General features: G+C 35.0%; 5 protein-coding genes and 1 long non-coding RNA gene across 13 annotated transcripts in view; 2 read left to right on the top strand and 4 right to left on the bottom strand.

Moving 5' to 3' along the window:
- Positions 1-5,463, bottom strand: part of rab40b (RAB40B, member RAS oncogene family) — a 16,383-nt gene extending 10,920 nt beyond the window's left edge. The window contains exons 1-2 of the mRNA XM_077200550.1: positions 5,373-5,463; positions 4,866-5,054 (exon numbers count right to left, since the gene is read on the bottom strand). Of these exons, the coding sequence (XP_077056665.1) occupies positions 4,866-5,031 (166 nt within the window). The 5' untranslated portion in view covers positions 5,032-5,054; positions 5,373-5,463. The remainder of the gene's footprint in view (positions 1-4,865; positions 5,055-5,372) is intronic.
- Positions 5,464-6,335: 872 nt separating this feature from the next.
- Positions 6,336-10,852, bottom strand: cox11 (cytochrome c oxidase assembly homolog 11 (yeast)). 3 transcript variants are annotated; one of them, XM_077200554.1, is made up of 5 exons: positions 10,774-10,852; positions 9,320-9,684; positions 9,079-9,234; positions 7,060-7,185; positions 6,336-6,879 (listed from the first exon to the last, which is right to left on the bottom strand). In XM_077200554.1, exons 2-5 carry the CDS (start codon positions 9,635-9,637, stop codon positions 6,697-6,699), a joined length of 783 nt encoding a protein of 260 aa, XP_077056669.1. In that variant the 5' UTR covers positions 9,638-9,684; positions 10,774-10,852; the 3' UTR covers positions 6,336-6,696. The 3 variants fall into 3 exon arrangements, with proteins under 3 accessions (XP_077056669.1, XP_077056667.1, XP_077056668.1); XM_077200552.1 differs by having other exon boundaries at positions 10,745-10,820; XM_077200553.1 differs by having other exon boundaries at positions 10,708-10,786.
- Positions 10,853-12,367: 1,515 nt separating this feature from the next.
- Positions 12,368-49,196, top strand: stxbp4 (syntaxin binding protein 4). 5 transcript variants are annotated; one of them, XM_077200529.1, is made up of 22 exons: positions 12,368-12,490; positions 15,372-15,445; positions 15,560-15,655; positions 15,738-15,807; positions 15,898-15,972; positions 18,860-18,939; positions 19,852-19,981; positions 20,285-20,417; positions 21,230-21,336; positions 21,504-21,702; positions 21,827-21,905; positions 24,610-24,707; positions 25,299-25,395; positions 25,556-25,668; positions 26,193-26,282; positions 26,433-26,498; positions 33,669-33,845; positions 34,432-34,548; positions 35,945-35,994; positions 37,976-38,094; positions 46,244-46,301; positions 48,033-49,196. In XM_077200529.1, exons 2-22 carry the CDS (start codon positions 15,379-15,381, stop codon positions 48,133-48,135), a joined length of 2,124 nt encoding a protein of 707 aa, XP_077056644.1. In that variant the 5' UTR covers positions 12,368-12,490; positions 15,372-15,378; the 3' UTR covers positions 48,136-49,196. The 5 variants fall into 5 exon arrangements, with proteins under 5 accessions (XP_077056644.1, XP_077056642.1, XP_077056643.1 ...); XM_077200527.1 differs by having other exon boundaries at positions 12,481-12,734; XM_077200528.1 differs by having other exon boundaries at positions 12,483-12,734; positions 37,976-38,082.
- Positions 49,197-53,060: 3,864 nt separating this feature from the next.
- On the top strand, positions 53,061-59,367 carry hlfb (HLF transcription factor, PAR bZIP family member b). 2 transcript variants are annotated; one of them, XM_077200508.1, is made up of 4 exons: positions 53,061-53,361; positions 54,245-54,574; positions 55,814-56,028; positions 57,244-59,367. In XM_077200508.1, exons 1-4 carry the CDS (start codon positions 53,262-53,264, stop codon positions 57,460-57,462), a joined length of 864 nt encoding a protein of 287 aa, XP_077056623.1. In that variant the 5' UTR covers positions 53,061-53,261; the 3' UTR covers positions 57,463-59,367. The 2 variants fall into 2 exon arrangements, with proteins under 2 accessions (XP_077056623.1, XP_077056624.1); XM_077200509.1 differs by having other exon boundaries at positions 53,065-53,361; positions 57,247-59,367.
- A 2,354-nt stretch (positions 59,368-61,721) lies between these two features.
- On the bottom strand, positions 61,722-63,554 carry smim36 (small integral membrane protein 36). Its single transcript, XM_077201250.1, has 2 exons — positions 63,021-63,554; positions 61,722-61,853 (listed from the first exon to the last, which is right to left on the bottom strand). The coding sequence occupies exon 1, from the start codon at positions 63,414-63,416 to the stop codon at positions 63,105-63,107; it is 312 nt and encodes a 103-aa protein (XP_077057365.1). The 5' UTR covers positions 63,417-63,554; the 3' UTR covers positions 61,722-61,853; positions 63,021-63,104.
- Positions 63,555-68,732: 5,178 nt separating this feature from the next.
- On the bottom strand, positions 68,733-70,715 carry LOC143710258 (uncharacterized). The gene is made up of 2 exons (XR_013194502.1): positions 70,370-70,715; positions 68,733-69,237 (listed from the first exon to the last, which is right to left on the bottom strand). It is a non-coding gene; the product is annotated as an uncharacterized LOC143710258 (long non-coding RNA).
- Positions 70,716-72,089: the final 1,374 nt, after the last annotated feature.

The raw sequence follows: 72,089 nt of genomic DNA, 5'->3' as shown, positions 1-72,089 counted from the left end.
ACTAAATAAATCTTTTATCAAGCTTGTGATAAAAGGCTTATTGTGAATTATTTAATTCATTGTGATGCAGTTAGACAAATATTGTATAACACCAGCTTGTACAATTATTTTTTTTCTTTATAAAAATGTCTGCCTGTAGGATGCAGTCTTCCTGTTTTGTGTGGGCAAGCTCTGATTCATCCTGACAGATTTTTTTCACACTAACTCTTTCTGTCTCCCCGCGCAATTACCCTGCTCTGCACCTCTCCTCACCTCCCTCACAACAACCAGCAGCGAGCCATAGACCTTTTCTGACGGGATGACACATACGCCAGATCAACGGGAGTCAGTGGATGAGGATGAAGCCTCCGTGGATAATGGTTTTCAAAATCTAGAGCTTAGGGAGAAACAGTTATGCTAACATTTACTGATCCATCCCCATGAAATTTAAAGTCATGAAATTATACACAAACCAAATATACTGCAAGCTGCTTTGTGGCCTGTGGAGATGTGGTTGACCTGAAAATAACATCAAACAGATCAGCCAGAATTTAAAACAGCATAATTAAACTCCTATAGACCTTAGTCAGGGTAGACACCATATTTAAATGTGCACTCAGTAAAAAAAAAAAAAATTAGATGTCAAAATCGGACAAATTTCACATATGTTTACAAAAAATTACATAGAGATAAATGAGATTCTACATGAAAGTCATATCAGTATCAGTCATATTAGTATCATATAGGCTTAAGTGCTGTCAAATCGATTAATCGCGATTAATCACATCTAACATAAGTTTGTGTTTACATAATGTGTGTGTGTGTATATACTATTACATTTATATATGTGGCTCTGGATCACAAAACCAGTCTTAAGTAGCACGGGTATATTTGTGGGAATAGCCAACAATACATTGTATGGGTCAAAATTATCAATTTTTCTTTTATGCCAAAAATCATTAGGATATTAAGTAAAGATCATGTTCCATGAAGATATTTTGTAAATTTCCTACCAGAAATGTATAAAACATTTATTTTTGTGAGTGAATGCAGCACAATCGCGAATATAAATGGACAACTTTAAAGCCGATTTTCTTAATGTTTCGATTTTTTGCACCCTCAGATTCCAGATTTTCAAATAGTTGTATCTTGGCCAAATATTGTCCTATCCTAACAAACCACACATCAATGGAAAGCTTATTTATTCAGATTTCATGTGATGTATAAATCTCAATTTCAAAAAAATGACCCGTTTGACTGGTTTTGTCATCCAGGGTCACATATATATATTGTACACACACATACTGTATATATGTATACACACACAGAGAGAGCCATATATATGATATATATAACATTAATAATATATACACACACATATTTTATGTCAACACAAACTTTTATGTTAGATGTGATTAATCACGATTAATCGATTTGACAGCACTAGTTATTATTTAAAATTCTATACTTTTTTCTATATTTTTTTATCAATTAAAAATAAAATACTAAAAACTTAGTCAATGCTATAAATGAATTTAGTCATCACAGCAGTATAATATACAGTATGAAAAATCAATGTACCTTTTCAGATTTGCTAAAGATTATATTAACAGCGTTAGTAGTGTTTTGAAATATAAAAGTAAGTGAGTGTTGGCGGCAAAGGTAATCTAAATATAAAAATAGGACAAATGAGCATGCAAAAATAAACATTCATTACCAAAATATTGACCAATACCAATAAATTACAAAAACCTAATGCTGGCCAATAAACAATATGGCACCCATAATTGCAAGAGTCGCTTTTCTGTGATGCTGCAAGGTGTCAGTATAAATCCAAGGTAATGCAACATGAACTAAAAACATATTTGGTGATCATTTAAAATTAGATGAGATCTAAGACAATACAATAGACTGTTCTTCTACCCCTCACAGCCTCATTTTCATTTGTGCAAAATTAAATATGCCGTCTACCCTGATTAAGCTCCACAGACATTACATAACCTTAAACACATTGAGCAAGACATCAGCCTGTTCGTTATTTATAAGACGGTGGGATAAATGTTTCAGTGGCACAGAACTGATTTGTCTCTTAGTGAAGTACAGCTGCAAAGCTTCAACTGTCATTGTTTCTTTAAAACCAAGAGTCAATGCTCCTTTTTCATCGTTCAAACAAACAAATGGCTTGAGAGGCTCATGCAAGTGTTTAGATAAACATCAGAATGTTCCACTCGTTTATCGCCACATTCGCCAACAAAGCCTGGCTGCATCCTTATTCCCCTCAGCCGCATTTCGTTCAGCAGTCAGAGAGCACAGTTATGTAAGAGCTTTGGCCAGTAGTAATAATCTCTATAAACAGAAATTCCAACAGAGACTTCTGCTGGCAAGAGTATTAGGCAAGAGCTTTCCCTGTTGAATCATAATGCAGTTTATCGACCATGTACATGTGTGCACTTATAAGGAATTTTGTGAGTTGCTCTTAAGGTTATGATGCAAAATAAATACAAAAGTTATAGAATATGGCAGAATAGGATGTATAAAGTGTTCTGAATTTGGTAAGCAAACTAAACAGCAAAAGGCTCCAGCAGTAGTCTATTAATTGCTTGCATACCCAATGTCTTGGAATCTGTTTTCTAAGTATTAGCATCCTGTTGTTTACTGGCTGATAACATAACTGTTTACTGGCCCAACGGGGGCAGTATTTTTTTATTTTTTTATAGAGAGTATGTAAATGAATGTAGTATGAAGTCACTTTCACAAGCCTGCAGTGGGGTATTACATTTTCATAACTGTTGAGCTAGAAATGAGCAACTAGAGAAGAGTTTAAAGTCAACATGAAACCTTGTCCCAATTTACTTTCTTAATGCACATTTCTGATCTTATTATTATGACTTAGTGATCAATTCACCTTATTTTTGTAATAATTAATCAAAATGCTTATTTGATGACATCACTTAAGATGTTCATTTTGGTTTAGAAAGTCAGCTTTTCACAATCCAGAAAAGTGCTGCATGCTCAGAAAGTCACATTACAGAAGTAAAATGGATTGCGAGTGACAATTCATGTTGACATCAGGAATATAGTAATAGTCCTGTCCAGTGATTCAAAGACTATGCTAAAGGCTCTTGTTCCAAAGATAAATTTTTTTTGTTCCTTATATAACCTGTTGCCCCTCTTCTAAAAGTGGCTGGCATTGCATCCTCAGCTGCTTTGATAAATGAGGACACAACTGTGCAAGCCACCCAGATCTCAGTCAGCCTCTGACCCTACAATGAACAGGTTGGCCAGTGTTGCCAAGTCCACAGTTTTCCTGCTGTACTGGGCTAGTTTTACACTGTTGGCGCGGGTTGTTTTTGTAGTCCCCCCTGAAGCACGATTCTTAACCCCTGGAACATAGTTAATACCTGGAAACCGGTACACCCGCACATCCTGATTTTGCTGAGTTAGACGTTTTCCTGCGTCAACATATTTAGTTGATCCTGCAACAACATTCATGTCCTAAAACGTAATCCTAACTATAAATTATATGGTTATGGTATCCCTAAAAACAGAGGGAAATGATAGGTGAATAACATTGATGTAGAAGTACCTTACCCTTGTTGTAAGCCTAATCTTGACATAAACTGTAAACTTGTCCTTCAAATCTGATTGCTTGATTGGAATGTTGTTACAGGATCAATAAAGATGTTGATCCAAGAACATGTTGCATTTGGTGAAATCAGGTTCTGCTATATCAGCAATTGGGCTGGTTTAGTTGTGCAGACACAAAAAGTCAAGTGGGCATCCGATGATCCGTTTGAAATAAAAACTTAAATAAATGCATAAATATTCACACCCTTCTATGGGACACTTGCAATTTAGCTCAGGAGCATTCCAATTCCGCTTGTAAATGTTACTACACTTCTAGTGGAGTTTACCTGTGGCAAATTCAATTGAATGGGTATGATGTGGAAAGACACACACCTCTCAATAAACGGACTAACAGCTGAAAATGCAAATCAGAGCAAAAACCAGGCCATGAGGTCAAAATAACTGCCTGTAAAGCTCAGAGACAGGTTGTATCAAGACACAGATCTGTGGAAGACTGCAAAAAAATCTGCTGTATTGAAAGGTCACAGAAGCTGTTCGTCAGACCTTGGACTTTGACCAAATGCTGTGAAAATGAAAATTGTGCGCATGAAGCATATTGTTCCTCCTGTTCAAGCATGCATGGTGAAATAACAATAAAACCCGTGATAGCATTCTGAAGAAATGGAAATTACTAAGAATCAACAGACCTAAAAGGAGTCACACTAGCTGATTGGTACTTAGTTAATAAGTGATACAAGTCATTACGTGTAAAGATGTTGCTATTTGTTAGTTATGTGATACCAGCCACTTGCTTCTGTCACATAAAAAAATGTTGACGGTCTTTTAGACAAGATGCATGGAGTGTTATTTAGCTGTGAAAGCCCAAATGGGCGGGGAGTTGATTTTGTCCCCTGGGAAGAGTTTTCCAAAACATGGAGAAACTCATAACTACATACTACCGAGCTGCACATAAGAGCTGGGCAAGCCAGGGCTAGATGAGCAATGTGATTTTAACGTTTAAAATACGAGACATTTACTGTAATAATAAATGAAATATTTATAATAAATGTACTTCAGTGAACAATCGTTTTATTTTGTATAAATTGTCTATATTGACAAGTTTACAACTGTGTTGATGTAGTCATGATGCTTGGCATGCTTTTTTTGTAACATTTTTGCAAGTAGTCTGAACATCATGTTACATGATCAAAATGTTAAAAAACCTACAATTCAATGAATCCATGATAATAGATTCACCTGAAAATGCATAGACTGTCCTACTTTAGTCTCATTTGTACAATACAAGGATCATAACTTACCCATATTGTATCCATAGGGTGATTCACTGGATCCATCCTGCAGACTGGCCAGTATTTCCCCTTTCCCCACATCACTGTCTCCAACCAGCAGGAATTTCAGGAGGAAATCATAAGCTTTTGCTGGGCTGCTCCTGTGGTTCATCTTCACATCAGCCCGATGACCCATTCTGGTGCATCATGTAACTGTCCCTTGATGGAAAAGCCACCAGAACTGAACAATATAGCTGTTTTAAAAAACAAACCTGCGTATTCTTCACTAGTGTTTTCTGTGTTTAAATTGTCATATCCAGTACATCACTAAAGCTGTCCTACTGTTCAAAGATTCTGGTTGTGGATCCACTGATGCTGTTGCGTCACATTTGTAGGTAAATACAGACCCTGATATGTTTACAGTATAGTAACATAAGGCAAGTGACTCTTCTTAAATTAGATGTTTATACTTGTAAAATAAATGTTAATCTTAATAAATCACTCCTAATGTTTTGTATCTTTGTATTGCGAGCAAACCTATTCCTTTGAGCTCTCTGGCACGATCCATCTCTTCTATCAGCCTCCCTTAACAGAAAACTGTAAGTTCATTCTTGGATTTTCCTTGATTGGTTCCTGTGTAGAGTTGCTAGGGCAGCTCTGTTTGTTTATTGGACATTACGCGCGTCCATTAAATCCCGTAAACGCCCATTTTGTGTTAAGAGGGTGTGGCCAATTTGCTGTGTTGATGCTATAAGCGCTGATGGCAGATCAGCCCCCGTAAATCATCCATTTACGTTTTGTCGCGCGGACTGTGGCTCAGCTGATTCTGCGTCAGCGCTCCAGCGCGCTTCAAGCGCGTGCTCGGGTTTGTTGTTTTCCGGGGCACGAAGAATTACGTAGTGCTTTAATGACGTAATATGGTTTCTAGACAGGTTATTGTAGTTTGTCTCTTCTTCTAAAATCGCAGTACTTTATAACCATATTTAAGTTTGAGAATAAAGGCTATCAAATTCATTAATGCGTCTTAGTTCTTTTGTATATTATTGCATGATAGTATTTTGCATCAGGTTTTCAACCTTTACAAACACTCCAGCCAACACTATTAATATATTTCACTATATCTAACATACATCCACTATCATGACTACATTTACAGATCCATATTTAGAAAAATATAAATTAAAATATGTCTTTTTTATGTTTCAATATTTAAAAAATATTTTTTAAATTCCTCTTTGTGGACCCCCTGCATCAACTACGATCTGATTTTGTGAGTTGCATCTGCTTATGTAAAACAAGTTTCAGCATAGTGTTCTTTCTCAATATTGTTCACTGGGGCTCCACTGAGAGCGCTTTATATAACATGTATCTGTTACAGCTTTGTGTTATCCAAAAAATCTATAAAAATCTAGCACAGACTATTTTTTTTATGCTGCAACATTACATGCCCTGTAATATTAATTATTCCAACATGATCACAAAAGTGGCACAACACAGTTATTGTTTTCACTCCAATGCAATTAGGTTTTGAATCATGTGAACAAAATAAAATAAACATGCACAAATGCTGCCCTCTAGCGTCCTAAAGACTATATTGACACAAATTCACAAATGTTGCATATACAGTTTAGTGGTTTGATATCAAGGGGTTATAGCTTGTGCAAAAATAAGAGCTTATATTTTATTGTCTTAACGACAACATTCACAGACAAATGATCAGCTTTGATAACTCTTAAATGTTTGATATAACCATTTGATTCCGACATCAAACATTATCACATGTAGTAATCATTATCAAAATGATTACAGAACACAATCTCCTGAAGATAATTCTGATTAAAAGTCTCTGAATAATGCATAATTAGCTATAACCAGGGATTGGTAACCGCTGTCCTTCCTTGGCTTCAAAAAAGGTGTATGAGAGTATAATATTGTCTACTCGTGCCATCCTGGGGTCTTCATCAAACTCTGGATCAATGTAGAAGAATACAGGCATGTCTACCTCCTCATGTGGGTTTAACCGCTGTTCCTCGAAACAGAAACACTGACGGAAAAACAAAGTAGTAGAATTTAGCACACTATTCAGTAAGCAAAGAAGGTTATACATGGATAGCCATACATTTCTGCATACAGATGTCAACTTTAACAAATAAATTGTAACATAAATATATAGATTATAATAGTTATGTTAGTATGGATTTATTTAAATGCATCACATATTTACCTGTATCTTATTAAAATATTGTCCAGCATCAAAAGGTACAACATTGTAGGTTGAAATGCCTATCACTGGTTTGCCTGTGGGATTTCGTGCCTTATAAAAAGCCAGCGCAGTTTCCCCTGGTACAACCTGGGAAAACATTCAAACAGAATAATTCTGTTAATAAATAAACTTGGATAGTTTCAACCTTCAGAGACATTATATGAAAAACATGTTGTTTATGGAATTCCCACATTAAAATGTCATTCCTGAATATTCCTATATTTCCAAGTCAGTCTACACTCCATACCCCATAATGACCAAGCAAAAAACAGATCTGTGACAACTTTGCAAATTTATTAAGAAGGAAAAACTGGAAGTATTCAAATCCTTAACTCGGTACTTAGTTAAAGCACCTTTACAGCCACAAGTCTTTTTTGGTATGATGTGACAAGCTTTACACATCTGCATTTGTCAATTTTCTGCCATTCATCTCCTCAGATCCGCTCAAGCTCTGTCAGGTTAGATGTGGACTGTCGGTGGACAGGCATGTTGAGGTTTCTCCAGAGATTTTCGATTGGGTTCAAGCCCAGGCTCTGTCTGGGCATCTAAAGGACATTCACAGAGTTGTCACTCTTGTATTGTCTCAGCTGTGTGCCCAGGACTATGTTTTAATTAACTCTATATTTTGCTGCGTTGAGCTTTACTTCTACCCTGATGAGTCCCCCAGTCCTTGCTGGTGAAAAACACCCCCACAGGATGATGCTGCTACAACCACACTTTACAGTTAGGAAGGTATTATGCAGGTGATGAGCAGTGCCTGGTTACCTCCATCGTTTTTCACAGTCTGAGAGAGTCATTTAGGTGCTTTTTTTTGTAAATTCCAAGTGGGTTGTCTGGTCTCTTCACTGAGGAGAAGCTTGAGTCTGGCCACTCTGCCATAAAGCCCGGATAGGTGGAGTGTTGCAGGGATGTTTGCCATCAGCTTCTTGGACACGACTCTAACCAAGGCCCTTCTCCATCGATTGCTCAGTTTGGCCAGCTCTAGAAAGAGCCCTGGTTGTTACAAACTTCTTCCATAAAGGATTATTATGGAGGCTACATGCTTCTGTGACCTTTCAAAACAGCAGATTTTTTTGCAGTCTTCCACAGATCTGTGTCTTGATACAATCCTGTCTCTGAGCTCTACGAGCAGTTCGTTTGACCTCATGGCTTGGTTTTTGCTCTGATTTGCATTTTCAGCTGTTAGTCCGTTTATTGAGAGGTGTGTGCCTTTCCACATCATACCCATTCAATTGAATTTGCCACAGGTAAACTCCACTAGAAGTGTAGTAACATTTACAAGCGGAATTGGAATGCTCCTGAGCTAAATTGCACGTGTCCCAGAGAAGGGTGTGAATACTTATGCAATTATTTAAGTTTTTATTTTAAAGGGGTCATCGGATGCCCATTTTCCACAAGTTGGCATGATTCTTTAGGGTCTTCATGTAAAGTCTGTAACATACTTTGGTTAAAATTCCTCAATGGTTGTGTAAAACAACACCCTTTTTACCTCGTCAAAAACAGCTTTGTTCACAGCGACACGTTTCGGTGCATATCAATTTAAATGATAATGGACAGTATACAAATGGCTGAGGTAAATATGTCAATACGGGACAGTGCGTCAACGGTCGTGGGCGGAGCATGAGCAATATGATAGCTCAGAAAATCCAAACGGCTTGATTATTGTGAGTGTTTAGCCTTTTTGAGGATTTTTTTCATTGTATGGTGGTTGTTTCCACACACTGCAAAGACACATTTATATGCAAACACCATACAAAAGTGAATTTTGCATCTGATGACCCCTTTAATAAGTTTGCAAAGTTATCACAAATCAGTTTTTTGCTTTGTCATTATATATATATATATATATATATATATATATATATTTTTTTTTTTTTGGTATTATACACATAAATGTTTATTGCATATAACAAAATTGATGTGTACATTTTTATAAAACTGAATAAAAAGATTGTCACAAAAAAAATTGTATAATCTTACGTAAATCTCTGACTGCTGTGGACGGAAGTTCCATTGCATGCTGGCGTGTGTGTCTGCATTAAAGGTCACTTTAATAATACGCTCCCTAATTGGCTTCATAGTCTCCACTTGCTCTATGTCATGTCCAACTACTGCTGTGCCTCCCAGCCCTGTTGCCTAAAGTAAGAGAGGAACATGTTATTGTAATACTATAAAATAAATCCACCAAAAATGGCTTTGAGATTATCAATCTAATACTGACCTGACAGTACAGTCTGTAGAGAGGAACAGCAGCATATGACATGCCAATCATTCCCACTCCGGCGGCCGCAATGTATGTCAGGATGGTCTTGTTCCTTTTCTTCCAGTCATCTTCCTGGCTCTGATGTTTCCTCTTGTGAGTTTTAGCTCCTCGTGACTGGTTGAGGAATCGCTGTGGGGTTCTCCTGAGGAAGAGCTGGACACTGGATGTGGCTAGTCCTCTGATGTTGCAGCACTTAACGCATAACCGAGTGTTAGAAAGTGCTTGCTGTATATAGTGCTTTGCAGTGCACCCACGAAGAAGTAGCGGTAATAGCATAATCCTAGAATTACGAGTGGAATCCCCTCAAGACAGGTTTGCTTGACCTAAAACATAAGAAAAGGGCAGATATTATTACTAAATGATGGATTACATTACACAGACTGTGTTAGTCCATAACTCAAACAAAGGCAGCATTGCACCTAGACGTGAATAAATGGTTTATTAATGAAAACAATAAGACACAAATTAAAAATTTAACAGATATGTTTTTACAAGTACGTAAGTTCATCTACCGTTCAAAGTTTGGAATCATTAAGAAAATAATACTTTAATTCAGCAAGAAGCAAGAATTAATTTAATTTAACAAAAGTGACAAAGGTATATTGGTTTTTAATATGAATCCTGTTTTTTTTTTAAATATTCATTAAAGCATACTGAAAAACATATTATGGTTTAGCACAACTGTTTTCAACATTGATAATCATAATAAAAGTTTCTTGAACACCAAATCAGCATATTAAAATGATTTATGAAGAATCATGTGGCACTGGTACTGGGGTAATGATGCTGAAAATTCAGCCATCACAGGAATACATAACATTTTCAAAATACATTAAAATATATTTTATATTTAATATTATATTATAATTTTAAATTGTAATATTTCACAATATTAAAATGCAGACTTTGTGAGAAACCAACACCAAACTTTTGAACGACAGTGTATATGAAAATAAACTTAGCATAATGCATTATGAATAATGCATAATGAAATTATGAAACAACTTACATTATAACATAAGCCTTTTATTTGCTACTACGTTCATTTACAATCATTAAGCTGTATAGTCAATCTAAACAACAAACATTTTCTTAAATTATAAGCAATTAAACTTATAATTTTTTACTTTAAACCGATAATCAAACTATAACACAGAATAGAAAGTCCTGTCACAGTATAACTTTAAATCATGCAGAATGTAGCATGCTAACGTTAACATCCATTCTGTTAAACCGGTTATCAAGCCTTTCCCATTTCTGTGTATGTATATAATGATCGCGTGACTAAATATGTAATTGAAACGGCTTTTAACACGTCTTTTAAACAGAAAATGCTGAAGCATTACCTGGTTTAAATGATGAAGGTATTTGTATATTACTCACCCTTCAAAAACATGTTACAAAACACTAACCTATTGGTGCAACAGATTAAAGTTCCCCGGGTACAGGCCGCTACTGCTACAGTTCCGGTGGGCTCTAGATTGAGGTAGGCCTACTGCACTTGATTGTTGCTTAGTGAAAATGTGATTTTCACAATGTTACAAATTATAATAACCGTTTTAAGTACCCAGGGTAATTGTGGTAAAAGTTCAAAAATCGTCGTAATCTCTTGTCAAAAAGTGTATTGTTTGCGGTCTGAATAGGTCCAATCTTATCATCACATGGACATGCAGCCTGACACGTTAGCTAAAAAAAAGTATCTCTTAATTTTTAATGAGCACAAACGATAGAGAAATTATGTTTCTAAAATTATGTAATTCTCTAGTTACATAGAGATGTACATAGAGTCCCTTTGGGCAATAATAACAAACAGCAGTACATTTTAAAGTCATGCATAATTTTAAATAATTATCCTACCTGCAAAAGTTCTTCCTTAAATATGACACAAAATCCCTGAATGTGGATTAAAAACTATACTGTGTTTAGATCGTGATGCAATACAAAATTTTCAGTTGAATAAAAATATCAATTTGTTTTAAAATACACTCATAAAAATGTAAATATTTTGTCTTACTTTGTGTTTGCAGCCTGTGCTTCATAAGCTGGGCATCTGCTAGTGTTAAGGATGTTGTGTAATTGACTAACTCTGGTAGGCCTATGTATAGAAAACATATAGTTGCAATCTACTTTACATGCCTTCACTGCCAGCAAGGTCCCTCTCAATACTGTGACTGTGACAAAGCGCCTCCTCCTGGTCACTGGCTGAATGGCAGTGTTTAACCTCAGTCAAAGTCCAGTCTCTGCCTCACTTCGCCTATGATGAAATTCAAGGAACCAGAGTCCCCCTGACCCTGCTGTCAATAATTGTATCCCTTAAAGGACAAGTTTGGTATTTTACAATTAAAGCCCTGTTTTAAGATCGTTTCTGATGAAATAGAACGGTTAAGATTGAAATTTGGACAAATGCTGCTGATCCGAGAATTTTCGGTTTCTGTGTTAGCACCCCCACAACCCACCTCGACAATGGTTTCATAGGGGCACTGGAAGAATCATTCATAAAACGCATTGTGGGGGTGTTCACTGATATGCTCACACAAAATTCGCTGCAAAATATATTTTACAACAGGTTTTATCGTAGTTTTTGTCAACTCCATTGACTTAAGTCAGGACAAAAACTACGACAAAACCTGTTTACAACACTAGTAAATTGACGAGCGCAAAACTTAATAAATCACCTTGCATAATGCATTTAAATCCCATACATTTTTTGACTGACAGGGAAACTCCTACAAACCTTGTCCACGCCTTTTAAGCGCTATTTTTTCACTGCGTGTCTTTAATAAATCCTGACAATAGTTTTTTTAACGACAAAACAGGATTTGCGCTGGCGCAAGCTGTTATTAGGTAGGTCAATCTGATACATAGACACGCTTTTATGGATATCTGTTTGCGTTATTTATCATTTTTATGAATATAGTTATTTTTTTTATTTGGACGATTCTAATTTGTTTCTCATTTTTCTTTTCAGTTTCACATAGACTCCACAGTGCTTGTCATTCATTCAGTGTCCCCGCGTCAGAAATCATGCCGTCAGACTCACGTCCCCTCGTTCCACATAACAGTCCGGTGTCAAGTTTTCCTGCCTCGGGAGAGACAGAATCATCATCAGCTGTGACAGCGCAGAGAGAGGTGAGGCAAACCATGTGACTGTGGAGTATCAGGACAGATTAGTGGATAGGTAGGAGTTTGTCTGTTACTGTCTGGGTAGATTGCTGTCTCTCGGTCATCGAGACTGACCTGATTTGAACCACCGTTCTCCCCAACCCGGTGATATCGTAGATTTTTACAACGCATCATCAGTTGCTTGTGGACCTGCAATGGCACTGCTTCCAGTGGAGGCAGAACACTTTGACGGGCTATCACTCCTCTACTGGTAGGAAATGCCATTATCTGGTTGTTATCTGGCTGAGTGACTTTAGATTAAGCAAATACTAATGCTTTTAAATCTTGTTTGTTTTCTGTTGTAGCCTCATTTGGTGTGCTTGTGTAGCTTGTGTGTGCTTGTGCTCATGTTTCTGCTTGTTTCGTCTGTTTAAAAAATGGGCATGGATATTACATTTGCCCTGGAACATTTTAGCATATTATCCTAGTATTCTGTTTACAAATTTGTGCTGCTCTAATAATGCATATAAAATTGCTTTCAATGCTGAAGAGCTCATTAAAAGCTGACAGCAAGTACAGTAGAACATTTAAAGTTCGTCATCATCATGGTGATGAACCAGCAGGAAGTGGAAAGTTAAAGCAAGAATAGATGCAGTAGGATGCACCCTGCCTGTGTGCTTTCGCTGTAGTCACTTGAGTGCATATCCTTACATGGCTTGAGGGTAAGACAGATTAGGTAGAATTAAGTGATCAGTTTAATGCTGGATCTTTTGTAACAGTCGCACGCACTACATCTGAGCTCTGTTTGTTCAGAGTGACTCGTTAAAGACAAATCATTATGCTTTATTTGAAGTTTGTGCATAACCATTTTGACACAGATTTGATGGAAACACGCCGTATCCACGACCTGCCTGTTGCAGTAAAGGACAGACCATCATTACACTGAACTTAATTCTAATTCTCTTTGTTGCTCTTAATGTGATCGAGATTAAAGTGGACTGTTTACAGTGCAGCAAAGGAGATAACAAAGAAAACTAATTGCGGGGATAGGAATCAGGTTAAATACATCACTAGTAAGAAGCACAAGAGTTTGTCCTTGTCATCCTCAGGCTGACCAGCACATGAACTCAACAAAACACAAACGGCACTTTGGTCTGAGATTACAAATCCTGCAGTTGAACCATCATCTTAGTCTTTAGTTAATACATATGTTTCTTCCTATTTAGTACTGTATGAAAAATGATTTTTTTTTTACACCAATGCAGAAAATATTTATTTTAAATATCACAACTTGTATATTATGGTTCCATATCTAATGCAAAACATAAAAACTAATAATAAGTTAACCTTCGTTTTAATATCTCAAAAACATACTTTTCCTGATCTGATTGATTATACTTGTCAAATCGATAATACGCCTCTTCATGTTACATTTGGGGTGTCAGTGACCCCAGGTATTAATAAACGCAATGCATTTACACGTGCTTAAATTTTCTATTGTACACAATGTACAAGTACACTCTTTCCAGATGTTTCCTTTGATTTGTTTTATTTTTCTGAAGTGTTTTTGCAGGGGTTTTATTGACCTCAAACAAACCCAACATTAATACTGAACACCAATCGCCTTTTCAAAAGAGCGCATGCCCACTTCTTAGTCAAACAGAAGGATAAAGCTTCAGCAATATCAGTTTGCCGGGTTTTGATGATGTCAGGTTCACATAACAAATCTGAAGTGCAAATTATAGGTCAGTTTTGAAAGTACTATTAATATATTTTACACATGCAGCATTGTAGAGTATGTATGGAAAATAAATAGTTAAAATACATTTGAACAACATGAGGGTTAAAAAGAAAATATGTGATATTTGTTTTATCAAAAGAAATACATTGTTCAGAACTTTATTAACATCTCACGCAATGTCCTAGTTAAAGTCAAAATATTGTATTCCTTTGGTTTGTCTGTTATGGGGATTAAATGCAATAGAGATCAGGCTGCAGTTTACCAGATTGGATACATACCCTCTTTCTATAAGGATTTATCATTTACCGCTTTTATTGTTTACCTACATGCTTAAGGTTTTAATATAAGCCCAAGCATAATAGCCTACTTCCTGAATAAGCATTTATTTTTTTATTTGGCTGATAATGTTATTACTTAAACCACTGTTCTATTTACTGTAATAAAAACATTATATTATATAAATAATTCTTAGAAAAATATATAGAACCCTAGGCTTTTGACTAAATTTTTGCCGTAAAGGTACTATGTAAGGAGAAATGTCTTGACTGCATAATACTTTCATGTTTAAAGGCTTATTTAATTTTTTCCCTAAAGTATGTTTACGAGATGTTTCATTCCTAAAATTTGACTATAGTTAAAAGTGAATTAAAACAAAATTAATGAATCCATTAAATGATACCATGATGGGAACTGCTAAAAGGTTCTACATATTAAGCGTCTGAAACCCTTTAAGGTTCTAAATAGAACATTTTCTTCTAAGAGTGTAAACCCTCTTTGAAATCATACATTCCGATATTTCTATTTTATGAGTGATTTAACCCTCTAAAGCATGTGTCCATTACAGTACAATGTTTAAAAATCCATTTGAACCATTCAGGTGTTTGTTACATCCACATTGGTATTTCCTTTATTCTTTCTTTATTCCTTTATATGAGTATATCTTTTTTTCTGGAATATTTACCAGAATATTTAAATGATCTTCTGCTGTAATGGACAGATTTGTAACACTCTCAATATGCAGCATTTTGGGGGGAAAAGATTGGGAATGATTATATTCTTTTCTTTGGGATTTAATAATTCATACATCAGAGGGTCAACCACATTATAACCACCCATTGGATAATCTGTATTTTTAAAAACAGTCTGCAACAACCTTTTTTTTTTCAGGACAATAATGGGGCCCCATGGCATCAACCGTGCTGTGGAGAGACTAGACTTCACAGATTGTAAAAAAGGACTTGGTGAGAACCACAGCACAATTACACTGCTTCATTTTTCAAGGCATTTGATGTACAATTTAATTTCACCCCCATATAAAGAATTAATCCAAAAAATCTTGTTCTCAATTTGTATAGGCGTGAAGATTATTGGGGGCTACAGGGAACAGAGTGGTGAAGAGTTTGGTATTTTCATTAAACGGGTTTTGCCAGGTGGCGTGGCGGCACAGGACGGTACGTTCTTTCTCCCCAAATATCCAATGAATATTTACTTTGATTCTGGGAATGACTGATGATGTTCCTTTCTGTCCTTCAGGCCGTCTTAGAGCAGGGGACCTCATTTTAGATGTTAACAACATGAATTTAGGAGGTGTTACAAATGAAAAGTAATGCATTGGTTATTGATCTGCAATAAATTATAATTATAAAGTATATTAAAACGACTAAACTGAGAAATATGTGTGATGTTTTATTAGAGCAGTGGAGGTTCTTCGCATGGCATCATCTACAAATCACATGTCTTTACTGATAGTACGTGACGACCCTTCCAGGTAAGATGACTTTTAAAGGGGTTATTAACTGCATTTAAAAAATTGTTATAATGTTCTCTGAGGTCCACTTATGTTATTAATATTTTACATCAAAAAACAGACTAATTTAGAAGTAAAAAGCTATTTTCTATCCTGTTTTTGACCCTTTCGAACACTTCATTTTTGATATTCGTGCCGTATTCAAGACTTGGAAGCAAATGCCCACTGCTATGATTGAGTAACAGTTTTGCATATTAAAATCATTTTTCAACGTCCCCACCATTACACGTGTGGAATTGTTTTGAAAACTTCTGATGCTGAAAAATATCTTGTTACATAGTTTAAACATTTGCCAACAATGTGAAACATTTATGCATATTACATAAACTTTATTTACCACAATGAAAACTTTTAAGTACATTGAATGCATAATTGAGAGAACTCAAAGCATAAGTACTTTGAGTTATCACAGTTATATTTGACTAAGGATGAGTTGCTGTGTTTCGTGTAAACGAAATGATTTGTTTGTCACATTGTCCTTATAGGCTATTCACCAGTCAACCTTTTCGATAAAGTGAAAAACATATACATTGTCATTTACAGTGTTGATTTTAAATAAAATGAAACGTGTTGTAATGTCTTACTGATGACAAAACAGAAGATGTCGCTCACTGAATCTTTTGTTCATGATCACAGCGAATAGCTTCGATCAAAACAGTAACTAAAGCAGCGTTCTCTACGTGCTTTCTTCTGTATCCGATAAATCAACGCATTAACCCCATAAATGCTGAAGCAAAGGAAAGAACAGCAAATCACAGTTCAACTGCGGCGCTACAGTATAAATACTCAGTGCATTTCAAACGATCTGTAACAGACAAATCAATAGTGACACATGGTAAAAACATTGTTTCTCAGACTTGAGGGTTGCGATATTACTCTCAGATCCAATATAGTCGGCACTGCATTATCTTTTAATTTCAGTCTCTCTGAAAAGAGAGTTTAAAGTTCATCCACGCTTTCTTAATTTTAGGACCACAAGGAAGGCAAAGACTTTTTTTCACAACCAAAACGTCTTGTAATCCTCAGATCATCTCAGATATCTCTATCGTTTTGTTGCTGAAGTATTCCTGTGTTTGTCCACAATCCACAAAATCCAAAAAGAGCCATTTTCTCACCTTGGTTTCAATAAAAGCTGTTTTTTGACTGAGGAAACTTTGAGTTCTTAAACTTACAGGTTATTTTATTTAACAATGTGATTTCTCAATTCATGACACCTTTAACAATATCTAATGGAATGCATTCTTTTTGCTATTCATCTCACTTTATCGGTATTTACATGTTTGTATATGATCCGTTTTGTGTTCAAAGATTTTAATTATATGGAAACAGGAAATATTGCTTGCCAAGTACAGAATGAGCACTGTTGGACATCATATTCTTAATCCTATAAGTGAATGAGTACAGAGAAGTGTCTTGATTTTTAAAAAAATCTAAAAATAGTCTTAATACACTTAATGTACTTAAGGTCTTTAGCACTTTATTGAGAATTTTGGCACTTGTTGTAGTGTGATGGCATTTTTCCAGCACTAATATTTTGTCTCTTTTTTTTATGAACTCCAAACATGAGTCTAGCTGTTTTAAAATCTTCTAATCATGGTTATTATCAATAACTATAACTAAAACCAAAACGGTAACACTTTTCAATAAGGTTGCCACTTAAAATATTAAAAACATTCCTGTTAATTGAAATAAAGCTGAAATAAAATATAAATATTCATTGAAAAACTTGAATTAAATGAAAATTTGAAATGTCAACTTGGCAACAAACTAAAATAAATTTAAGCTAAAGCACTAAATTATTTACTGAAAAAAAAGTAAAAAAATAGCAATATTAAAAAAACTAATAAAATGACAAACAAATCACATAACAAAATTACTAATAATTAAAAATTATGCAAATGTACAAAATTTTAGACTAAAATTAACTTGAAAACAAAAAAATATAAAATTAAAAGGTAAATCAAAATATTAATAAACCTAAAATAAAATCTAAAATAACACTGCTTCTTAGGAGACTTGATCTATAGAGTAATTCTGTACTGGCAACACAAATTTGTTGTTGTTTTGGCACTGTCTGCTTAGCCAGAGGTCTCGGTTTTGGGCAGTTGTCAAGTTATTTCTGTCTGTATTAGTTTAACTCGAGCTGGCATTTTGCTGGTCTCAGTGACTTCCTGATGAGCACTTTTGTTCTCCCGACTGAACAGCTGATGACGTATTTGGGGCACAAGTCTGTCATATGTGTCCTGAGTTAAACCAGCTGGGGTTCAGGTTTAAAGCTGTAACGGTGTAAAAGGATTACCCTCATAAATAATGGACAATCAATCACCTTAAACAAACTGCTTCTGTACAGTACACAGATTTTGGGAACATAATGTCAAGAATTTAAAGATTACTGCTTAGATCACATTTCAGGTTTGGAAACTGTCCGGCTTTAACTTTGATACCAATTTATCTGTGATTACTTCATTAATCTAATTAAGTGCTTCTAAGCTTCTTTGTGGACTAATGAGGAAGTTTCATTTAATGGGAGTTGTCAAATAACCATAGGGACTGTCTTGCAAAATGTAGTTTGATGGTTTAATAGGGGTGTGTTCATTATTTTTTGTCTATTTTATAAACTAAGAATGATAATATCATTCAGCATTCTCCTTTAGAACATAAAGTACATTCATAATTATGTAATGCATGATTTTACAGAAAGGAAAGCCCTCATAATGTTTACTCTCTGAACACCACAGAGTGTTAGTCTGTACAAAAGCCCTCCTATTATGAACAACTGGAAAATTATGGCCCCAGGAAAAGTGAATCTATAGATGATCTTGGATGTTTTTTTTATGTTTATCATTAGGAGGGAATTTGCTGAACTAATGGAAAAATATGGCTCGAGCAATAGTACTAGTTCTGGATCAGACATCTCTGTTTCTACAGGTATTTTCCATTACGTCTATCACTATACTGCATTTCAGGAGTGAATGACTAATGTCTGATTTTGAGAGAATATTGAAATGATGGACAAAAATAGCCTACAGTGTGCCAACTTAAAAAAGGGTTTAGTTTAGTTCTTCCATAACATCATTTTTCTACATAAAGAGCCAAGCATGCATCAGAATATACTTGAACCAAAATGTATGTGTAGTTAGGGGTCAGTAAGATTTTTTTAAAAAGAAAAAAATACTTTTATTCAGCAATTATGCATTCAGTTAATCACATGTGACAGTAAGGACATTTATAATGTTAATTTTTCTTTTAAATTTTAAATAAATGCTATTCCTTTGAACTTTCTTTTCTTCAAAGTGTCCTAAAAAATGTTGAATGGTTTCCACAAAAATAGTGAGCAGCACAACTGTTTTGAACTGTGATAATAATAAGAAATATTACTTGAGCACCAAATAAGACTGGAGTAATGGCTGCTGAAAATTCAGTGTTGACATCACAGGAATACATTTCTACTTTAATGTCGAAATGCTAGAATGTTGTTGTTGTTTTTTACAGATTTTTTTTTTTTTTTTACGTTGCAGTTCAGGGCTTTCGTAAAATACAAATCACTTATGTTAAATTCTAATAACATTTTGTAATACAGTTTTTTTTCTGTATTTTTGATCAAATAAATACAGCCTTGGTGAGCGTAGGAGACTTCTTTTTAAACATTTCAAAAATCTTCCGACCCCAAACTTTTGAACATTAGTGTAAAAATAAATAGATTTAAAAAAATGTGGAGGTTGTTCTTATTCTAAGTGTACGGTGATATTTCTATTGTAGCATTCATTTGGGTTATTTTTAAGTGAAAGAGTAGCAGAAGTTTAGTTTGAGAGTATTAAAAATCAAATATCTTGTCTTCAGGAAAGATGACCGACACTGCCTCCTCCTCCTCATCTTCCAGGTCAACCAGTCCTCTGCTTCTGAGCCCTAAAGACCCAAACCCATTATACACCACTGCCTGCATTACCTCCCCACCTCCACAAGTCTGCACGTAAGAACCAAAAGACACACTGTATATCTTATTCAGATTTTATTCGGTTCTTTAGTTTGATCCTTTCGCATTAAAAAATTCTTCTATCAAAATGAATGACAGAACCCAGCAGGTTTCTCACACTAATGCAATTAATAGTGTCCTGATTGAAGAGTTTAAGCCTGAAAACACCTGACCTAGCCCGAGTGAGAGTGAAATCCCACAACAGATTAATTTATGGTTATTGAAAAAAAAACTAATCACCTCAGAATTCATTGTTTCTGCTGTTGATCCAAGCCCTTATGTTAACCTCTCTTTCCCCAGAGACTGCATGATTCAGTTGATATGTGTTGCCAAAGGGACAGGATTAGGCTTGGTCATCAGGGGCGGAGCTAACCGTGCAGAGGGCCCAATGGTGTTCGTTCAGGAAATAATGCAAGGGAGCGACTGCCAAAAAGTATGTTTATTTATTATTATTGTTATTTTGTAAAATTGCAGCAACAAAAAAAAGTAAGATCTTATTTTTTTGAGTTTGAGAAGACAAACCGGTTAAGGACCAAACAAACAAATAAATTTTTTTTTTTTACATAATTTGCTTGGGTTGATTCTTGGCTTGTGAAACACTGTAGTAGTTTGTGAATTAAGTAAATTTCAGGTGAGGTGAAGTGAAATAAATGAAGGTGAAGTTAAGTGAGTAAATTGCCCGACTGTTCAAAAGTTTGGGGTCAGTATGTTTTTAAAAAAATAAATGAATACTTTATTTAGCAAAGATGCATTAAATTAATCAAAAGTAACAGTAAAGATGTTTCAAACAATTCTATTAAAAAATAATTGTTCTATTTAACTTTCTATTTATCAAAGAATGCTGAAAAAACACAGTTTCCACAAAAATATTGAGGAGCACAACTGTTTTCTACTTTGATAATAATAAGAAATGTTTCATGAGCACAAATCAGCATATTAGAAGGATTTCTGAAGGATCATGTGACACTGAAGACTGGAGTAATGATGCTGAAACTTCAGAGTTGCCATCACAGCAATAAATTATATTTTAAAATTCATTAAAAATAGACTTTATTTCAAATTGTGATAATATTTTACAAAATCACTGTTTTTCTGTATTTTACTGTATCACACATATGCAGCTTTAGTGAGCATATTAGACTTCTTTCAAAAACAAAACTTGAATAGTACTGTAAGGTGAAGTGAAGTAAATTAAGCTGAGGAAAATTTAAATAAAGTAAAATGTTTTTCTCTTTGTGACTCTAGGATGGGAGACTAAAGGCCGGGGACCAGCTCATATCCATCAATAAGGAGTCTCTCGTTGGAGTAACACATGAAGAAGCCAAAATCCTACTCACTCGAACAAAACTCAGGTTTAAACTTATGTCTATATAAACACAACCTTTCAAGACAACCTTCCCTGAATGACAACATAGGGAAAATATGCATAGAGGTTTTGCTTCTGTCCAAGACAAATGCAGCTGTATGTTGAGAGACTGTAAGGTCCTATGTTTACACATGTCACTGTTTGGCCCTACAGACCAGACCCTACAGTAGAGATAGCGTTTATCAGACGAAGGTCTTCTTCTGGCTCCAGCAGTGGACCCCACAGCCCCATCTCCATTCAACCTCCCTGCAGTTCAACTCCCCAACTCAGGCCCACTAGAGTTCTCGTTCCCAAGACATCCAACACCCCCAACTCTGGAAGTGAGACGTTGCCTTCTGTAGAACTTACTAAGGTAAGACGTAAGATTGTGGCTGATTCCAGTCTGGAAAGAGAGATTCAGTAATGCAGTGAATGTTCTTCGGCACTGCTTGAGATAATGCTTTCTTAAAGGCTTCAATTTGTGTCTTTCCTTTCAGGTACGACCAGCAATAGGAAAGCCTAATCTCACCCCTGTGTCCTCTCTTGAGAGTGCCTGCACCACAGTGGCCAACTCTGGTACTGGTACCCTGTATTCCTCCTATAAGAATCCCCTAAGTTTATTACTAGATTGGTGTCATAAAATAGCTTATTGCAGAAAATAAATACATGGAGGCAAAGAAGCCTTAAAATACATTAGTTTTGAAACTATATATACTGTACATATGCTGTTCTATATGAATTCTCATAAAACAGGTCACATTTCAAACCAAAATTAAAAAGTTTAAAATACCCCAGCATAAATTAAAATGTTACAATGGTATATACATACTTGGTACCATTTTAGTTTAGGGTCCAATTCTCACTATTAACTAGTTGTTTATTATCAATCATATTACTAGGACATTGGCTGTTTATTAGTACTTATATAGCACATATTAATGCCTTATTCTGCTTGGCTATATTCTACATCTCTTAATCCTACCCAATACCAAAACTTAACAACTACCTTACTAACTATTAATAAGCCGTAAGTAGGAGTTTATTGAGGCAAAAGTCGTTGTTAATAGTTAGTTGATGGGGAGAATTGGACCCTAAACTAAAGTGACCAAATACTTTACACCTAAAATACTTTTAAAATACATTTGTCAATTAAACAACGTATATATACGTCAATTAAAAAACAACATACTTTAAACAAATACAAGATGGTAAGTGCTCTACTATAACTAAATGTTGCTTTAAAATAGTCTAGATGAATTCTACATTTGCTAAATAAACAAAAAAATCAAAGATCTTTTCTGTGGTAACAGTATGCCACAAATGTTGCTATCTTAACTTGTATTGAACCCAGAACTAACCATAGGCACTCCTATTGTTATTCACAGATGGTGTAGGACTATCTCTGCAGCCTTTCACATTCTGATGCATTGTGAATGGAATTTTACTTTTGAACAATCTGAAACTCATAGATAAAGAACATTCTGTCATAACCTGGATTAGACTACCTTTTCAGCAGACGTTTAGACAGCCATGTGCCGATGAGACGCTGTGTTTGTAACTCAAAATAATCCGGCTGGCATGGTTCTAAAAATGGATATTAGCATCAACATGACATAACTCCAGGTGAAATCGAGGATACCGAACTCTGTTCAGGACAGGGTTTTCTTTCATTGACGAGAACCTTCGATAAAGCTCCTCTCAGGTGTGATTTAAAGCCGATTTAACCAGCTGTACTGAACAACAAATATGAAATGAAGAACATTACTGTGACTTTTTTAAGAGTATATAATATCTAAATGGGAATAAGGATCATAGTAAGAACTGCGTGTACATATTCTATGGAGCCGCTAAAAGGACATGGTGAAGAAAAACTATATGAGATAGGAGGAATCATTATTTGGAAATGGTTTTGCATTCTCTTTCAAATATTTTGCGTTCCCACCGAGAAATTTTGCATTCACTCGCAAAGAACACAAAAGTTTTGTGAGTGAGCGAAAAAGTTTTTGCGAGGGAACACAAAGGTTTTGGGAGTGAATGCAAAGTTTATCAGGGGAACGCAAAAGCTTTGACTTGATATTTTTTTTCTCTCATATTTTTTTCCATCACCATATTCTCTCTCCATAATATTGAATATTAAAAATGAGTCACTTCACATTGCATAAAAACTTCTTTGAGACCCACTTTTATGTCACATTTGTGAAGGCAACTGTCTGATATTATTCTAAAAGGGCTTTGAATTACCATGAAATCATTGACAGGAAATAAATCCCCGTCCAAATAAGATAAATAAATATGCGGATAATGAATGAGTGAACAATAAATGATGAGATAGTGAGTTCATGGTCAGAGCACACACCTATGAGTTCAGTTACAATCTGCAGTTATTCATAGTAAGAGGATTTGACAAGGTTGGCACTATTTTGAACAAAGCATCATGCTTTCTCTCCAGTCCACTGGTCTGGTCGGGATTGGGTTTATGGAGGGGAAAAAAACAGCCTGTTCAAACAATATTAATTCCTGTTGTACACAAAGCATTTATACGAGCCATCATAAGGGATCAAATATAATGGTGTAATATTTGAATGAGAGTTTAAATTGTTGACCCGAAATGCCTCAGATGTTTTTGGATTAACACTTACACTACTGTTAAAAAGTTTGTAAGACTGTAAGATTTTTAAATGTTTTACAAAGAAGTCTGTTATGCTCACCAAGGCTGCATTTATTTGATAAAAAATATAGTTAAAAAAATGTCTTTACTTTCTTTACTCTTTAATGCATACTTGCTGAATAGAAGTATTAATTTCTTTTTAAAAAATTAAAAAACTCACTGACCCCAAACTTCTGAATGGTAGAGTAAGAGTGAATAAATGTCATTGCATTAAATCCAAAATATCATAGCAAATGTCTTCTGCAAACAAATGATTAATTATGAACATGTTGGACTAATGTCTGACAGCTAGAAAGTGAATATATTTTGAACAATACATATTTTTGTAAAATTTTTTACTTGAAAAGTGTGAACTATTTTTTTTATATTTCTAAAATAAATACCACTTGGTTATAATATTTTGTTATATAATGCAGAGACACTTTTTTGCAAAAATACTTTTTTGGGCCCCCACTGTGAGCAATCTACTCGAATAGATTATACTCTCATTGAGTTATGTAAGAGTCTTACTAAAATATGTGATGTGCTTTACCAATATTACAAACAGCTGTTTTGCAAAAGAGCTTTTTTTGTGCAGTTTAACTTATTTGGGTTCTCTTTCTCTTTGCCCAGATGCAAACGCTGCCTGTAATCCCAGCAATACCTGCAAACCCTCAAAACCTTCATCCTCAATTCCCAGCTTCGAACTCAAGCCCGAGAAAATAGAGCAGGTCTGCATAATCATATCCTTTCAATTAGAGAATGACGGTATCTGTCAAAGTACCGAATTACAGAAACATCTCATGTTTACGGCAAGGTCAAATGCTGGTCATCCCCCGGGGCGGGCTATAATGATTAGTTACCCATCAGTCTCAGTACTGTATTGATCTTTTTTGGTTTTACTATCATGTGGGGAGGGAGTTAATCCCACTGTTGAACAATATGTGCAGTTCTCCTACTGTGGTATGATGGGAAAATCAATAGAGACTGTGTCACAGCTTCAGTGCAGTACAGCGCAGTCGGTAGATCTGTTGATACAGAAAACTGTCTAAAGCATGGTCAATTTTTAGAAAGATTTCTACTCCAGAAGGTTGTTTTACAGTAATATTTACTATATATATATATATATATATATATATATATATATATATACACACTAACTGTGTAAAAATAAACATTTTTATTTATAATATATATATATATATATATATATATATATATATATATATATATATATATATAGAGAGAGAGAGAGAGAGAGAAAGAAAAACAGTGAGGATGTTATGCTTGTGTAACTAAAAGGGCGGTTGTTCTGTCCGCAGACACTGGAGGCACTGGGATTGAAGCTTAATGACTCTCAGGTCCTGACTCTGAGAGAAAGACTGCGTTTGAACCCAGGAGGGACAGTGGCTTATGGCGGTGAGAATAATTTCTGTCAGTCCTCATTATGTTGTTGTGGTTTATGTACTGGTGGCTTTTTACCTCTCCTTACTTGTGCAGTACATTATTTCAGGTTTGTTTAAAAAAAGAACCTCTAAAAAAGACATTTTGTGTGATTGAACATATTTTCTCCTGTAAGATTTTGAGAGAGTGGCAAAGGAACTCTTTAAACTACCGTCCAAGTCGGACTCGGAACAGGAAGTAGCGAGATTGACATCAGATGATCTCAGTGAGTCTCCATCAAACCCTACAGTAAGTGCAAAGGATTTTTATTATTCCAGCAGAAACATGCATACTAAATGTGCATTGATAAATTATATATATATATATATATATATATATATATATATATATAAAATATTATAATATATATAAAATTATACAGTAAATTATATTTTTTATTATTTGTAAATGTTTTTAAAATTATAATTTATATATTATTTATATAGAATACTACTTTTATATAATGTTTCATATGATATATTATGTATTTATTATTTTTGTACGGAGTTCTGCATATGACATGCAGACAAAAAAAATTATTATACATAATTATACTGTGTACATATATGTATATGTGGCCAAGATTTAGTAAAACTAGTGAACAATTTATTATATCGTGCTGATGTATTAGTGAGTCATGGGATATTTTGCGGGGCTCTGTATTTTTCAGCATTTATAATATAATATTTATATATATATATATATATATATATATATATATATATATATATATATATATATATATATATATATATTATTTCTTATTTTTTAAGCCATCGTTATCGGACTCTGATGATCTGGATGAGATGGAGAGACTAAGAAAAGACCACATTGAGGTCTTGAGAGAGCTCAAGAGAATACAGGTACCACTATGACAACAGTTTTAAAAACTGTCACATGCTGGAATTTGTGACATTCATTCATGTGTTATTGAGCGAGGCTCTCATTACTCCTATTTGCGAGAATGAGTGAGCTAACTCTTGTGACTCATGTGAAGATCTCTGTTCTAACAGGATAAGCTTGCAGAATCCGAGAGCCTTAATCATAAGATGCAGCAAGAACTGACAAAAGTTAAACAGGTACGCAACTCATTCTTAGGCCTGTTTCGCACCGTAAGCAGTGCAAATGGCACACATTAATTTTGGTGCTCATATTAGCAGGTTACAGTATTCACACTGCATGTGTGCACAGCGCAATGCAAAAGCTTAGCTGCAAGAAGAGTTTGCAACCTATTTATCAGGACTTTATTAGGTTTTACTTGTTTATTTTGCTCTTAAACAAGTGTGAAGCAGGCCTTTTACCTTAAGTTTCCATCCATCTTATTTTGTTTCTTTTTTTTGGCTTTGTCACCGTATTGTGTTAGATATGCCACAGGGGGGAGCTCTGGGTACATGTACCATTAGAGCCTTAAAGGTGAGATTCAGGTGCTCTGTACATGAATGGTAAATGCTGAAGATGCATTATTTTCTTAGATGCCCTGTACAGAACTAAAAAAGATTTTTTAAAAAATCTATGAGTAATATCCAAAAATCTATTTTCGGTGCGTTGTGCTCACTATGGAAGCTTGAAACACCCACATTAGAACATCATGTGGGAGATGAAGTATGTAGGGCATTGAGGGATGGCAATCGGTGTTTGGAAATAGTTATTTTCTATGAGTTATAAAGAACAGGCTCCCACTAGCCCTTTGGATTCTATCTCAGAGCCTAAGAAGTGTCTGTTACATAAGAGCATCAGGATTCTATGCAAGATTAATTTGACTTTAATGGTTTTATTAGACCATTAATAAGATAGCAGTACATTCTGATCCTTCTGCTGCATGTCAATTAAACAAATTTGCCAGTACAGCTAGTCCATGCTGTTGGCACGATTACATTAGATTATGCTTAAGTTTATTAATTTAAAAAAAAAGTTTTGCTTGTATGTGATACAGACATGAATGATACATCGAATCGAGTCAGTAAGACTTTTTCTTTTTTAAAGAAATTATTTTATTCAGCAAAGACACATTCATTTAATCAAAAGTGACAGTAAAGACATGAATGTTACAAAAGATTTCTATTTCAAATAAATGCTGTTCTTTTGAGGTTTCTTTTCAATCCTGCAAAAAATTATCATGATTTCCACAAAAATATTAGGCAACACAACTGTTTTCAACATTGATAATAATAAGAAATTATTCTTGAGCACCAAAGCAGCATATTAGAATGATTTCTGAAGGATCATGTGACACTGAAGAAATGGCTACTAAAAATAAATTACAATTTAATGTATATTAAAATGAAAAATAATTATTTGAAATTTTTATTGTATTTTTGATCATACAGCCTTGATGTCGATAAGAAACTTCTTACTAAAATCTTACTGAAATACTTAAAAAATCTTAGTGACCCCCAACTTTTGATGCGCAGTGCACAATAAAATGGACAACAAATATCCCACAGACTTGCATTGAAAGAGACTCTGGAGATATATCTATAGACCAGAATATCATAGAGACTTGTTGGTCGGCTCTTTTTGATTTTGCCATTAAAGGTACAATCTGTAATTTTTTCGCCGCCAGAGGTCGCTTTTTCAAAACAATAACAAAGACGAAGCTTGATGACGCTATGAAGGAGAATGGAACAGAGGTTGTTTTCACCATGCAGAGATGTATGGAATTCACAAATCATATAAATGATATATCGGCTATTATAAGGAAAGGGAAATAATTAAGGAAGACGAGACTAATGTGGAACAGTATTTCATTGCTATAAAGAAACAACACCCACTAAACAAAAAAACATATGTCTCACATATACAGCAGACTACTGCTTGATTAAACAGATAATACATTCCTTATAAAGATAAATTGGGAGTTTGAAATGAATGATCATATACATGAATATCAGATGATGTCACCAACGTCTCCTCACTGACGTCACTCAATTCTAAAACGTGTCTTCCGCCATCTTGAGTACCTGATTCGGCAAGATCGATATATCAGTCGCAAAGGAACTAGAGCTTATTCTCTGGCCGAGCCCGAACTTGCGGCCCGATATTTCCCGTCACTATCCTCGGGCCGGGCCCTTGATCTAGAGACGTGCACTCCCAATGCAAAAGAGTGCGGCGCGGGACTAGATTTGATGGCCGAGTGCGAGCGGCAATGCACTCTCTGTGTGTGCGCGCGTTGCAGGGAGAATAAAACGATTCGCGGGACTCCCGCAAACTGGAAATGACTATGAATAAAACGTATAAAAACTAATACATTTTTGCAGAAAAGCAACAAGAACTAAAACAAAATAGAAACGATTTACAGGCCAGAGTTTCCTTTTAAAACACGGTTGCAGCGTTGAGCGATGTAGCCAATCACATACATACGTGTTTATTTCTTTAACGCAAAGGCCAATCAGAAGCATTTAAGATAGACTCCCCTCACCGCTCAAAACCTCTATGCTCAAAACGGACTTTTTGTTCAGAGCTCTGTATGCTGACAAATCCTCTAATTGTAACAAACAAAGTGTATATATTATGAAAGATTCATTGTGCAGTCGGCTTAATTGATATTAGCAGAGATGTGAGATCGCGATTAACTGATGTCATCTTTTTAGGAATTATTAATGTAGCGCACTTTGCGCGCAGTCAAAATCCTTCAATCATATCATGCCCAACCATGCACGCAGCTGCTTGCTTTTATGTTATAACAATGGTTTGTGTGTGCAAACTCTCTGTGCAGTGTTCATGTTGTCTGTGAGTGGATGTAAATGATAATGATCTTACGCTAGCTTAAGGGTGTGCGATATCACGATTTATGATCGTGGATTAAAATATATCCACCATCTGCTTTTGAAGAAATGTCGTATCGTGCATTCTATAAGTTGCAGTTCTGGCGCCTCCGTCTCAGCATAGGCTACAACGCGACATATATTCACATCAAATGTTAACGCAGAGGAACGGGACAATGCAGTTCACATAAGTTAATTATTTGCATGTGCTAACAAGTCACTTTGCTGAGTCCGTACACCGCTTCGCACGCGCACTAAGCCTGTCTAACAACAGCGACAAGTTACTGAACTAAGTTCTTTCTAGTCTTATTGCGCGAATACTGTCAAATACACACAGGGTTTACATAAACAAAGTTGGTTATGTATAAAGTGAAACAAACAGAAAATCTGCTTCCTAGCTAATGCCGTCAGTATTGTAGACAGTACTCGGCAGGTACTCAAGATGACGGCAGTCAACTGGAAAAAGAGCGGATGACGTAAGAGGTCATGTGACTGATATTCATGTATAGAGGTTGAGACTTGGGAAAACATATGCACAGGATGTCATAAGGGGATCAACAGTCATAATTGGAAGGAGTTTGACTGGAAAACAAAAGAGGTTTTTTAAAACACCACAGGTGATATCAAAATTTGTGGATAATCCAGAAGTAGAGAAATGTTGGAGGGAGTGTGGGAAGGTAGGAAACCACACACTCATATTTTGGGAATGTCCAAAACATTTTGGCAAGGGGTTAAGGATGAGATTATGAAATTTTTGCATGTAGACCTGCCTTTTACTCCCTTGTATTTTTCGCTTGAAGGAATACCCCAAGATTTTTGTAGTCAAAACCAGAGATATATTCTGCATGTACTCCTATTATGTGCATGAAAAAACAATTAATTGGATGAACAACTTATATCTATGTACAAAATGGAACATATGACTGCCCAACTGAAACTGGACATTTTCATACAAAGTTTGACACCTATTAGTATATATATATTGAGACATTGAGGGTGAACTGATTGGTGTGAAACCTTTACTTAATATATAATTTTCTTTTCTTTTACTATTGTATAGTGTTTTATATATTTTCTTTTACATTTTTTCAATTTTGTATATTTTTTATTTGGGCCACCGTTTTTATTAAGGAATGTTTAGTTTGTTGTTGTAATTTGTTAAAATGTATTAAAAAAAAGTTTAAAAAAAGTATATATATATATATATCAGCTAATAAATGAGTTTTTGTATTACCTGAAAGTTTGATCACACTATTTTGTCATCGCACTGAATTAGTTGCAAGGAATGTGAAATGTAATGCTATATTAGCCTGTTACTGATATGTGACCTGATATGTGTCAAATGATTTGGTGGGTTAATGCTGCGCAGTTTTATACGTTTAAAACAATCGTACTAAAAGTACATTTGAACAAACCCACAGTATTTGCAAGCAATGGCTAAATATTTTTGTGCAACACATACTGTATTTAATTTCACTGCCATAGACTTGGTCACCAGACTTGATAAAAAGCATTACTTAAGTACAAACAAAGTGCAATATAACTGTATTGGATGTGTACAATAAATAATATATATAGTTGCTTACTTGTCCATTAAAACACATGCAAGAGCAGAGTCCCTATCAAGTCCAAGTTTGTCGCGAAGCTATCTCCATCCTGAAAACACCACGCTGATATTGATCCTTGTTTTATTTCTCTAGCCTGCTTGCCTCAGTTGACTATAGTTTTTATTTTTTTATTTTCTGTACCTGCAATCAATAATCGTGAACCATGATGACTGAACTAAACAACAGCGGCGTGCGAGATACTACATGATAGATATATAAATACATATATATCTATACTATAATTTCACTTGTGGTTGACCTTAAGAGATGATCTAAATAAAGAGGAAATTGCAGTTATATCTTTATCAAAGAGACACACTGAATGTTTGGTCAGCTGTTCGAGTCCCTGTGGCGTTTCAATTGGCGTCAGGGTCAATGCAACTTCTGTCTCCCCTTCCCAGAGTGCTTTGCTCCAGTCTGCAGAGGCGCAGCTGCACCCTCTTGGAGCACTACAGAGGGCTCAGTTCGTATCCAGTTCATCATGTTGGAGCGCTAATAGATGTAGTACGTTCCCCGTGGTGTGAAACCAAAGCTTTTTAAAGCCCTGCATGTTTCTGTAAAACTTCGTTCTGTAGTGCTGAATCCTTTCTGCTCTCTTCACCTCCACCCACACGTTACCTTCTATATCTGCCATTAGAGCAACAGGTAGGCTGATGGGCTTTTCAGCATTGAAGCTGTGGGCTTTTAAGCCTCCTCTCTTGCAAGAAATGTGCAGGCAACATCGCTGTCCACGCAGTGCACACCCGGCTACACTAAAGTAAAACGTGTGCGGGGGCAGCCGTGACCGGTGTGAGTTGTGACTTGTGACTGGTCCATTTGACCCTTAAGATGAGAACTCTCCATTTAGATCTTATCTTTGCATTGTGCTCTGGGGTTATTGATACGATAGAGAGAGTATGTTTTGGTCTTTGAAGAGCCCTGCACTGTAAAAAAAAAAACTACGATCAGGGAGGAAGTCAGCCATTTTAAGGGCTGTCTCAATTATAAAATCCTACCAGTGTACTGACATATTCGCTCCATTAAAAGTCCCACAATGCTCTATAAAAACCAGAGAGCATTGATGCTCACCATGTTCCCTTAATTGAAGGTCTTAAGCGCGAAACATAAATCATGTGAGCCAACTCACTACACATAATGACACGCAATAGCTGTTTATAAAAAGCAAACCATTATTTCATTTTATTTCGTAACAAACACATCGCTAGACAGTTAATGAACATAATCTAGCTAACATTTATCATTTATTTACTGCTGAAATGTTTCATGTATATGTAACAAGTAAAGTATTTATCAATAATGTACTTTAAATAACATTGTTTAAATGTCAGAAAGATATCAGTTTTGCTGTTGTTCATAAATGCCAGTAGTGATGTTGTACAATGAGGACGTTGTCATGTCACCGGAAATAGACTCATCACTGTGCCAATGTGCATTGAGCCAGGACTGATTCACCAACTTGGAAGCTAGGGAGCAGATTGAGAAGCAACCTATATTTTGTTTTGTTTTGTTTTCTCATTTGAAGAACATCTTAACATTCTTAAAAAATGACCTAAAAAAAACAATTCGCTTTTGAATCAAAATTGCGTACATTATATTTTGAACGTTCAAAGCAGCACAACTGTTTTCAACACATGATAATAATAAGAAATGTTTCTTGAGCTCCAAATCAGCATATCAGAATGATTTTTGAAAGATGACTGCAATGATTGATCATGTGCTGAAAACACAGCTTGCCATCACAGGAATAAATCACATTTTAAGTATTGCAGTTTATACTTTATTTTTGATCAAATAAATGCAGCCTTGATGAGAATAAGAGACTTCTTTCAAAAAAAATGCAAACATCTTACCGACTCCAAACTTTTGAAATATATACAGTATGTGAATATATAAATTTTGCACTAATGCATCCACTTCTCCTTGAGACTCTAAGGCTTAACACTATCTTCCGAAGTTCATTAAATTCTTATTATTTTTTCCACAGCCACCTCCTCTGTTTCTCACGATTTCCGGGACCGATTTATATGTCCCTTTGAATTTCACATTCTTTGAAAATTACATTAACTGTAACCAATGCACAATCCTTATAATAAACTTCAAATATTCTCCATAATGCATGGACGTTAAATGGTCATAAGTGCTAATTTAAATGCCTCTCTGCTAGAAAAGAGTCAATGTAAGATCCATCATGTCTACTTAAAAGTCAAGTTCTTCTTTCAGTGGGTAATTATCTGTACCCTTTTTATAAGTTATTCCTGGTGTTTGAAATAAGTTAATAGTGCTCATAATGAGTAAAATGTGTTTTCGAGTCTTACTTTAATAGGTCTGCAATATGAAATTCACGCATAATTGTGAACTACCACCCATTGCGCTCATGTTTAGATCCTCCTCATCATAAGATTTTCACATTTTTTTTGTCACCTGTTCATTAAGAGTGCTATCATATCCCACAGCTTCATAATTACAATGACCCGGTTACCTTTCCTTTGTCTGATGACTATTGACTGATGCCGTGCTGACAAGTATCCGATGTTGTTGTGGTTTTCATTAATGCCAAAACACTGTTCGATACCTGTATTATGTAACAGCTTGTTTTACTGGTTATAGTCTTCCAATACCTACAGAAACTTGTTTGCACATGTCTTGTTTTTAAGCCTCTTTAAACAAATCCAAATGTATAAGTTAAAAGAAGCAGAGCTGTGCTTTGTCATGCTGTGGGAAGTCATGGGGGAAGGAGGGGGTGTGAGACTGTACAGGCATTTCTCTTCAAGTGCAATGAGTTTGCAATGTAAGGGGGAAAGAGCCCCTGAGCAATGTAGCGTCCTACTGTACGTGCACTCTCAGCAATGCCGTTCTAAGTGGAACCCCACTGTTGCAGGAAGCAAAATCTGCAATGGAGGAGAGCCGATCCCTGCGGACCCGGATCCATCTGGCAGATGCAGCTCAGAAACAGGCCCGAGGAATGGAGATGGACTACGAGGAGGTTATCCACCTCCTGGAGGCTGAGATAGCTGAAATGAAGTCTCAGAAATCTGAGCAACCCGGCCAGGGCAAGGTATTCCACTTTGAGACTTTTACACTTAGCCTGACTTTCTCCTTTACAATCCACATCCCCTGCATATTCCCACTCCGGGTTTTTCCTTTCTCGTGTACTACAAAAAGTAGGTCACTGTTTGCTTTGTATTATTCAGTAACTGGGCTGATGTGCTGCAAAGGCTTTAACATGATCTTGCAGGGTGACGTGGGCTGATGAGGCTATTTTTGAAATATCTGGCTAGCAACCTTGCATGTCACCAGGATAAACTTTTAATTGATCACAGCATTTATGCTTTTATTTTATTCATAACATGAATTATTATGTAGGATAACATTTTTGTTTTCTTAGTTTCTTTGCAATTGCTTTGCGGAAAAATTGTTATTGCAATTCTGTGTTATTCTTAATTTAGCACACCCTCCTTCAGGAATTAAGCTAAAATATAATTAAGTACTGTATAAAACACTGGACTGACAACACAGTCCAATGTCACATCTCCCGTTTTAATTGCAAATATATATTAGACAATTTGAGAATTCATGCCATTTTAATTTATAGAAAAAAGTAGATTTTGCTGTTAAATATGACAACTCTAATTTTCACACAGGATGATCTACAAGATCTGAAAAAAAGGATCTCTGTACTTGAATGCCAGCTACGGAAGAGTGAAACTGTAAAGAAGGATTTTGAAACCTCTACGGGTAAACTTCTGCAGTTTGTGGAGGTGATGTATATTCATTTTCAATTAAGTTTAACCAACTGCACAATGAATTCACATCCTCTTTTCCTAACAAGGTTTTACCATATAAATTGCTCATGTTGAATGGCTCAGGATGTTAATTTAATTATATTAGGGTTTGCACTTCATATGTTGATTTGTCAAAGAGCAGCCTCACTCTTGTCCAAATGTAGTTTTCTCATTAAACCAGAAAAGCGTAGCCGAAATTGAGTGTCTGGAATGCTCTTCTGATGACAACCATCAACGCAGGCATGAAGTGTGCGAATCTAGTCACACAGGCATAGTGCATCTACTTCATCATTTCAACTGTTCTTACAACTGTTCAAACAACACAGGCAATTTTTTCATTAATAAAAGGGTTAGTGTTAGCAGATAATCTACAGTAACCCTTTTATTAGGCGTCTATGGAAAAAAAGAAAAATGTCAGAACCTATAAAGAACATGACATCAGTGTGCAGCACCAGATTCCCATAAATCAATTAGCACTCTGTTGGACTATGTAAATCGTACACAGGAAAATATCACAGAACTTTTTTTTTAATTAACATTTGCTTTACATCTGTCCACTGTGTAAGATTATAATGGTATATATTCCAGAAGTACATAATGCATAACCACCTCAGTCAGCCCCACTGAATTTATGTTGTCATAAAACAAAAAACATAATGACATTTGAAGAAGACAGTAATATGTAATTATGGTTTGAATGTAGCATTGCACTCTTTATGGTTCATGGCACTTCAGTAACTTGTAAAGATCTGTTCACTGTACAGTGGACACCATGCATCAGATATGATTTTGATTGCAATTTTACTGTTATGTGAATGTGCTTGTATATACAGCATATATGTCACCTGTAAAGCACTGTTTAATAACAATAATAATAATTATTATTGTAATGTATTAGGTCGCAGGAAGATGATGCAGTTTATTCAGCAAAGTAAATAGGATAATCTGACACACGGACAATACCGGATAATCAATGAGGACTCAAGAGGAACTTAAATACACAGGCTAATAATGAGCGGAATACAATGAATACTATCATGGCAACAGATTAGTGACGGGAAATAGAACTATAGAAAGGGAAACATGACTGAAGTGAAATAAGCTAAAAGTCCATGAAAACGGAACTAAACGCACATTGTGACAATTATTACAATAAATACCCATTATAATTATTATTAATAATTAAAAATATTTTACTTTGTGCTAGTAGTAATAGTATCTATAGTAATGGTATTATAAACTATATAGTAATAATAATAATCATATAAAAGTAGTTTATTATTATTATTAAAAATAAAAATTGCACTGTTAAATCTTTATCTATATCATTAAATCATTCTAATCTAATCACCTGCATTTTAAAACCCCACAGGCTGTCCAAGGCTTCCTGTCCGAAAACCAAAGCGGTCCAAGAGGCTATAGGTGAGATCATTATTCTTGTACTCACGTCAGTCTTTTGTTAAGATAAATAGGCAGACCTATTTATTCTAATGACAGCAATACTACACTTCGCTAGCAACAGGTGTGTAGAAAAGAGTGATTTAATAACAAAGACACTTTACACAGTCATTAAAATTTGCCTTTGATATTCTAGGAGGCCGTGTATTCACGAGTGTGTAAATCGTAACTTGTGGAGTCTTGTGCCGCCTTTTTCTATTATAAGAGAGACTTTGGTGGCACAGACAGACAGTGATAGTTAATGACTAGAGGTCAGTACAACACCTTCCTGTGGCAGTGATGTTGATTTGGTCCAATCAACATGCCCCCCTGCATTTTCTGCCCTTTTTCCCCACTAATGATCATCCCCACCAACCGAAGAGGCTGCTGTGCCTTCGTCTATTAGGGCTTTGAAATATTGCACATGTCCTCATAAATCAAAATGAAGGCTGTCAGCAATTTGCTGCCCTGAGTGTGTGTATGAGGTTTTTCTTTTTTGAGAGGGGGTGCATGATGTTAAATGACCTTCGGTTGAGCTTCTACTCTAACTTGAATGCATCCAGTGAATGATGGATAATTATTTACATGCTAAATATGTATACATTTGCATGTTTTCTCAGGCCCATTTCACATTAGATGCGTAAGCATTTTTGAGTTAACATGAAAAATAACTAATTTCACCATAAAATCATATAAGAGAGGTGTTCCGTGTTTCTGTCACCATATGACTGTGAAAAAAATACACAAAAACACATTATTGCCTGGAGTTTCTTCCCCCTAACCTCAAAAGCATGTTTAAATGATTAAAACTAGAGGTATATCTTAACTTTATCATAAAAACTACATATATACAGCATGGAAAGTGCATTAAAATAGAAAACAGTGTCACAATATTATGGTTATTTAATTTTGATTTTGTAAATGCAGCCTTGGTGAGCATAGGAAACTTCTTTCAAAAACATTTAAAAAAATCTTTACGACCCAAAACATTTGAATGGTAGTGTAAATAAAATAATTCTGTCATAGAAAATCAGGATTATTGGGCTACATTAACAAACAGCCGATACATTACAATATTACTAACAAGATATAGCATATTGCTCTGAAAATGGCATTCTACATAAATTTATCACACATTAATATTCTAATTAATAATTTTCTGTTTCTTGTAATATATTCCAATCAGTTGCTATGTTTTCCAAGTAATTCACTAAGTTTCAAATCAGGCTGTGCAGCAAATCTTAAATATGTTTGAAACACATGCAATAATTCATCAGTCTAGTCCAATTCATTGCAGTTTTGACCTGAAAGTGTGGTAGTTTCATAATATGTTTTCATAACACTGGTCCATCCATGTCAGTGGGTCTGAATCCCCTTCCCGAAAATCCACATTTATTAGAGTCATGCTGGGCTCTTCTTTTATGCCAGTCTGCCCAGCATGCTGTGTTCATTTCAGGTTGTATGCAGTGTACTTTTATAACAAGTCAAACCGGACTGACACAGTTTTTAACCTGAGAGTGTTGTTTTTCGTGAGAACAGTTTTTATTAAAAATTAAGCTACACTTTATTTCGATGGTCCCCTTTAGACATTCTGTTGACTATAACATTGCACCTACATGTCAACTAACTCTCATTAGAGTATTAGATGAGTATTAGTAAACTGTGGGGGTTAGTAGATTAAGTTGACATGTACTTGCAAAGTTACTTCTAGTCAGTAGAATGTCTGTTGGAGGACCATCTAAAAAAAGTGTTAGCAGATATTAAGCACGGTCTATTAATACTCTAATGAGAGTTAGTTGACATGTAGGTGCAATGTTACTTATAGTCAACAGAATGTCGAAAGGGGACCATCAAAATGAAGTGTTATCTATCAAAGGGTTTGGCGGAAGTTAGGTTAAGGTTATTGCTGTAAGAAATTTTAGACATTTGAACTTGCTAACATCTTTACAACGCATTGTTCTCCCAGCGATCCGAAGTTGGCCACACAGAAGAAACCACCCTGGACTGCATCTGCTCTTGCTGCGGAAGCTAAAGAACTAACTCATGCTGTCAGAAGACTTCTAGAGCTGGACTGTAAGTATACAGGTATGCTTTCTGCTTTAACATGAAAAACAAACATCACACCATCTACCTGTCATGTAAAAAAATGTATCTTACAGCACCAGCAATTTGAGCTGAACTGTTCTGGATAAGATGTTATCATTCCTTATTAAAAGGTGGATGAATAATATTATCTGTTAACAAAACTCTATTACAACAAAAACAGACTCTGGCAACAGCTTTGGGTTATGATCTTATTTTTAAAATGACTTTTTGACTTTGGTTTACCCTAAGAGCCACACTCGGTCTCCCTGATCCCATTCAGCTTTGTAATTCTCAGGAAAATATGTAGCTTTCCTTCCAGCAATGTTTGACCTTAGGCAAATTCATCTAATGACCTGTCGATGTCAAAACATTGGCAGTCTTTCCATAATTCCATCTCATTTTGAGTTTATTAAACCTGACGTCATTATGACCAAAATACTGCTTATTGTTCACATTTATTGAACCTTTTAAACATTTGTTATGGAACTTCTTTCTCCTTTTACAGCAGACAACCTAGTGATCTACATTTAAGTACATTTAATTATCTGCTAATAATATTGTATAACCATCTTAATCATGAAATCTAAGCGATTTTGATGTATATAGTGAAAAAATAGGTCAATCCCATTAGAAAAGGTGTATTTGCTGCTAATACAAACCTTGTAGATCTGGTTTACCTCACTGCTGAAAACGTTGCCTGGATACAAAGCTGCTAAAAAAGCAATCGTCTGTTTTTTCTCGCAATTGTATATAATTTCAAAGGCTACACAAAGATGTACATTTAGAATACACATTTAGAAATGTGTCATTGGTGAAATAACATGTAAACTAAAATGCATTTTTTTAAGTTTTTTTATACACAACAATGATTGTTCATGTCATCTTGATTTGACTGGCAGTGTTTACTAAAAGAAAGAATACAATCTTGTTGGCCTAGTTAAATTGATCCAGCTTGTCAAAACATTACTGATATTGGTCCATCCAAAGCACAGTTCCTGAAAAAAAACAACAACAATAAGAAGCTGCCTTTTCTTTCTAAAGGTTTTTTTCCTAATTAACACTGGATGTCCTATTCAGCCTCATAAAACTGAGTCATGAAGTAGAATGTCAGGTATTAAAAAGAGATCTTATCGTGAGATTTAATAATAATATAGTCGGATAGTAATGTTAACTGAAGTATCCTGTTCATTGTATCTCAAGAAAGCATGTTGATTGTATTCCTGCTTACAGAGCGGCATGATGTTCTTGCATGTTAAAGGAAACGGACAGTTCACGGATTCGCTGCAACTCAGACAAAACAGCATCTCTGGCCTCCTCTTTCACTGAATACATGGTCTAAACAATGAGGTTAATCAATGATGGCCTCGTTTTTCATCCATTTTCTCTTTTTGTCAAATCGCTTTTGAGTGAACATTCTCTGCAGGGAATATTTTTGTGAATTTGAATAGTGATTAAATTCACCTGAGAGTTCCTTCAAGATTGAAAGCTCCAAATGAAATCATAAATAAAAAATAAAAAAATTAATTTGTCAACTATCAGTCTGAATTTTTAAGGTGTTTACACGACAACGATGTACTAAAAACAGACGACAACGTTGTCAAAACGATCCCCATTCAAACTGATCTGAAAATGACTAAAAAGGCTGGATTGTGCATGCCAGGCCATTAGTTGGTGATGTCACTTTGTCAAGAAACACCCCGCGAACACGTAATACGCATGCACATGACGTCACCGTTTTCACAAATTCACGTTTTTGTTTTTACATGGATACGGTAAAGGCATAGTTTTCAAAACCTTGCAGTTTGAAAACCGTTTTCAAAAGCTTGCGTTTTCAGGCCCCCAAAACGCAGTTGTCGTGAAAATGAACGGCCAAAACGCATAAGTTTTTTGTTTTCAGTTGACTGTGCTCCCTCAGTGCAGGACACATCCTCCTTAAAGTGATAGTTTACTCAAAAATGAAAATTCTGTCACCATTTACTCACCCTCATCTTGTTCCCAACCTGTATGACTTGATTTCTTCTGTGGAACTAAAAATATTTTGAAAAATACATTTTTTTTTTCAAACAATGAAAGTAAATTGGGTCCAAAATAACATTGGATCCCATTGACTTTCATTGTATTAACAATACAAAAAAGAGAGAGAGAGAGGGAGGGAGAGACAATTTCAGGATATCTTCATTTGTGATCCAGATTTAGAAATGACACAAAATGATGACAGAATTTTCCTTTATATTCATGTGAACTATCCCTTTAAAATCAGCATGAAACTGAAGCATCTCGAACAAGTAATAATGTAAGACTGGATTTGAATTTGTGCATCAGGTTTATTATTTGGTTTCCTATTGCTGTGATCTCATGTGAGTGACAGGTTGTCCCACCCTCGCATCATCGGAGAAGTAATGAGATGTTATCTTGATTAAAAATCCGAGGGCACATATTTTATAAAATAATAACAATGATGTGCACGGATAAATCATTTATAACAAGTACTGCAGTATTCCATAAAATAATAAGAATTGTCAATTTTGATTTTAAAGTCTGTCTATAAAATATAATTTGACAAATGGGAAGATTTAACAACTGTTTGTTTCTACTATTTCTTGGTAACTTAAATTTCCAAGGTACCAAATGATGCACAAAAAACGGAGAGAGATGGACAGATGGATGGATTAAGGGAAGATAGAAGACTCCTGGGTTCAAAGGATCAGCTGAGGGAGGGAAGAAAGATCTAAACTGATTGCTTAGGGGACTGAAAACATGTTCCACACACCTGGCAGCATGTGACCTCTCAGCAAGTGATGCTCACGTTTTTCTCAGCAAGTGATGCTTCACGTTTTGTTTGAATGCTGCCCTACTGACGAGGCAGGCTTTGAGTTACACATGGAGGGCCACCCTCCTCACACTGATTGAAAGCAAAGAGAGCAACCTCAGCCCAGCACAGAGACAAGCTGTGGTTTCCACGTGATGGATATTCTTTCAGCCTTGTGACAGGCTGCGTACCGCTCTGTGTCTCATCATTAAGACAGAGGGGGAGACATACTTTTGAATAAGGATTTATGATAGAAAAATTGGCTAAAATAAGGTTGCACACACCTTATTTCATAATTTAAAGGGTTAGTTCACCCAAAAAATGGAAATTGTCATCATTTACTCATTTGTTTCAAAGCTGTATTATTCAGTTTCTTCTACAGACAACAAAAGAAGGCCTTTTGAAGAACGTTAGAGACATTTTTCAACATATCTTATTTTGTGTTCAACAGAAAAAAGAAAGTCGGACAGGTTTGGAATGACATGAAGAAGAGTAAATGATGACAGAATTTTCACACTGTCCCTTTAAGAGAGAATCAATTTTGGGAAAGCTTCTGCTGCTCATCCCAATCATATCTGATTTACTGAGGCGTAATTTGAGGCAGATGAAATTGCCTTTTCAGTATCGTAGTGTTGATCTAGTGAAATCATTCACTCTTGGTTACTAGAGCAAGGCCTTTAGATAACAAAGAGTTGATTGAATTAAAGAGGCATGTGATGAGCTATACTCTGTTACTGTGTCCCAAGGGTTTCTGGTCACTGTGGATGCGTCAGAACACTCAATACAAAAAAAAGCTCAATCTCACTAAGCTGTAGAATTCTCAATTGGGTTGACGGCCACTAGAAATAATTGAGTTGACGGCCACTAGAAATACAGATGAACGTAAGTTTTAGAAAACATCATTCTGTTTTAAGTCACTTTTTTCCTGAAGGCTGATAAAGACAACACCAGAAAATTAGGTAAAATAAACCAAGGTTTGGGAGTGTTTCATTATGAAAGCCCAGTTTCACTTATGGTTTGTAAAGGTTATGTAAATGTTAGAAACAAACGTTCTTATATATAAAAAAAAAAGTTTTTGGAACGTTCTAATAACATTATATACATTCTCATAATGTTGAGGGAAAACGTTCAAAAATAATCAATAAATATCAACAACATATGTTTTTAAATTGCTTTAACTTTAATAGTTATACAAGATTCAACTAATTTAAGTCAGTTTAATGTAAATTAAGATCGTACTTTAAGGAAGCAACTTTTTTTAAGGTGTAGAACTACATTCTTGGAACGTCCTAATGATATTTTACTTGATGAACATTTTCCTAACGTTGAGAGAAAACGTTGTTAGAACAACATTCTCAGAAAGTCTTGTTTTCAGAATGTTTGTATAAAACTTTGTGAGAACAATTTTAATGAAACATCCTTACATTGTTATTTGTCAAAGTCAAATGTTTTGTATAGCGCTTCTCAGAATACACAATGTTTCAAAGCAGCTTTACAGAAAATCAGAATGTTATAATGTTTATAATATCTTAATATCTTCATGCCATATAGTCGCATTTAGCATATTCCCAGCTAAGAGGAAGCGTTCTCAGAACTTGGGCTAACATTCTGGCAAGGTTCTCTCAAAGTTATGAACAATCTTTCTTCAACATTAACAGAACGTTTGTTCAAAGTTATCTGGTCTTCTCAAACATTCTTAAAACGTTAGCACAAAAACGTGATTTATACCACGTTCATGCATTTTTTGTAATGTTTTAGTTGGACGTTCATCTAACACTTTTTATACTTGTTTGATCATTAAAGAGAATTGAAGAGAAGAGAACATGAAGTCACAAGACACATGCATAAGAAACAAACAATGCATGAAAGTAGTAGGCTAATATGAAATATACAGGCCAGCAGTTATAATACACTGACTTCACTGAACCAATGCATTACATTAAGCAATCAGGACTTCAAACTTCCCCTTCTGTAACAGCATTTCATCTAATTCTGAACTAAATTCTCTCATTGTCATTCTAATACTCACAATTTTATTCCACACCATTTTTAAAAGAGTCCAGACAACATCCAGACAGCCGTTACATGGTCTTCAGCCTGAAAGCATTCAGAATTACAAAGCATTTAGTTTGAAACTCCATATGAAACAGTTCATACAGAACACAATTTTGTGGTGTTTTCTTTTTTCTATTGTGTGGTTTTCCACATGTCTTGCTAGATTTGACTTGTGTTCTGTCTAGGTGTATGTTTGAGTTTGTGCTATTTTTTCCCTTGTTTAACTTGGTGGGGTTGTGTTTTTTTATGTTTAGAATTGTAATCTTTGCTATTTACGATAAGATGTTTTGGACTGTGTACTTTGCAGAGACTCTTACACAGTATAGTTATACAGTAAGATGTGAATCTTAAAGTAAAGTCTTATCTGTTATTTTTGTAATTCAAATATTTAATACACTTAGAGACTTGTATACTCTGGAAAAATGTAAACATACGTATACAATTATAAATGATGAAAAATGTTTGCTTCGTGTCAGAAATAACGTTTTGATATAAAAAAAATTAAATGATAGAATGGAATGTTCCTCAAATGTTTACATAAGCCAGGAAAAAACATTCTTTATATTAAAAAAAACTGAACGTTTAAAAAAACATTCAGAAATAAAGTTTTCGTAACTTATTGGAAATGTTAGCAAAACATACAAATGGAATAGAAAACAAGGCCGAAACATCATAGACATTAAGGATCCCCCAATAATTAGAAATGGCCAGATAGTCTGTTTGTTTATTATGCTAACACTTTAGTTTACGGTCCAATTCTAACTATTAACAAGTTACTTATTAGCATGCATATTACTAGGATATTGGCTGTTTATAAAGCACATATTAATGCCTTATTCTGAATGACAATATTCTACATCGTTTAATCCTTCCCAATACTTAAACTTAACAACTACCTTTTTAACTAAGCAGTAATTAGGAGTTAATTGAGGCAAAAGTCATAGTTAATAGTTAGTTAAACTTGAGAACTGGACCCTATACTAAAGTGTGACCGAAATGTTAAATGACCAACAGCGATGACCAGTGATGCAAACTATTTTTTTGTCAAACATTTGTTTTGGCTAAATCATTTCACAGTGTGATTCATGTAATTCATAACTCAATGTGGTGTGACAAACATTTTTCTGTTTCGTGTTTCGACAGTCATACCAATAAGAGTGAATAGTGCATATTTTAAAATAAAAATATTATTCTCAAATAGTTCAAATTGATTATTTTATAGAAATTCTTATTCTTGTTCTTTTACTCTTTGTTTCCCCTTCTTTTTCTTTTTTGTTATTACCTTGAATCCATTAAAATCCTTTAAGTCCCCTTGTGGTGAAAATCAAGTTTTTAATGTTGTTTATATGTTTTTAATATGCTTTAAGACAAACCATGTGCAAATTCATAAGTCAACACAATTGCTGAGTATTTTCTCCTTAAAACTGCAGTGAACCAAAGACAGTCTCAAAAACCCGGTTTGAAATCGCTGGTGTTTTACAACTACCTTGTAAGCAATCATGTCAATGTGTGATCGTCAACGAGTGGATCTCTGAGCTGGTGTGAGTGAGTGGAGGCGGGGTTAATTAGCATTTCATAGAATCTCGTATACTAAATGAGGCAAGGGTGTAGAGTTACATTCAAGCTATTTTAAGGCCTAAAGGATTTTTTTTTTTCAGGCAATTTTAAAAAAAAAATAATTTTGGTGATCAAAGATGAATTTTAAGGGATACACTTATTGACTACAGGAGGACTTTAATTAATTCCTATAAAAAGACATACGCCCCTCCCCCAAAATAAATAAAATAAAATTGGTCCCACCCCCAATATTCAAGAAATGGCCAGTGACATAATGATAAATGGAAAATTGATTGTAAGCCAAAAAAAAATTATACATTTCCATTCATTTGTTAGTGGAAACGTTAGAATACTCAAAATTTATTGCAAATTTCCATGGGCACTATACAGAATATGTAGCCAGGGATATTTGTTTGTAGAAATTTGAGATCGCATAAATTATCATTTGGCCTTTCCTACCAAATGTTGATTGTTTGTGAAATCTAGACAGTGGGATACTGTGTGTGTTATTTTCATCATCATTTTTTTTTTATAATAAGATCATGTTTCTGATGAGACAGCCATTATAAAGTCATGTCAAGGCATTGTGTATGTCAGCAGACTTACTGTCAATAGCACTTCCTGCATGTACAGAGGGAGTGTCAAGATCAAATTCTGCCAGGGATTTGTTAACTTTTTTTTCTTTCTTTGGTGGACCATACTAATGAGATTCTGACCCGTCTCATATCTAGCCTTCAATAGAGTCTGCTAAAAAATTTTTGACTGAGGTCCATTAATTAAAGCCTGGCACACATCCATCCTCTATCAGAAGTGTTTTCATTTCCAAAGCTGTGCATCAAAGATAAAAAAGTGCTTTTGTGTGCCAATGGAGTTATACAAAATTCCAAATCCATTGGAAGCTTCTGTAATTTTATTTGCTTCCATTTGATTCTTATACTTTCATGAAAATAGCTTTTCGGAATATGCAGATATGCTGGGACATTTAGCATATTCATATCTGACCTCATAGTTGCTAGGAAATTCTCACTGTTTCTGGCCTTTCAAGATCAAGAGGATCAGCGAGAAATGTTGCAATGCCATTTTCTTTTTCATTTTGGCTTCAGACTATCTTGTATATTGTCCTCACATAGAGTAAATTAAAGGGTTAGTTCACCCAAAAATGAAAATTATGTCATTAATGACTCACCCTCATGTCGTTCCAAGCCCGTAAGACGTCCGTTCATCTTCGGAACACAGTTTAAGATATTTTAGATTCAGTCCGAGAGCTTTTTTTCCCTCCATTGAAAATCTATGTACGGTATACTGTCCTTGTCCAGAAAGGCAATAAAGACATCATCAAAGTAGTCCACGTGATCTCAGTGGGTTAGTTAGAATTTTTTGAAGAGAATACAATGCTGAATAAAGTCATAGTTTTTGTTATTTTTGGAACAAAATGTATTTTCGATGCTTCAAAAAATTCTAACTAACCCCCTGAGGTCACGTGGACTACTTTGATGATGTCTTTATTGCCTTTCTGGACAAGGACAGTATACCGTACATAGATTTTCAATGGAGGGACAGAAAACTCTCGGACTAAATCTAAAATATCTTAAACTGTGTTCCGAGGATGAACGGACGTCTTACGGGCTTGGAACGACATGAGGGTGAGTCATTAATGACATAATTTTCATTTTTGGGTGAACTAACTCTTTAATCTGATTTCTCTGACACTTTTTTTTTCCTTCACAGGTTTACCGTATGGCTGGGAGGAGGCGTACACTACAGATGGAGTGAAGTACTACATAAAGTAAGTCATGAGTCCGCTTCAATTATACAATTGCACACTTGCATAAATTCTGAAATTCATTTCCTTTGTTTCTGCCCCCTTTCCTGAAAGTAAATAGCAGCACTCATGTTTTGAAGGGTACTTCATAAGAGATGCACAGTTTGACCTAAAGTAAACATTCTCAATATACACATTAAAAAGATCCACACTACAACCAACTATTCTGAACAAAATGACGCAAAATTGCAGATATTGCTGTTTTGCTTTGAAAGCAGCTGACTCTTTGTATTGTTATTGACAAAATGTATGTAACCTCATCTCTAGAGACAAGAAACACATCTCCCCTTCCCATGAGTATGTTCTTTTATTTGCATAACTTTCAAAAGGGTGATGTATTTCTGCAATATTGAACTAGTCTGTTTTGAGAGTCGCACGCAACACCACACCCATGAGTCCAGCATTCTCCATTACACCAGCACCAGCACCAGAGCATTCATCTCCATGCACAAAATGCCCTATGCATGTTTGTAGGTGTACTGTATGAACCATTCAAAAGTTTGGGGTCCGTAAGAAATTCATACTTTTATTCAGCGAGGATGCATTAAATTGATTGAAAGTAACAGTAAATACTTTTACATTGTAAATTATATTTCAAATTAATGCTGTTCTATTGAACGTTCTATTCATCATGGAAATCCTTTAAAAAATACACACAAAAAATGAACCAGTACGACTAATTGCAACATAATAAGAAATGTTTCTTAACTCTCTCCCCACCAGCGTTATTTTTAAATTGCCACTTGAATGTGGGTAGGTTTCATAAAAAAATCAACATTTGGAACAAAAAGCTGAGAAAATCGTGTTTTTTGTCAAAGACTATGTGCATAAGCAATGCTTTTATCGCTTGTTTCTGCTTCTCTTTTGCCTGTTTTGATCCAGAGATTCTGTACTCTTTCACAAGATGCGAAACAGCTGCTGTATAACACTGAAAACACAAAAAGCCGGAAAAAATTTCATCAATGGCTGGGAAGCATTGGCTGCATCCGAATTCACATACTCTCTTCAGTATTCTTAAGTAATTATTTCACGACCGCTAAAAAACTATGCACTATATACAGTAGTATGAGTGTGTGTAGTATGAATGTAATTCAAATGTACTACATTCACCATACTGTCTTTATCAAGTGACCTATGTTGCTTCACTGTCATTCACAAATCCCGAGGCCTCATGGGATAATACAATGTCCATCGTATGCACACTTCGGAATCTCGCCGGAAGTAGTAGGTTATCCGGGTACTTTTTGCCTACTCTTTTAGTAGTGTGAATTCGGACATACTTATTTTTCTACATGCTGTCTTTCACCTACTATATAGTTGGGAAGTATGCGATTTCGGATGCAGACGTTGTCTCATAAATGACGGAAAATTCCATGCATGGCGGGGAAAGAGTTAAGCACAAATCAGCATCTTATAATAATTTCTGAAGGATCATGTGTCACGAGAGTAAATTCTGTTGAAAATTCAGCTTTTCCAATGGAAGAATAAATTACGTATTCAAATATTTTAAAATAGATAATTGCGATTTTAAATTGAAAAAACAACTTTTTGATTAAATAACTGCAGCCTTGGTGAGCACAAGATACTTCTTCCAATAACATTCAAAAATCTCACCGACCCCAAACTTTTGAATGGTAGTGTCTCTCTTTTAATCAAGTTTTAATTTATTAATTGGATGTTTATTTTTTCCTCCAGTCACAAAACTCAGACAACATCATGGACGCACCCTGTAATGAGATCTTTGGGTCTGTCAGAACCAAGAACGAATGACCAAACCCTGAACTCTCCAGAAGCCTAGACTGATTCCGAAGACTTGGTGCACAATTCTACTTCTTTCTGCTAAAAAACAAAAAAACAACCCAGTGCATAAAAGAAAATGATATGTGCATTTTAAAAAATGACAATCAGAAAAAAATCACCACATTCACTAAATGTATCTACAGGGCCCCACTCATGACTTGCAGACAAAAAAAATATGTATATCGTGGCCATGAATTAAGAATTCGTTACATGATATTATGTCCACATGTCATGTGCAGGGCTCCGTATGAATCTGACTTTCAACATTAGTTGATATCTAACTGATATTGAAATATGTAGCAAATACTCCAAAGCTCTTTGATGGTTTAAGAATTCACATTTGAGTTTTCCTTGTTTTTGTCTGTCTACTGTTTTTCTGACATTTTAGGAATTTCCCCTCATGTTATTCCCTGACCTCTTTCTATTCTGTACCTTGACAAAAACAATGGACAGACCCAATCTGTTTTTCGAAAAAGTCAAACATAATTGCACTTGTTTGAAGTCAAAAGACGAGGCCTCTTCGGTGAAGCAGGAACTTTGGAAGAACACTGTGAGTTAATCAGGATGGACTGCTTCTGTGATGTTCATTCTGTTTGGCTTGTGTTTGCTGTTACTTTGATCCACTATTTGTGAAAGCATTTGTTCATAGATTTGTTGAAACAGGAAGTTATTTTCTTCTTCAAACGTCCTCGAACCAGCTCTGCGACAGTTCTTCAGGAATCATTTGCAGGGGTTCACTATTATTGTTCTTCATATAAAGATGCATTTTTAATTCTGCTGTTATCCTTAGTGGACTTTCTAGTCATTATACATATAACTGTGAAAGTGTCTTCTCTTGCAGGTGCAATTAGTTCTGCGCTTCCATTAGATATGTGAGTTTAACGTACCCTAAGCCTTATGTGTACAATTTCTTGGAAAACACAACTTGGCAAATCCACTCTGCCTAACAGCATTAATTTAGCCTCAGAGATCTCTTTATGGTAGATCATGAAGAGTTATTTTGTTCCTTTAATGTGAATACTTTTGTGGTTGTATTAAAGATCGACTGATAAAAACCCATCCACATGTTTTGCCTTTTAAAAGAATATTAGCGGGATCTGTCTATTTCAGGTTGAGCGTGCACTTCACAAGCACTTTACACCCTTGGCAAGAAATATTGATTTCCCCCCCCCCTCCATGCCACGGCAGGTACTTTTATACAGTATAGATGCTTCCAGGAAATGTTAAATCACATAAATGTTCTTGCATCTTAAAACAGTAAAAACAGTCCTAATTATGAATTATTAACTATTACAGTAGCCTAAATACTGAACACTAATAATACTCTGTTATAATATTTTAAATAAAAACACTGAGCAAAAAGTCTTTCAGCAAAGTCCTTTGATAGAACTTACTGCAAATATCTTTTATTCAAAATATAATGCATGATTGCACTCATTCTAGTGCTGTCAAAACGATTAGATCATGTTCAATCAATTCTATATATATATATATATATATATATATATATATATATACATACACATATTATATAAACACTTTTATTTTGATTTGACAGCACTAGAATAAAGGTTTATGGCCATTAGAATGATAAAAAAAATGCTAAAAATTCATGTTCAATTCGTATTGTCATTGTCTGAAAGTATTTTGTAAATGTTTTCATATGCGATATTTTGGAGAGCATCATTTTCATGAAAATGTCCTATAAAATAATAATAATTACAATAACAGTAAATAGAGTACGACTATTCTGAAGCAGACCATATTTTCTTTCATAAGTGAAATTCATATCTTTTTGCTTGAGATTTTGTTATTTGATGATGTCAGATTGCTAAAAAAAACAATAACATATTTCAGGAAGTAAAAGCCTAGACATTAGCCAGTTTTGGTGCGATGTGTCCCCTTAAAAGATATCAAAGATGACAGTAATGATAATGAATTAATAATTCCAGAGTATTATAGGTTTCTCTATAGGTCTGCTTGCCTCCTAAGTAGTTGCAATCTGTTTCCAATTTGTCAAACACATGTCACAACATGTGGTTCCAAATTAGAGGAGGAGCGGCCTGTCATGGCCTACTTTTCTGCAAAGCAACCTCACATCTGATTGCTTTAGCAACCAGTTACCAAGGTAACAAAAAGAAGAAAGACAAGTTCTATAGGACCCTGATAGAAAAACCCATTTCCCTTTCACGCTCAGTTTGCTGTATTTAGAAAATTAGTTGTATTTTGTCCATTTGTATACATCTTGTGACTTTACCTTCATTGGGTAACAATGTATATGGGTCAGATCTGAATTGTAAAGTTTGTCACTAGGCTACACATGAATGTAGGCTTTTAAAAGATAATGCAATCATTTGTTGAAAGACGGGAGGAGGTGGCTCCTGAAAAAGTGTATTGGCAGCACAGATTATGGGAACAGTCAAGTGCATACCATAAATTTAAATAACAAGTGGGAGCCTTTCATTTTTCCCATTTTAAAAGTGTTAACAGGGCGTTTAGGCTTAGTTTTTGTGATCGTGCTTGGAAACAATAGCCAATGTTACACTGGTCTGTTCAGTTAATGCATCATTCTAATAATGCGAATTATCATGTATTATGGAATTATATGCTAAATGTATAGCTAATAATAGTCACATTTTGAAAAAACGGACTAAATAAGCCTCCCTCCCTTGCATATTGATTTTTGGCCTCCAAATGCTGACTGACTCACTATAGGCCTACCTCTTCATAATAACTTGATATGCTATCATCCTCTCCAAATCTCTCAAAGGAAATGATGCTAGTAGTTTTGAAAAGTATTTTGAACAAGTTAACCTGATAGCCACAATAAATTCACAAAACAGTGGGGTAGGTTGTAACAACCACTCTTTTTATTTAAAACTAATTGAGATAAGTATACAACTACTTATACTATAGTATATCTGTAAACTACTTTAACTTTAAAGCAGGCAAATATGAGAACATAACTAGCTATATCACGAAGCCCCCCAAAAAATCACTTTTTTTGTTTACATTTTAGTAGGCTATAATGCGTGTAGCCTACAATACACTCTAATACATCTGCTATTCACCTATTACAGAACGAATTATTTTGATAAGTTTAAATGCTCAAAATTTGACATTCGTAGTGCTCGAATGCACTAAACAACAGCGGTGAGTGATCTGTTCAAGCTAAACTAACTAGCTATGCCCCTTTATTGGACTGTAAACTTTCGATTTTTCCACCGCGTGCATGTGATGGTAACTTCACTTTCTATGGCAGTTTCAAGTCTTCATATTTCTTTACGCTGGTAAATTAAAGTTAGCAAATATTCGATAAATATTAAGCTGAAATGAAAATATTGCAGACTGCAGAGTCAATTTGCAGGTAGACTCCACTCGCAGCGAGCAAAACGTCCCCTCTGTTGCCAGATCTCTCTAGAAACATAAGAAACTTAGCCTTCCCATAAAACACGGTTTGAAATCTTTCGCTTGTGCAAAATAAATTAATGATGACAAATTAGTTTCAAAAAGTTGAGTAAATACATATTATTTACTTAATTATTTAAATGATTTAAAGGGATAGGTAGTTAACCCATTTTTTTCATCATTCTCAAAATTCTGTCATCATTTACTCACCTTCTTCATGTTATTCCAAACCTGTATGAGTTTCTTTCTTCTGTTGAACTAGACAGTTGACAGTAGCCACTGACTTCCATAATAAATTTGTTTTTTTTACAGTGTACCATGGAAGTCAATGTCTACCGTCAACTGTCTGGTTTCCAACATTCTTTTAAATATCTTCTTTTGTGTTCAACAGAAGAAAGAAACTCATACATTTTTTGGTGAACTATAACTTTAAATAATCTCATTTATACACATCAAGGGCGTTAGCTTTTGTTACACAGACCCACCATCAAAAAAGTTTTTACATTATACTGTTATGGATACTATATGGATATAAATTGTCTTTACCAGCGGTAGAGTCATTCATAAGCTGCACACAAAAAAAGAGCTTCCTCACTGCTGATAAATTGAGGATACTGGCTATTGTTTCAATGGATTGTAGGTAGGCCTAAATATCCACCTCATAAAGTATCCCATTACTATTCTGAGTGAGAAACGGCTGCAAATGATTCAGTCGTAAAAATGTGAATGAACAATTTCAAACCGTTTGACTTAGATAAAGAGTTATTTATTGGTGAATCTGGCATCACTAGCTTTGATTCCAAACATCTGATAGAAATATTGCTGAAATGTTATCAAGGGAAAATTATTCTCAGTTGCGTATATGGCCTCCATTGTCAGACAATGATTTATCAGTAATATTTTACTGTGATTTTGCCAAGTAAGACATATTCCTGGATCTTCATATTTTGTTTAACCTGTCCTGGAACAACATCCCTGTCTGAAAGTTTTGTCCTAACCCATACCCATAACTTATCCCTAAAATCCTAGGGAAATGATAGGTTAATTACACTGATGTAGAAACCACCTAACCCTGGTTGTAAGCTTAAATTGACATAAACTGTAAATGTTAACGTTTCCCTCAAACCTGATTGTTTGATTGGAATGTTTTCTAGGATCAACAAAGATGTTGATCCAGGAACATGTCGTAGCATACTTGGTGAAATCAAGTTCAACGGCACACACAGTAGTTCACTGGGGCACCTGTTTCACTGAGGCTTGTGCTCCAATAAAAAGGGTCACACTCCTGTAACTTTGGCCCTAAAATACTAAATAATTCAAATTGCATTTAAAAAAAGCGAGCCTTGATTATCAAATTTACATTTATTTATGATTTATTTAACAATCGTTTTAAGATAAATTATAAAAAATTATGATAAGAGGATATGGCAACACAGTCTCTGAACTGTTTGCTAGCAAGTGGGGCGAAAGTGTGGCCCCGCCTCTGATTGTTTGACGTCACTCCCCTCAGTCTTGACACATGGTGATGATCATCACATTTCTTACACACACACATACACTCATGCACTTCAAGCCACATATGCCGGTGCTGTAGAGCTGGATATTTCACTTGTCGTTCTTAGACGTATGATAGCTTATTTACCTGTTACATATAGCCCTTAATTTAATTTCAATTTTTCACAAATAGCCTACTTTTCGCACGGAATAAGAGTGATTATGTCCAGACCGCTGAATTCAGCTTTCCTACCTCCGCAAACTCACGGCGTTTTGAAGGCGCTCCTGGAAAAACCTCTGAAACTACCTGGGCAAGATGAAGGTGATCGAAGCTTTCACTTTGTTACATTGCAGTATATGAATAATAATAATTGTATTGACCTTACAGTTAGGAGCTGTCGTCCGATTCCTGCTGTGATCTACAGAATAAATAGCTATTGGTTTTTGCTGTTTTGTAGAACTATTTTCTCTTTTTCTTATGTTGTCCGTCGTTAAAGTGTCTCTCGCATTAATGAATAAACTTCACTGACATCACAGCTGAGATTAGTTGTTCTGAATAATACTTTTTAAAAATACATTCAAATTATGGAATATTGAATGGCATTAAAGACAGTGTTTTAAAATTAATAAAACATAACTTACAATATTCATGGAATAAATATTTAAAATTTAACTTTAATTGTAGCCAATTATTTTTTAAACAGTTTGGTCACTTTATTTTAAGGGGATGCAGTTACACATTAATACATGTGCTTACTGTAGTAATAACATTAAATTATGCATAATTACAAGTAACTAATCTTAAACCAAACCTTAACCCAAATCTTAACTCTATAGTAAGTACCTGTAGTTAATTCATATTTATGTTAAAATAAAGTTTAACCAACTATTTGAATATGAGCAATCATTAGCAAGACAATTGTGTTGAAACCCTGAAAACTTGTGAAACAAGTAAAACGGGGGAAAAATTGCAACGTTAAACGAATGGAAACAGATATTGTACAGATGTACTGTGCATTGCTGAGCTTAGAGCTAAGAACAGTCACTCAAAAATTATTACTTTAAAAAATCATTAAAAATTTAATAAAGCATGCACTTTCAAATCCATTTGAGCTATTCTTTAAATTTGTATATAAAAACAAAAAGCTATTTGAATTTGGATGTATCAAAAGTTAATGCGTTAACTAATGATCAAATCCTTACAGGCTATGGGAAAGAGAGAGAGAAGGTGAAGAAGCTAGAAGAAGAGAGAAACGCTCCACAGTCGGCTTTCTTAGGGCCAACGCTTTGGGATAAAACATTGACTTATGATGGAGACAGCTTTCAGTTGGAGTATATGGACCTTGAGGAGTTCCTCTCTGAAAATGGCATCCTCTCCAGTCCTGCACAGCATGACCAAAGCCTTCACCAGCAGCATCAGCAGGCTTCAATGACACAGGCCCCCATCTCAGTCATGGACCTCAGCAACCGGGCCATCCCCTCCATCCACACGGGCATGGTTCCTCAGAACTGCCTCCACAGCCCGGGCAGAACAGGTACTGTGTTTCTCTGTCCCACTGTGTCACTGTAGACCCAGCAGATCCACTCTATAGATTAAAAACAACCCTTTAAAATGATGTTAAGCGGGGTCAGATGGGTTCCTCCGTATTGCTCTGTTCCTATTCTTACCCATATTATTCTGAATTTCTGTTCTACTTTAAGATTCAAAGAACAAGGTTACTTATAAGCTTATAATTATATAATAATATACAGATGATAAGATCATAAATCCACCGTGGTGACAGGAAGACTGTATGAAGTTTTGAAAAAAAAAGCCCAATGAAAAAATGAGAGTGGCTTTTGTGGAAAAGAGAAAATTAGGATTTTTGAGCAGTTGTTTTTATATGTGGGATGTGGGCTTTTTCTTATACATGAAAAATAAGCTGTCAAATGTAAAAACTTTCCCACCCATTGCAAGCTTTTGAGTTCATCTGTGAATGGAAATCTCAGACTTGCCTATAATGTCATTTTCCACTGACTAGAATTTGCAAACCGATGGCTCTTTTAGTCTGAGCATTTGGTGTGCAACATCTAAACATAGTTTAAATAAAACTTTATGTGAACTTTGTTGTTTTGCATTTGTGGGTTTAGTGTCAGGTAAATCTCTTTTTCAGTTTAGTCTTTAAAATCAATTAAAAAATTAATTTGATCAATTTATTGAATATCAAAAATATCAAATTGATTAATTACAAGTTTAATTGTATTAGATTCTTTTGACTAATTTCAATATTAACTGTAGAAATTTGTGTTGAAACTCTGAAAACTTATAAAAGCAAGTAAACTGACCACTGACTAAAGTTTGCAGACGGATGAATAGTTTCCTAGTCTCAGCATTAGCTGCGCGACATCCAAACATAGTTTTATGGAAAACTTATGTCAGCTAAAGTTATTTAAAAAAAAAAATCTGCTAAAATGGACACAGGATGAAAATATGAAATGCTTTCCAGAAAAAGTTTTTATCCTGGCACTAAAAAAAACAGGTCGGCGCTAATTCAAACATTTAACATGTTGACCAAAACAAACCCTAAATGTATACACGAAAACAAATATCTGAAAAAAGATTGTACTGTCAGCACTAGATTCATTTATGAATGTCTGGTGCACCACCTAGTGGAATGAAATGCTCATGACAGCCTTTTCACCATGTGTCACAATCTTACAATACATTACCACTAAATCACACTTCTGCCATCTGCCATCGAGTTAACTATAAATCTTATTTTTTTCTCTTACAGTTTTGCCTCCATCACATAACACGCAAAGTCCTATAGACCCGGAGGCCCTTCAGATACCAGTGAACTACGAGCCCGATCCCGCAGACCTCGCTCTGTCAAGCGTCCCGGGCCAGGAGGTTTTCGACCCACGGAAATGCAAGTTCTCGGAAGAGGAGCTCAAACCTCAGCCTATGATCAAGAAAGCACGCAAAATCTTCATTTCTGATGATATGAAGGTAACTTGGGTCAAGTTATTCAGCCCCCAAAACTGTATGTTTGGTCACACTTTTCACCCTTCACCATTGACCAGCTAGGCAATAGGCTCTTGCTAAGAAGCTTATCTCTGTTCATTCATCCTTCTGCGGCCTGGCCCACGTGATCCTCCTTTTTCCCCCCCTGGGATCGCACCAGTTCTGCCGCATTTGGGATTAAAGGATTTGCCTTTTTTAATTTGTTGAAATAAAAGTGGATCCCTCCCCAGCTTTGCAGAGTAGTAAATTGCTCAAAGCTGATTGCACGGCAGCAAATGCGTGAGAAAACTTGCTGTCACAATGACGAGCGTTTTTTTCTCGTGCACGCGCTGTTAAACATAAATAAGTATGGTTTGTCATAATTATCTGTTCATATCAATCTGAATTTACTGTCACTATTTGCCCTGTAAGCCTGACATATGCAGTAATAGTCAAAAATATATTTATTGTTAAATGGAACCATTATTTGAACCTTTAGACAAAAAAAAACAATCATATTAGTATCATATTTCATACATGAGGCTTTTATGGCCTATATAAAATGAAGCAGAATATTTGAGTTGGGTAAAAAATTCACTGGCCAAAATTCAGCAAAAATATGCAATTTGGTGCAGTTGCTGATATGGCCAAAACGTAAGATGAATTTCTGATAGCTTGTAATGTAAATCAATTAGATTTTATAACAGTATAGCAGACTACTTACATACAATGTATATACATATCAGCTGTCACTCTATATTTCCCAATAATGTCTTAGTAAGATGATATTTAAATATTTAGTTTTATGACCAAAGCTTTATAGTTTTTACTGATGGAGCGAAACCTAATGCAATGCAATACAGTGATTGAGAGATAATAAACATAATAAATTATAAACGTTTCATATTTAATACTCACATTTCTACATGATGTATGGATAAGCAAGTAATCCCAAAACCTACAGGAATTCTTGAAATATTTATTCTCACGGTTACTCTATAAAAACCAGTAAATATTACACAGAAAAAACATACATACTCCAACCTGAAGGTGAAATTGTGATCATGTTTGTATCTCAGAGGCCTTAGAAATTTGTATGTCAGTTACATAATACGCTTTGTCGGGTTAACATTTAACTATTAAAAAGCTCTGAATAATCTTGACATAATGTAACTAGGCGCTCCTGTCTCTTCCCCACCCTTTTTTTCTGCATAATTTGAGCAGGATGACAAATACTGGGCACGGCGCAGAAAGAACAACGTGGCCGCCAAGAGGTCACGGGACGCTCGGCGCCTAAAAGAAAATCAGATTGCCATCCGGGCTGGTTTCCTGGAGAAAGAGAACGCTGTTCTCCGACAGGAAGTTGCCGACATACGGAAAGAGCTCGGGCGGTGCAAAAATATCTTAACCAAGTATGAAGCTCGGCATGGCACCCTGTGAGACTCCTTCAATTCGAAGGACAATATTCATGGATAAGGTCCTCTGGGCCTGTTTTCCAGCCAGCCCTCACCTCAGAAGTTGGTTATTTTATACATCTTGTAGAGATCTCTCATTCTCTTTCTCTATTTGTTATCGCAAACAAAGGCGTAATTGTTTGCCAACCGTGTTACTTATTATTTTAGTGTGTTGTAGCATTTGTCCACAGACGTTTGCCTTGATCATGATTTAGCAGTCAAATCTGCTACAGACTCACATGAATGCTGTGTATGAGAGAGGAGGTACATGTGCAAAGCTGCTTTAGGCATTTTGTGTCCATAAAGACATTATTCTCACAGACAGAACAGAATGTAGCAAGATTTGAGAGTTTGAAACAAAGTCATATGATCATAATTATTAAATATCTGTATAGCCTATCCTTTAGAAAACAGACAATCAAGTCGCTACTGTACAGTATATTCCAAAGCGTAATGAAATAAGGATGCCAGCTTTCTGGAAATCTGTGCCACATAGAGTGATATTAAAATTGGCTGTTATTTTATTATGAACCAGTACAGTAGGTGTTTGTTCAGTGAATGTGGTAAATTGACTTTCAGTTCAGTGAATATGAAAGATAAACTGGTATGTCTTGGTTGATAATGGACCCTTTTCACGAACCGTGATGAGGCGTTTCCGCAGTTATCAACACTGCAAATCTAGTAACGTTTAATAGTTTCATTTTTTTTAATACACACTTATAACGCTATACTATAAAAGAAAAACTGCTGCAAGGGGGAGTGATGGCAAATTTGACATCTTTCTCTCTTCTGACTGCTGCAATCAATCTCTTTTTGGAAGTCGAGGAAACGCTATTGTGGATTTTTTTTCTTTTGCTAGTAGAGCAAATGAAAATACAATAGAAGTTTACCCAACTATGACGACTTCAGCTTCTGAGAACCCCGGAAGTGTGAAAAGGGTTCTTTCAGTTAAAAAGTCCACGCTATATTGATTAGCTTTTTTAAATCCAAAAGTGTGGGAAGCTCATTTTGTTTAGGTGCAACTGCCTTTTGCAGTTATTTCATCAGATTCAGCACAGAGTCTTTTATTCCGCATTAGATGCTTTGAGTTCAAACTGGGATGAAAGAAAAGCATATTGAACAACGTCTCAATTCCTTTATTGATAACACAAAGAGGCAACCTTACATGCCTATATAAAGTGTATTGAAAGATCTCTTGCCCTTTGTTGGTGAGTTGTGAAACGAATGTAGATGTACGCTGTTATTTTATGTCTATTACTCTTTACTACAGACCAAATGATATGAAATACAATAATATTGTCATATTCAATGTTTTTACAAAGTTATTGTTTTTGCACAGTATTTTCATATGAATTGATTGTTATGTAATTTGATGTATACAGTATATTTATTTATATATGCATCAAACTATATGAAAAAGTTCAAAATTCTACAGGTAACTGTTTATGGGCATTAATATAAAACATTTAGAACTATGAACTTTACATGCGATCAGTTTCTTTACCTTTTTTGTCTACGGTATTCTTATACATGCATTTTACTATTAAGTGCATCAATATCTAAACTTTTTTCATGTTTCTTTTGTTGTTAAATTATATTGTTAATACTTCTCACGTAATGGTTGTGATGTACATCCATGAAATATGATATTAATGTGTGTTTGCCAAACTTGGTAAAAGAACTTTATTCTTGGCCACATAGAATGTTGTCAATTGTGCATTTCAACAAACAAAATGTCTTTTATATAAATATATTAAATTACAGCATGTTTAATTTAACAGTCTTTCTTCAGATGATTATTTGACTCCAATATTTTAAATATGTTGTCTGTTGTGGTCCTTTTTGGTTCCTTTTTCCTGTTAATGAAAATAAAAAGCTTTTGAAAAGCTGATATTTGATGATGTTGCGTTTAATGAGTGAAATATAAATATGTTATACTATAAATATATATAAAAAAAATACTTCAAAGATTTGCATTAGGCGTCATATAATTGCAAAAAATACTGTGGTATGCTGAAGGATCGAAAAATTATAGTTGTTATTCTCGATCGTACCACTAGAGCGCAATGCCTATCCAAAAAGGCTTTTAGGCCTCTAGTCTAAACAGATTTTGTCAATGCTCCGTCATCAGTTACAAAATATTCGTATTCCTTTCGTATTTATACACATCATCATCACTGTCGTCATCGCTGTCATCACCAACAACAGATGGATCAGTTTTGTAGATATATATTTAAAAAAAAAAATATAGGCTATATATATAACCATTTTTTTATTTACATTTTTTATTTAAAAAAGAATATTTATAAATATATATATATATATAGCAATTAATACTTTAAACATTTAATTATTATAGAATAATAATTATTATACTTAAATATATTTTAACAATTTGAATATTTAAATCTATACATTATATACATTTAATGTAAATATTTAAATATTCACATTTTTAATACAGTGTATATTATCATAATTTTATATATATATATATATATATATATATATATATAACAACAATATGATAATATACACTGTATATGAGATTTAATAGCAGAACGCAAAGTAGGCCATACTGAAATATAGACAATAATTCCTTTCCAGAAAATATGCAGCTAAGCAGTACATCCCTTTGACATGCACGCAAGAAGTCAAGCTCTCTCTGTCTAAACCTTTTGCATGTTGTAAAATGAGTTTCCTGTCAACAGCATGATGGTCACTACGGTCCTGCAATGACATGTGTTCAGAGCAGACCTCCAGTACGCTGCTTCTGGGTGTGGCCTAAACGAGACAAACACAGATGACTTCCTCTGGGATTATGTGGCATTTATCAAATAGACTAAGAGTTATATAAAGCCATTTGTAAATGCAGAGGGAGCAGATTGGGATCTAACATTAATCCCAGCCTGCATTCAGCCTGGCTGCAATCCATCTGAAAGGAATGGCAACAGGAATTACAAGCCTTGCACTGTCCTCCATCACTGTCCATACCCTTGCTTGCCCTCTCCAACTCATGGCCAACACAGGATAACTGACCCTGATCGATTGAGGGCCAGTGTTCAGTTTTAGCCGTAGACTATGTGATTGATAAAGACCTGCTTTCTCTGTAAATTCCAATTCAGTTAGGAATTATTTAAAATGATTCAAGATTTGCTCAGATTCAGTAACAGTTTTTTTAAAATCACAGCTCTTACCATGCTGATAAATGAAAAAAAAAAACATGCACAAGTAAAATATAATAATAATAATTTGCTTTTATTCACCAATAGAGAATACATGAATTTAATGTATGTTATATTAGTGAAAATAGGAATTAATCACCACTGTTACCACTTACCAATTCAATATATTTTTTAAATGAACACAAAAAAGATTATATATAAATGTTTTACTTTTTTTCCAGAAAATAACAATTACTATTATTATTATCGTCATCTTTAGACTTTTCAATTAGGTTTCATTTGTTAACATTACTTAACTACAAACTTAGTTTACAAGAACAAACAATGCACAATACTTTTACAGATCAAAAGTTCAAAGTGTATCTAACATTAGTTGGTGCACTGTCAACTAAAATGAACATTAAAATATAATATTTTTACAACTTACATTAACAAAGCTTAATAAATGCTTGTAAAAAATATATTGCTCATTGTTTGTTCATGATAGCATTATTATTATTATGAATATATTGGATTTTAGATGATGTAGATCAACTGCTCAGCAGCATTTGATATAGGGAATACATACAGTATATGGCAAAATGTATATATACTGAATGCAAAATAAGTTGCTTTGAAAAAAAAGAAATGCAATGCGTAGATTATGATTTACGTCTGATGATATTAACAATTACATTCAGCCAAGTGGATTCATCAATGTGGAATTAATTTATTGTTTTTATTGTGAAACAATTATTGTAAATGTATTCTTTATAATATACCTATAAGTTTACAAACACACACACACACACACACACACACACACACACACACACACACACACACACACCTACACACACACACACACACACACACACACACACACACACACACACACACACACACACACACACACACACACACACACACACACACACACACACAAACTTCACAACAGACACATTAAAAATGTATAAGTTATATACTTAGTGTTGTACACTACATGGGCAACATTTATGCTTTTGACAAAGCCCCATAATCACGTCATTTTTATGGCAGACAACATTGTGACTGTACACGTGTCCAGACATTAGCTCTGTTTAGGCATGCACATGTGTCTTCTACTGGCCTCTATCCAGTGTCCAGAGGATAAAATAACTCCATTTCCATGATGAAATTGTCCACAATAAACTAATGAATGCAGATGGATGATCTGAAACAGAGAAGAGAAGCCATTAAAGACGGTGTTTTATTGACCTGTTTGATGTGTTGTCAGTTTAAAGTCAGAGGGTTATACAATGTTACTGTGATGTCAGTAGCAATGCACATGAACAGCCCAGATTGACATTACCAATGACAGAGGTGCTAAAAAATAAAAATATAAAACTGTCATTTTAAATGTAGCTCATTTTAATTGAAAAATTTTAATGGTTTGTTTGGTTGTCTTTAATGGGTCAATCTTAAAACTATTATCTGAGAAATAAAAACTAGCACTGGTCCTTATTGGAATTTAGCAACCTTTTTTACCACCATTACCATCATTAAGATTAGATCATAGATGATATTTAGGCTAATTACTATCGTTTTATATCAATTATAGACGTGTCTGCACGTCAACTTAGAGCAATGGCAATATCGCAGACATGATACACCTGTAGGTGTGCTGTAGTTTATTATTAGTCTGTCAAAATCATGTTCTCTGGCTACTGGTTATATAAAATGATGGCTGATGCTTTTATATAGCCTAAGTTCAAATCTAGTGTGTGTAGGTAGTCCTGCTCTTAGTATCAAATCAAAATCACAACATAAGCCGAAGGCTAAAGTTGTAATGTAAAATGGCCATAACAACCCCCCAACACCCCCCACCCCTCCCCCCTTCGCATTTCGCCATTCAATTAAATTTTACACAATATCATATTTACATAACCATCTTATCTGGATAAAGTAAAGACCACAGTGCGTAAAACACTGCCGTCACTATGACCATTTTGGTTTGTATGTTTACTCGGATGATGATGCAATAGCACAGACACTTGATGTTGCTGAAGTTAATCCCTGTGCAACCAGATGCCTTCTTCCTGTTAATGGTTATAAATTCTAAAGAATTCATCTTGCCATCCACTTTGACAATCTAGCTGGAAAAGGAATATGTCTGTGAGTATTGTTTGCATACTGAATAATGTATAGACTGTATAATGTCAGTATGTAAAACATGTCTTGATTTTAGTATCCTTATTAAAGAAAGAAAAAAGAAAAAAGCATTTCATATTATAAATCATATGCACAAATAGTATAAATGACATCACCTTGGACAAAAAAAAATTCAATGTGCATTAAATGGGTCATGTATTTCGGTCAGTGAGAAGGAATTGTTTCTTACCTGTTTCAGTTCAAATTAGGTTTAAATTTTAGCATTCATTAACTTCTAGAGGTTTGAATATGCAAGAAATTCTCTCTGGAAGCGTCAGACCAGCGTGCTCCTCTTCTCGCGCATGATGTCAGGGGTCAGATGTGCGAAGTTAGAGGAAGCTGTGTTGTTCTGTTCATTATAACGCGATGAGGCCGGGGAGTTTTGCATCACCACGAGCCGGATGGGAGACTGTTGCTGTGGGGCGGGGGGCTCGGAGACGTACTCCTTGGTAGGGTCTTTCCCCCGGCAGTCGTACAGGATGCAAGAGATGAGAAAGACCAGAAGCAAGATCACGTAGCTGGCGATGAGGATGATGAGGTTTAGAGTGACTGGATCAATCTCCAGGTAAAACTCCATAAAACCCATGGCGACGCTGCATCCCTGACTCCGCGCTCTGAGAGAAACGTGGGCACCATGGACTCGGGCTCTTCAGGCTAAGCGTGCAGTAGCAGGGATACCCCCGACAAGCACCAGCAGGGCCCTGTGCAGAGATCAGAGTGGAGATGTCGCTCTGCCGTTCAAAGACTTTAATCCCTCCCCTTCTATTCCACCAACCTTAAATTCCTGCAGCCAATGATTAAAAGCTGCTCACTTTAATAGCTTAAGCTGCCATTTTAATTTTGCCAACTGCACATTGCAAGATGGAAGGGTGGAGTACAATTTTTAGCATGTCTCGTGTCCTTTCGCCAGATGCACGTCAATGACGGATTTCACTTAATATTGTGTAATGAACGACTTTTAGTTATGTCATTATAATGGACCGTGACATAACAGTCAAGCCAAAAAGCAGATTTAATGTGTGTGGAGGTATTTTCGTAAAATGGAATATGCCCACTTTGCAATTAATTTTCTGGATTTTTTATTTTGTTTAAACAAGATATTTTTTCATAATAATAATTTTTAATGATTTGTATTTCGTATTTAAAGCATAATAAGAGTTTTAGACAGTGGTAATTAAAAGTGGCTACTAGTTATGTTATGTCTTTATAAATGGACATGACATAATACCAAAGCCAAAAAGCATGCTAATGTTGTTTTTGAAGGTAATTTGGGAAAATATAATTAAATAAGTATAAATATTTTTTTAATCATAATTTGTATGGATTTGTTTCATTATTTGTGTCATTCAGTAGAATTTCATTAAAAAAAACACAACAATGTGCATACATAATCATACATAATTATTTAATGTAAGGCATACTTCGAGTGTTTGGGACAGAGTTGGCTGAAAGAGTCTAATAAACAGCTGTTTTATGTCATCATAAATGGACTGTGATGTAAAACAGATGCCAAAAAGCAGATTTAATACTGCTTTTGTAGGTATTTCAAATTTTGTGGCATTTTGCACTCATAATTTCTCTAGTTTAATGGGTTTTTAATTTTTTTTTAACTTTTATTTAATTATAATAAAGATCTTTTGTATTAATAATTATATATGAAGATTAAATAAAACAAAGGACTTTGAGAGTTTTTGGGAGAGTGGCTAACAGTTATGTCATGTCATTATTAATGGATGGTGACATAACACTGGAGCCAAAAAGCAGATTTAAGGTTATGTGTGGAGGTATTTTGGAAAGATTTTACATTTAGCATATTTCATAAATGTTAAGGCTATATATAATGTTGGGGTAATGCATTACAAGTAATGTGAGGTATGTAATCAGATTACTTTTTTCAAGTAACTAGTAAAGTAACACACTACTTTTAAATTTACAAAAAAATATCTAAGTAACTTGTCTTAATGTTGAGAGGAATCAGGAGTAAGTACAGATGCATTGTGTGTGTGGCTTACTGAGTAAACATGATGGTTATTGTAGTAATAGACTAAATGTGAGCATTTACTTATCTCACTTGCACAAAAACTGATTCAGTGTTCCTCAAAAAAAATCAATAAGAAAAATCAAATGCAAACTCAGAAAACCACACAAACCTGCAATAATTAAATGTTAAATAGCACACATGCATTTAATCTCACTTTATTAACCAATGTCTTTGCTGCTGACCTTCGATTATTCAATTCAACCATAATAATAAGCAAAAATGACATTGAATAAACATCACATTTGTGTTTAATTTTTGTATTTTTTAAAGGGGTCCTTATGCCCTTTTACTAAGTCTGGGTTTTGTTTTGGGGTGTAGAATATTTTTTCAAATTATTTAGTATAATTTGTTAGACCGATTATATAAAAAATTCTTGTTTATGAAGCTTATTTTTTGTAATACTATAATAATTAGTACAATTAAATAACAGCATATCTAAAAAGGAATGAAACAGCAACAACAAAAAACAAACCTTTCTGAAACGTCGTTTAACAGCCGTTCTTGAACAGGTTCTGCTCGATCATCTTCACTAAAATTCTTCTGGGTCCGATTGGTTTTATTGACGCCATTAGTTATAGTACACCAAAGCACAAAATACCGGTAAAGGTAAGGGGCGTGACGTTTCGGAAAAAAATTTAACTAGGCAGTTAACGAATCACAACACACTGGGCCAGCTAACCAATCTGAGCCCATTGCGTATTTTTGAGGGACTGGCTTCATAGCACCCGGAAACCATCAGACTGTTTTTACAAGGAGGGGCAGACCAGTGTAGAATAAAGGTAAAATATATTAAAAATAATGCAATTTTTTAAAAACGAAGCATGAACACATGTTACAGTGCACCCCACAAACACAATCAAGCCTTCGAAAAAAATGTGTTTTACCACCCCTTTAAAAAACGTGATTTTTCGTTTTCGATGAAGCCCTTCCTTCCCAAATACGAAATGTGCTGCGATTGGTTAGCTGGCCCAGTGTGTTGTGGCTGCACATAGCATGTGTCAGTGGTTCCCAAACCTGGTCCAAAAATAACAAAAACTACGACTTTATTCAGCATTGTATTGTCTTCTGGTTCTGTTGGGGATTCGCGTTCACGAGTCCGCAGTGACGCTGATGATGTAAGACGCTGCTGACGTGTATCTGGTGCGTCCGTGTATTCGGGTTTAAATAAATATGGCTGGGCAAAAAAATGCAAGTCTTCCCCTGTGTGGAAATCCTTAGACATGTTTGTGAAGATTGTTTTGTTTCCAGCGTGCGTCACCCTCAGACTGTAAACGAAGCTCGGGCGCACCAGATAACACGTCAGCTCGTCTTACGTCAGCAGCGTCACTGAACGCGGATCCCCAACAGAACCGGAAGATAATACAATGCTGAATAAAGTCGTAGTTTTTGTTATTTTTGGACCAAAATGTATTGCCGATGCTTCAAAACATTCTAACTAACCCACTGATGTCACGTGGACTACTTTGATGATGTCTTTATTTCCTTTCTGGACAAGGACAGTATACCGTTCATACATTTTCAATGGAGGGACAGAAAGCTCTCGGACTAAATCTAAAATATCTTAAACTGTGTTCTGAAGATGAACGGAGGTCTTACGGGCTTGGAGCGACATGAGGGTGAGTCATTAATGACATCTTTTTCATTTTTGGGTGAACTAACCCTTTAAATGTGACAGATTGCTGTAGCTGGAGTGTCATACAAGTATCCTAAAGTTGAGGATGGCCTTATGCAATATTTACACTGCTCTATTCCAGGAGATAAATGTAGCTATATGTCTTGGCAATGAAAAAAATAAATAAAAATAATTCAATTAATATAGGATATTTATCAGGCAGGTGCCTGTGCACTGTCAGAGTCTTCTGGGTTAAAATGGAATTACAGTTGTTGCACTGTCTCAGATTTTGTTCAAACCTTGTCTATGTCAAGAATGTGTCACAAAACCAAGGCCTGTAAAATATTTCTGTTCAAATCCTATGTCTTCATATTTTCAGCCCTTGAAATTACTTCAGTTTTACAGCCTGAAAATCACATTATCTGGTAAGCAATATTTGGACATTAATATAATGAAAAGTATTATTCATAGGCATTATCTACTTAGACAGTGATACATTTTGAAAAATAAAACTTGTGATTTGCTTAAATATCTGATCCTTCTGCTATTATGAAACACAATTTTGGCTGTTTCATTATCTCTTTTAATGTGATAACACTAAATAATAATTTTGACTATGTAATTTACGGTGGTGTAAGGTGCTGGAAAAAGCTTTAAAATGGACCTTGAAAGTGCTTGAATTTGACCTTGGAAAAGGTGTACAAACTCTTTTAACTTCTCTAAGTTCGTCAGCCTTTAGGCCAAATTTTTTTCCGGTGTGTAAAAAAAACCCCAGTGAAAACGCGTTCTCTAAAGCTGCCCAACATGACCTCACCCCCTTTGTTGCGTGTTCCCAGGAGCAAGGTTTATGTAAATTTTAGTGTTCGTGATGTCACCAACACGGGAAGAAGTTCGTTGTAGTTCCACTCCAGCCGTTTGTTGTAAAAAAAGTGATTGCAGCTTTGAGCGTCGTAAATGTGTAGATGTTATTTATGCTCCAACAGCAACATTACACATTAACTTAAGTAAAAAATAAGCTAAATCATAATTAAGGCCCCCTTTAAGTAAGAGTGTTGAACTTTCTTGCAATCCAGAATGTCAGCACAGCTGAAAGGTTTGTTTGATCTGCGCCCTACCGTACAGGTGTTAATATCCTTCACCCTGATGCTTATTAATTTCACTTTTGGTGTAAAAGGGCCTTTATATTTGACAAAAACCTAACTAAAAAAACTAAAAACTAAAACACATTAAGCAAGCCCAATGCATTATTTCCCATAAAAAGTAATTAAGTAGTGAGATTAGTTTATTTTCAGGGAATGAAGTAATATTGTAACATTACTTTCAAAAGTTTATACACGCGTATAAACACAACTGCTAACTGAATACACAGACATATACACATATAATAATATTGCAAAAATGGACCATATAAAGACACTACACTAATATTAAAAATAAGTCTCAGCAATATAAATAAAATATTTCATATGTTTTTGTGTGTGTGTATTTATATATATATTGTTGAGGCATATTTAATATATGTATAGCCCATATAATATACACTACAAAAGTGACATAAAAGATTAAATGATATTTGAAATAAGCCATTCTATCACGTCTCAACAATAAAAAAGTTTTAAAATTCAAACTTTTATATTTGGTGGTATACACAAAGTTTACCCAAGGGTACAGTATTGCTTGACATTCCTGTTAATGGAGGAGAAAGTAGAGTGCTTTTCTTCTTTTAGTCTGGGTTTGCAACATCTGTCTGTCTTGATCTGTCCATAAGCATCTATTACAGCTTACAGCAGTGAACACTAGCGCATACCACCTGCCCAAAGTTTTATAGTTTAACAAGGATTATACTGTAAACGTACCAGATGGACAAGAAAAAAAAGAAAGAATAACTGAGGTCTTAAAAAAGGTCACAGGTGGGGCCATGCAAACCATACATGACACAGGGCATAATCTGTCTAGAATATCAATTAATGTGCTGCTTTTGTTTTTATTCATGTGATTTAAAGTCACCAATATTTCCATTCAAAGTTGGTCTTTTTAAACCCAAAAGTATGTCATGCGAATCGTACAGTTTAATGCAAATCTGGGTATTTATTGCGTGTAAATATGTACTCTGGGTTAATCTGATTCTGTTAAAACTCTAAACTCTGCATATAACTCTGTATAGGAAATGATCCAACATTTAACAAACTCATGCATTGTGCCTGCTGCAAATTTTTACTTTTTAAAAGTAAATGTAATCAGAAATCATATTTATTTGACTACATTGAATTTTAATGGCAAATGGATTCAAATGAGCACATTTTCAGTCAATCCGAAGCACATTTTAATCAAAGCTATTCCTCCGACTCTCTACCAGGTCAGTCTGACTCTCCCACGATCTGTCCATTTTTCTTCTCTTTCGGCATCTCATGCACACTGCACTGAAACCCAGAAGCAGCAGTCCACTGATGAGGAACAGAAGTCCCAGAATGGAGATGGTCGATCCGTGGGTGCTGAAACTGTAGGCTACTGCTGTGACTGCAACGCCAATGATCAGGAGAACCACACCGAAAGGAAGGGTACAGCGAGAGCAGGACCCCTCCGCTCCTCCAGTGGCTGTCGTCAGCTCTACTCCATTAACCAGGGCTGAACCCTTCAGCGCAGAATGATCAGAGCTCATGGTCCAGTGAAAGATGCTAGGATGCTTCACTTTTGTCTGGTTCTTTTCTGGTTCCCTTTTGTTCTTTACTGACGATTCAGTTCGTAGCAGCATTTCTAAGGTCAGAATTTTTAATGTAACTGTTTTGTAAATCTTTAGGTGAACTATCATATTCATTCCTTCGTCCATCCATGTACATATCTTTTTTCATTATTCATAATTTCTATCTATTCACTTGTTCCGTCATTCACTACATTTCTTCTGCAACAGGCATTTTTTCCTGTTGCACTACATTTAGCAAATAATGAGTTCAATAATATTTTTGATTTGCATTGGACAAAAGTATCTGTTAAATGAATAAATAAATATAGATTCAGAGTATATTTATTTCTATATCTATATAATTATTTTTATTGTATTGTATGATACTGTACTCTATTGTAATTTCATGATTTATGTTTATTGCTTTAATGCCTCGGTTTTCCACAGGAGTCCTATCCTAAAAATATAGGCAATTATGAAAAATTATACTATATAGTCACTTTGTTTTGTATTATGATCTTTTTACAATTATATTTTTTTTTGAAAATAAGAACTTTATACAGAACTGTTCAAATGTTTGCGGTCAGTAATTAAAATAATAATAATAATAATAATAATTTTATTTAGCATTGAAATGAAATAAAAATAAAGACATTAATAATTTTCCCCCAAAATTCTATTTCAAATAGCCTAAATACTTTTATTTTGAACTTTTTCTATTCATCAATAAATTCGGGGGAAAAACATATCATAGTTATTCACAAAACTAGGCCTTTCAAGCAGCAAAACAGTTTTCAATGTACTAATAATCAAAATGTTACTTTAGCACCAAATCAGCATATTAGAATGATTTCTGAAGGATCATCTGACACTGAAGCTGCACACGATGCTGAAAATGAATCTTTGCAATCGCAAGAATACATTACTTTTTTAAATATATTAAAATATAAACTGTTATTTTAAATTGAAATAATATTTCACAATATTACTGTTTTTACTGTATTTTTGATCAATGCAGCGTTGGTTAGCATAAGAGACTTCTTTCAAAAAAAATTAAAAATCCTACCACAAAACCTTGTGTACATGGACAGATTTATTTATAAAATAGCAGAGTAAAATGATTTAACAGTTCACTATAGTCATGCAGAAAGTTGAATGCATAAAGAAAAAAGCTTCACAAACTGAGATGCTGAAGAAGAAACTTACCATGGCATGAAGCATATGTGCCCTGGAGTGGAAACCAGACTGAAATAAAGTATATCTTCAATATGTTTCTCTTCCTTTAAATACAACCTTGATATTTAACCCTCTACATACTGACTGCACGTATCCTTTGGAATCGTCCCTGTGGTGGGTCAGTTTCTGGGCCACCAGGGTGCCACAGTATCCAAGGAACAAAAACAAACCCTGCACCACAGCTGCATGGCCACACACTCCCCTAGATTCCCTGGCCATGCCGTCAATTACAGACAGATGTTCAATGTTCTCTGCCTCTTTCATCTTTTTCCCACTCCCATAACTGGGTGCTGTGCTTGGACTCTAATTCATCTGCATTGTGATCTGTCTAGAACATGATGGAGTTTAGCAAGGAGTTTCTCAGAAAATAATTTATCATCATGTATGCTGAAAAGTCTTCAACTGGTTTCATAAGGCGGGTTTCAGTCTCTGAAGAAATGCATGTGTTAAAGCTCCCTCATGTGGTCTTTTCAGTGACTAACAGGAGAAAAAATGTATGAGGGAAAATATCGAAATAGGTGTACTAAAATATCGAAATAGGTGTACTAATACTTACGTGTCTTGGTAAAAGCATCATCTCACCATCTTTATCTAAAAGCAACAAGGTCACTGACCTTTAGGGTAATGTTCCTGTGAGATACAAACTGTAACATTTCAAATAAGACAACATCTTAAAGGGTTAGTTCACCCAAAAATGACAATTATGTCAGTAATTACTCACCCTCATGTTGATCCAACCCTGTAAGACTTTCGTTCATTTTCGGAACACAAATTAAGATATTTTTGATGAAATCAGCTGTCTCACTTCTTCATAGGCTTCTATGTAATTTCATTCTGAAAAGCCCAGAAAAGTTAGTATAAACATTGTTAAAATAGTCCAAGTGACTACAGTGGCTCAACCTCAAGTTTATCAAGTGACGAGAATACTTTTTGTGCTAAAAAAACCCTAAAATAACGACTTTATTCAACTATTCATTTTCTTCACTGTGGGCCTCTGATGTGAGTTCACGAGAGCCACGACGCATGTGCGAGAACTGAGAAGATGACGCTCACGATCATTTGATGGAAAAGTGTGATAGGTAAGGATTTGTAAGGGACTTTTACGTTTTCTCGTTGGTTTCTCACGATTCGGACATCCAGAAAATGCACACTTTAGAACCATTTTAAACGCTACATCGAGACCAGAGGTGTCAAAAGTATTCACATTCGTTACTCAAGTAGAAGTATAGATACTAGGGTTTAAAAAGACTTCTGCAGAAGTTGAAGTATCAACTCAAGCTTTTTACTCAAGTAAAAGTGTAAAAGTAACTGGTTTCAAAACTACTTAAAGTATAAAAGTAAAAGTAATGCAAAGAAAAAAAATGCCATTAAGGACAAAAGCTTAGGCCGCACCACAGGGGCACTACCACCTCCTCAAAACAACATGTTTCTAAAGGCCATGACTATAACGTTATATTAAAATGTTAATGTTGAAAAATTTGGAATGCACTACCTGTTTCAGCCGCATATATGCCCATAGAAAATGAATTTCAGTCCAATTTCCCTTTTAGTAAAATGCAAATACATTAAAGAACCATATGTGTGTACTACTGAGCATTAACATGTGTTTCACGGAGAGGAAGATATGATGACTAGTTGCCTATAAGTATTGTAATGGTGCAAAAAGTCAAACTTCAGAGGCATGTTATCA

The sequence above is a fragment of the Siphateles boraxobius genome, unplaced genomic scaffold (assembly GCF_051911475.1).
Source record: "Siphateles boraxobius isolate OS27281-9 unplaced genomic scaffold, OSU_SipBor_1 46, whole genome shotgun sequence".
NCBI lineage: Eukaryota > Metazoa > Chordata > Actinopteri > Cypriniformes > Leuciscidae > Siphateles > Siphateles boraxobius.
Note: the sequence above shows the minus strand (reverse complement) of the source record. Positions and strands in the feature narration are given on the sequence as shown.

What these genes read in the sequence shown, in the direction of transcription:
- cox11 (XM_077200554.1), bottom strand. Translation starts at nt 9,637, where the DNA reads ATGCTATTACCGCTACTTCTTCGTGGGTGCACTGCAAAGCACTATATA. An exon ending in CACAGCAGTCAGAGATTTAC is followed by an intron (nt 7,186 to 9,078) that starts GTAAGATTATAC and finishes ATGTTTTCCCAG; the next exon opens with GTTGTACCAGGGGAAACTGC. An exon ending in AATATTTTAATAAGATACAG is followed by an intron (nt 6,880 to 7,059) that starts GTAAATATGTGA and finishes TTTTTCCGTCAG; the next exon opens with TGTTTCTGTTTCGAGGAACA.
- hlfb (XM_077200508.1), top strand. Translation starts at nt 53,262, where the DNA reads ATGTCCAGACCGCTGAATTCAGCTTTCCTACCTCCGCAAACTCACGGC. An exon ending in CCACAGCCCGGGCAGAACAG is followed by an intron (nt 54,575 to 55,813) that starts GTACTGTGTTTC and finishes TTTCTCTTACAG; the next exon opens with TTTTGCCTCCATCACATAAC. An exon ending in TCATTTCTGATGATATGAAG is followed by an intron (nt 56,029 to 57,243) that starts GTAACTTGGGTC and finishes GCATAATTTGAG; the next exon opens with CAGGATGACAAATACTGGGC.
- stxbp4 (XM_077200527.1), top strand. Translation starts at nt 12,679, where the DNA reads ATGGCACTGCTTCCAGTGGAGGCAGAACACTTTGACGGGCTATCACTC. An exon ending in CTCACTCGAACAAAACTCAG is followed by an intron (nt 21,337 to 21,503) that starts GTTTAAACTTAT and finishes TTGGCCCTACAG; the next exon opens with ACCAGACCCTACAGTAGAGA. An exon ending in AGCGGTCCAAGAGGCTATAG is followed by an intron (nt 35,995 to 37,975) that starts GTGAGATCATTA and finishes TTGTTCTCCCAG; the next exon opens with CGATCCGAAGTTGGCCACAC.
- smim36 (XM_077201250.1), bottom strand. Translation starts at nt 63,416, where the DNA reads ATGGGTTTTATGGAGTTTTACCTGGAGATTGATCCAGTCACTCTAAAC.